Below are 64,202 nucleotides of genomic sequence, written 5' to 3'. Positions count from 1 at the left end.
GAGCTCCCTCTGGTGTTATGATCATGGTATTCCTTGACCTTTGGGAAGAGTTTTGACATGTACATGGGTACCGTACCATAGAGGTGTAGTGGATCTTGTAGACCAGGCCCATTGCAAGTAGCTGTACTCTGTCGTCTACTCTAAGCCATCCTAGGTTGTCAAAGTGGGCAGAGGTGAGGTGGGTTCTAGATGAAAGGTCAAGCAGTAGTCTGACCAGTTTATTTTGCGATGTTTGAAGTTTTATTTTTAGCGCCTTGAATGTGCTATGGTACCATGACGTGCAAGCATAGTCATAGTACCCTTGAATGAGTGCTCCTGCCAGAGTTTTCAGGGTGTTTTTGTTTACCAGAGAGGAGATCCGGTATAGGAATCTAGTTCTTTGATTGACTTTTTTTATTACATTGGATGCCATTTTATCACAGGAGAGGTTTCCCTCAAGAATAGATCCTAGGTATGTAATTTCCTTCTTACTTGTGACAATAACAACCTGATCTCACCAGAATGTGTGACTCCACCACGACTCCTTAACACCACATTGCGTGGTGGAGTCACGCATTCTGTTACATTTACGTGTCGGCACCACGCAAAAAAAAACAATGTAAATTGAATGAGGCTCTTTTGTCGTGGTGCACACACGCATTTCTACAACGTCCCGCAGTGAGCTTTTATTCTATAAAACGTTTTTAAAATCTACTATATAGCTTGTAGTAACTCACGGGAGGCTTCTTTTATTTTATTTGTATTCATAATAATTTTTATTTTTCGTCAGAATGTAAAAATTACATTAGTTACGAATTTTTGTTCTCAAAAAACAGTGCCCATCGACGGCACACTATTCAAAACAGGAATCGAACGTGTCCTATCCCCCCCCCCCCTTAGGTCGCAGGCTCCTCCAACAGTGCAACACAACAAAACAGATACACAGAAAAAATAGTGAAATAGTGCAATAAGAGTCTATACAGTATACAAGAGATTGGAATCTTTTTTATTTTTTATTTAACCTTTATTTAACCAGATAAAAGCATTGAGATACAATCTCATTTTCAATGCTGACCTGGCCAAGAAGGCAGCAACATTACACATAACACATAACACACACATATAAAAGAGAACATAACTAAGAAAACAAAAGACAAAAAAGCAGTCACTACATTGTGAATATGATATATTAGATAAATAATTTCTAAGTAGCAGCCAGATGAATGTTATGGATGTTGTTTCTAAGTTCAGGTGTTTAATAGTCTTCTGGCCTGTGGGATGAAGCTGTCCCTGAGTCTGGTGGTTTTAGTCCGGATGCTGCAGTACCGCCTGCCAGACGGCAGCAGACAGAACAGTTTGTGGCTGGGGTGATGGGGGTCTTTTATAATGCTGAGGGCTTTCTTTAAGGTTAACGTGGTGTTTTTACTCCACTACATTTATATTATTTATTGTTACTTTACAGATTTGGATTAATGATGTGAAATATAAACAACCCTTAAATCAGAATTTAGTTACACCTGAGTAAAATTCAGTGAAGGTGATTGTCAAGTGCCAACAATCAGGAGAGATATTTGATAGTTGGTGCTCGAGAAGACTAAACATTTATCTGCAGATCCGTATAAAGCATATTCATTACTCGTTATTCTCTAATCGTTCATTAAAGACTGTATATAATTGATATTTTGCACATCCCTTTCAAGATTTTCAAAGGTTTATTGACATATCATATACACAACTACGGTGTAGTTATGCAATGAATGCAAAACTTGGGTCACAGGTTCCTCAACAGTGCATTACAAGACATCTATCAATATGTGTATACCTCCACCATTAAACTGTCATATTCTGCACATTTATTATTCTATCTAACATCTTATAAGAGTATAATAAATATGTATAATATCGGTTAAAATAAGTGCTTCAACATAGTTAACATTGCTGGAGGTATGCACAAATATTGATAGATGTCTTGTAATGCACTATTGAGGAACCTGCGACCCAAGTTTTTCATTCAATGCATAACTACACCATAGTTGTGTAGGCCTACATTGCAGGAAAGTTGATTGTCAAGTTCCAAAACAAACCATGCAATATATTAGACGTTAAGTACTTTGTCAGGCTTAATAAGTATCTGTAGATAGATACCCCCAAAGCTTTTTTCTTATTTAAAAGAAGACCTTAGCCTAAAGTATTCTTTAATGTTTAAATAAAGCCTTATTAGTTTGTTTGTTTTGCACATCCTCCTATCAGGCACTAAACTGTTTTTATTGTAGATATTATTTAAAGTATCTTCTTGATATTTTCTATTCTATATTTATATCATTGACCTTCTACTTTCCCACTATTTTGTATGTACTCTTAATATTTAAATGTTTTCATCAAATATAACACATTCAAAAGTGCTTAACAAAAATGAAAGACATTAAGAAAAAGGCATTTTAAACAGTCATTAAAAAGCAACATAATCTACCTGCATTGCAATTACTCCAAACGTGTAATAACGTGCTTTAACCAGTAGGAGGTGCGGGTTAAAAAACTGTCAAGTTTAAAGTGTTAACAAAATAAAATATACTGCTGTTTCTGGTTTAGTTTACGACGGATATATTTTGTTATTGTTTTGATATTTGTAACACAAAAGCGATGGAAAAACCCCACAGCAACACAGAAAATATGGTCTTAACATGACCCAGCGGTCTAGTAGTTAATAAAAAACAATAATATCAAAACAGATTATTACTACTAACTTTATTGTGAAATTAAAACAGAACTTGGTGTTTTTGAGTCGATGAGTAGTGCAGATATCACTGTAAAATCACTCGACAGTAAGGAGAATACTTACTTCCGGGTGTAAAATTCTCCATTATCCAATGGGAATGGACGCTCGTAATACAATAAAGGGGACATGATCATTATCTTTTAAATAACGTTAACTAAAGGGAACAATCTATTTGACACAGCTGAAGCTCTGGCCTTCCTTAAAAACTAACTAATTTAATAAAAATCACAGTTGTATTACACACAATGCACTGTTTTTTTAGAACAACAATTCGTAACTAATGTAGCCTAATTTTTACATTCTGACGAAAAATAAAAATTATTATGAATACAAATAAAATAAAAGAAGCCTCCTGTGAGTTACTACAAGATATAAAGTAGATTTTAAAAACGTTTTATAGAATAAAAGCTCACTGCGGGACGTTGTAGAAATGCGTGTGTGCAGGGCCGCCCCTCCCTACAGGCCAATCACGCAGGCTGCATGGGGCCCCGCCTTGCGCAGGGGGCCCCGCCCAGAGGGCCTCAGCTGCTGTGCGCAGTTCTCCGCTCAGTTCTCCGCTCAGTTCTCCGCGCACCCCCGCGAGAGTGAGAGGTGACAAGGGGAGCACGTGTGTAACCCGACACCGTTGCAATGAATCGACATCTGACCAATCACGGCTTTGATACGGCCACTAGTGCAGGTGAAGAGATGTCGGTGAAAAGACAGTTTCAGTCCGGCGCAAGCAAAAGGGGAAACAAAACATGAAGAAACTAGAGCATCACTCGAAGGTGGGTTATTGTATGAGTCAAATGTACAACTTGTGAATGTTGTATAAGTCAAATTGCCAATTGCCATATTAAAACATCAGCTGCAATTCAGGACATGAAGAAGGCAGTCTCTGCATAGCATACAGGCTAATGGAGATGCAGTTATTTCCAGCATTCTTTATTTACCATTCATTCAAGTATGTGATGCCTTTTATCTGCTGATGTACAGGAGGAAGAGTGATACACTGTCTGTCTAGTTGGCTTACATAACAGTTCAAGTTTACAGCCTAAAAAACATGGAGCATTTTTTCCCCTTTTATTCATTTTTATGTCAATTTGCACATTTCATGGTGACGCTCAGCCTCTCCCCTTAAGGCAAGGCAAGTTTATTTATATAGCACCTTTCAACACAAGGCAATTCAAGGTGCTTTACAAAAATGAAAGACATTCAGACAAAGGCATTTAAAAACAGTAAAAGATAATAAAAGAAACATTAAAAGAAAAAATATATGAATAAAAAGTAAACTTTTAACAGTCATCATCATGTCAACCACAACACAGAGAAATACTGATAGAACTGTGTGTGTAGTTGTTGATACATTGCTGACAGAGGGAACTACATTTTAATACAGATTTAAGAAATATCAGTTTTTGAGCATGTCATAAGCATGTTTTGTCTTGACTATATTACAACAATATTATAATAAAATAATATATTTATATTATTGAATTGATTATTATTATTATTATTAGTAGTAGTAGAAGTAGTTTATTTGCATTAATTATATTTTAATCTTTTTGAGGCTAGTATTTGGCAGGAAATGCAGACGTATTCACCTGTAAACGCATACTGAACGACATACATGCACATTTACCATTTACCTCACTGTATAAAAAAGTAACTGTGTTGATAATAATAATAAACAGGAATTATATTTGCAAAGTAGCCTACTTTGTTTCCAAAAAACAACTGTCGGTTGGGGGGGGGGGGGCCTCATCTCACAATGTCGCGTGGGGCCCCAAGTTGGCCAGGGGCGGCCCTGCGTGTGTGCACCACGACAAAAGAGCCTCATTCACTTTACATTGGGGTTTTTTGCGTGGTGCCGACACGTAAATGTAGCAGAATGCGTGACTCCACCACGCAATGCGGTGTTAAGGAGTCGTGGTGGAGTCACGCATTCTGGTGAGATCAGGTTGGACAATAATGTCACCCACTGCAACTGAGAAGTCGTCGGATTTGCTGAGATTATGTTTCGAACCGAAGAGAATGGACTCTGTTTTACCCAGGTGTAATGATAATTTATTATCGGCGAGCCAGGTGCAGATTCTGCCGAGCTCGGAGCTGAGGGTTTTTTTCAACCTGCAATCTGTTCCTGCTATCGATATTATTTCTGTTATGTTGTGTAACTGTTTAATGGTGTTATCTTTATTGCTACCCCCTTCCCCGTCAATGTATAGTGTTGGTCCACAGCGCAAACGTATTAGTTTAACAAAATCCGCATCTAAAGATACGTTATTTTCCCCTGTGCAATTCCAGTCTCACATCTCACAGCACATCGTCATTAACAAATACCGGAAACAGATCGAAAACTTTTTTTTTTTTTAAATAATAATTTATTCCGAGTGTGCTTGCTTTTCTCTTTGAAAGTCATCACATAACGGCATTGTAATACACGGTTCGGCTGCATTAAATATTACATAGGCCTATCTGCCGTAGTTCTGTATTTATAGAGCCCTGATGAGAAGACTTCTAGACAAACATGAGGAACTGAAAACGTGACGTGGATCATAAATATATCAGCCATTAAACAACATCTTACATTTATTTTCACAAAATACGTCTCCTTGCAGTATCAACACTAATTCGGCTGACTTTTATATTTGATCCAATTGGTAGTGTTGCAGCCAATTTGATGTATTTGAATATTTGTATATGAAGGTGCTACTACTGAATTGACCTGGGCATAGGCGGGGACTCAGCCAATGTCAGGGTACAGCCTACTATTTGGGGAGGACACAGGTGCACAGCATTAGGGATTGGGAATCACCAGAGGGAAGCCACACAGTTTTTCAACCGTGCGTGTTTTCGCTTATTTTCTGTTTGTTTTGATTTAATTGCGGTTTATTTCTTTATCACAGTTAGTTTAGTTAGCAGTTAAACACCCGGCTCTCGTTTTGCTGTCATCATCCTGCAATCCAAATAAACATCTTAAATGCACTCAAAGAGAAGACCTGATTTGCTGTCAACACCACGCGTCTGGAAAAGCTTCACACCACATCCCTCACTGGCAAATATTTGTTGTTCGGTTGCCTTTACATTTGTTGAAAAACTTGCTTCCAAAGACGGATGGACAAAGGAGGACATGCAGCGCTGTATTCATTGACTTTTCCCGACTTAAATCCACGTTCCGCACCCGCAAGAGGAACGGGGACAGACCAAACGTCAAAATCAAGGAGTATTTATGAATCAATAAAAGGTTGCGGAGGAGAGTGGCCTTCACGCAACGGGATACAGGCAAATCCCATAAAGTAATTTTAAACAAAGCCTCAGTGGATTGCTAAATAATGGCCATGAGTAACGAGGAAAATCAGGAAATGAACGCAGAAATGAACGCTGCTGTCAATCAAACTGAAAAGGAGGATGTGCTTGGTAAAAGGACAGCTAAACTCACACATAAAGCAGCGGAAGCAAATATATTATCTATGCAAAAGGACAGGAATTCTGGGATAAAGCAATTGTGTAAAATGGCAAAGGAATTGGAACAAATGATGATTTCAGATGGAAATGTTTCTGACATGCAAATCAAACATGAAATGTTGTGGAAACTGTCTGGGGAAACTACAAGGTTGCATGAGTCATTAAAACCTTTGTTGCCTGAGGATGAAATGTTTAAACAAACGGAATGGTTTCAAAATCAAATGCACAATGTTAAAGGAGTAATACACAAAATGGAAAAATGGGTCCATGCAAACAGGGAGAAATGCATACAGGTTGTGGATGATGAAATCGATGATGTGTTACATGCAAATGAGGAGCTGGATAATATTGGGCCAAATGACAGTATTTCTAACATTGGTGACAAAACAAATGTGTCAGGTGGAAGCTCTGGCCATTCAAGGTCCTCAAGGTCAACAACGTGCTCTGCACGTATCAAGGCAGAGGCTGAAAGGGCTGCACTCTTGGCTTTGGAGGCTGCTCTCAAGGAAAAGCATGAGCTGGAAGCTCAAGAGTATCAAATTAGGAAGAAAAGGGAATTGCTTGAAGTGCAAAGTCAGATTGCGGCGCCGACAGCAAAAGTCACAGTACTCAGAAACAGAGGGTCTGACATAGGAGTCACAAATGGAACAAATACAAATTCATATGTGTCAAAACACAAGTCTGCTCTCAAACCCTCTGCTGTGCCATTTGTACCACAAACTTCAAGTTGTACCGTCAATCATCCACCAACAGGAGGCAGTAAAACTACAAAACCCACTCAATCACATACAAATCCATACAACCAGTACAATCCACCAACAGGAGCTGCTAAAGCTGCAATGCCATTACAGTCTCAGCAGCTACAGGATCCATACAACCAGTTCAATACTGCAGCTACAATGCCAAGTGGAACAGGGGCACGGCGCAAAGAAACCATTTCACAAGGAACCAGATCAAAAACGTATGCTTCAAATCACATCCCAAGCATGCCTCAAAGGTCTTTGCAGTCATATCCCAGTGCATATACACAACAGCAATGTATCCAAGTCGACGAGGACCAAGGCAGAATGCCTCAAAGATCTCGTCAGTCATATCCAACTGCACAGCCATCACAGCAATCAAACCAAAACAGTGAGGAACTGGACCAAGGCAATATTTTCACCATCATGCAAAAGCAAAACGACATCACAGCATTACTAGTGCAACAGCAGTCTTCATTATCATTACCCCCAAGGGACATACCAGTGTTTGATGGAAACCCTCTTGAGTACAACTTATTTGTCAGAGCTTTTGAAAATGGAGTGGAAGGAAAAGCTGCTAGCAGTGTAGACTGCTTATACTACCTGGAGCAGTACACTCGAGGGCAACCTAGAGAGCTGGTCAAGAGCTGTCAACACATGCCATCTGACAGGGGGTATCAAAGAGCAAGAATGCTTTTAGAAGAATGCTTTGGAAATGAGCAAAAAATAGCCATTGCATATATGGAAAAAGCACTTGGATGGGCAACACTGAAGTCAGAGGACATCAAAGCCTTACAAGCATTTTCACTATTCCTACGCGTCTGCTGTAACGCTATGGAGGACATAAGCTACATGTCAGAAATGAATATGCCATCAAACATACGTGCTATAATCATGAAGTTACCATACAAACTGAGGGAAAAATGGAGAAACATTGCTTTTGAACATCAGGAGAGACACCATCGTCAAGCAGGTTTCAGTGACTTGGTCAATTTTATTGAGAGGCAAGTGTCTATTGCATCTGACCCACTGTATGGAGACATTCAAGACACAGTTGTCTCATTCTCAAAATAAAGGAGAAAGGAAGCAGTTTCGCTACATCTGTGGCAGCTGTTAACTCTGAAACTCAAAAGGAGAAATACTTACCTGATACGTTAACAAAGGGACCTTGTCTGCTGTGTGAAGAGGGCCACAGATTGGAAGTGTGCCCCAAGATGGAAAAGAAGCAGCTTCGGGATAAAATTGATTTCCTAAAAAAGAAAGGTGCTTGTTTTGTCTTGTCTATCAGTTGGACACATGAGTAAAGATTGTCACAGTCGGCTGTCTTGTAAGTTGTGTAACCTGAAACATCCTAGCATTATCCATATCCATGCAAAGGAATGGAAAGAAATCAAATCAAAGGACACACAGCAAGAAACAACATGGATGAGTCAAGCCACTACTCCCAAGACATGTGGCCATATAGGAGCCGGAGCACAGGATTGCGTCTTGTCAATTGTGCCTGTAAAGATCAAGGCAAAGAAAGGCAGCACAATTCTAAAGACCTATGCATTTCTAGATCCCGGCAGCTCATCTACTTTCTGCTCTGAGCAACTGATGAGGAAGCTAAAGGTGAGAGGAAGGAACACTAAATTCCTGATGAAAACAATGAATAAAGAAAGCTTTGTCAACAGTCACGTCATCTCAGGACTAGAGGTAGCTGCACTCAATGGTAACATCTATATTGAGTTGCCTGATGTGTACACCCAACGCAAGATGCCTGTGACTCGTAATAACATTCCACAACAGGAAGACTTGTATGCTTGGCCATACTTGGACTCTGTGGAAATTCCTGCTATCGATGCTGATGTGGAGCTGTTAATTTGAACTAACTCTCCAGAAGTAATGGAGCCATGGGAAGTGATAAACAGCACGGGTAAAGGACCTTACGCTGTTAGAACCCTATTGGGATGGGTTGTCAACGGACCATTGAGAGGAGGCAATGAGAGTGGGAGTAGCTGCCCCACAGTCACAGCCAACCGCATATCCATTGCTCACATAGAGGAACTGCTGGTGAAGCAGTACAACCATGACTTCAATGAGAAATCAGCAGAAGACAAGCAAGAAATATCCATAGAAGATCTTAAGTTCATGCAAATTGCCAACACTTCAGCTGAACTCACCAATGGACATTACGGCTTGAAGTTGCCTTTTAGAGAAGAGGACAATGTTGTCATGCCCAACAACCGCCATCTTGCTGAGCAAAGGGTCCTCTGCCTAAAAAGGAAATTGGAGAGAAATCCAACATTCAAAGAGGAATACACCAACTTTATTGGTGATGTCATAAACAACGGCTATGCAGAGAGTGTGCCAGAGCATCAGGTGAAAGGAAAAGAAGGAAAGGTATGGTACATCCCGCATCATGGGGTGTACCATCCTAAAAAGAAAACCCTGAGAGTGGTATTTGACTGTGCGGCAAGCTACAAAGGTGTGTCACTCAACACTAAACTACTCCAGGGACCTGACTTGACAAATTCCTTGCTCGGAGTTCTCACAAGGTTTCGCCTAAACTCTATAGCAGTTATGGCTGACATAAAAGCTATGTATCATCAAGTCCAAGTGGCAAAACAGGATGTAGACTTTCTTCGCTTCCTATGGTAGCCAAGAGGTGATCTGACACAGCCGAGTATAGAATGACTGTTCATCTGTTTGGTGCAATATCATCGCCCAGCTGTGCCAGTTTTGCCCTTAGAAAAACGTCTGAAGACCACAAAGCAGACTTCCCAATTCATGTAACAGACACCATCAAGCAGAACTTTTATGTGAACGATTGCTTGAAATCCTTGTATTCAGAGGCAGAAGCCATGTCTTTGGTTACAGACCTTACCGCTCTATGCCAGTTGGGAGGATTCCAACTTCTGAAATGGATCAGCAACAGCAGGTCAGTGTTGGAAGCCATTGATGTGGAGAAAAGAACCAAGGAAGTGAAAGAACTGGATTTCGACAGAGACAGCCTTCCTGTCGAAAGAACCCTGGGACTGCAGTGGTGCGCAGAAACTGACACCTTTAGGTTCAAGATGGCAGTGCAAGAAAGAACATTCACAAGAAGAGGTATCCTGTCGGTGGTGAGCTCGGTCTACGACCCCATTGGATTTTTAGCACCCTTCACCTTACCTGTCAAGATAATGCTGCAAAACCTCTGTAAGATGAGCTACAGTTGGGATGAGCACATTCCTCAAAACTACCAGTTGCAGTGGGTGGAGTGGCTAGAAGATCTAAGAAGACTCAGCACTTTCAGTGTGCCGCGATGTTTTAAACCCAAAGGATTTGGACAGCTCACAAGTGCCCAACTACATAATTTCTCTGACGCCAGCGAGAACGGCTATGGCACAGTTTCATACTTGAGGCTGCAGAGTGATGATGAGAAGATCCATGTAACTTTCGTTCTAGGAAAGGCACGAGTTGCTCCTCTAAAGAATGTGACAATCCCAAGGATGGAACTAACAGCTGCTGTGCTGGCAGCGAGAGTTGACAGACTCCTGAAAGCAGAGTTGCAATTAGAGCTGGAAAATTCAATCTTCTGGACAGACAGCACAACAGTGTTAAAGTACATCAGGAACGAAACAAAGCGCTTTCACACCTTTGTTGCCAATAGGGTCTCTGCTATAAGAGAAGCCACAGACATCTCACAATGGAGGTACGTTGACACAAAACGGAACCCAGCTGATGAGGCCTCTCGTGGGGTGAAAGTTGAACACCTTCTCACTTGCAGCAGATGGATCCATGGCCCAGAGTTTATTTCCAAGAGTGAAGAGGAATGGTCTCTTAACATCTTGGATTCAACTTCCATCAGCAGTGATGACCCAGAGGTTAGAGGAGAAGTTTCAGTTAATACTGTCATCATTAATGATGCACCAAATGCAACAAATAACATCTCTGATGAAGACCCACAGAATGCAGTAAATCAACTGATAACCCACTTCTCCTCGTGGAAAAGGCTTAAGATCTCAGTTGCGTGGTTTCTCCAGCTGAGAAAGACGTTGCAGTTGTTGAGTCAAAAGAACAAAGAGGAAGAGGACATGAAAAGATTCAGAGCCACAATGGGTGGTCACGTCTTATTTCCTGAAGATATTGACGCGGCAGAAAGTGTCATCATTCAGTACTGCCAAATGGACAAGTATAGTGATGAAATCACTGCTTTGAAAAAGGGAACATCTGCAGTGAAGAAAAGCAGTCACATTTATAAACTTGATCCGGTGCTGAAACAAGGAATCTTGAGAGTGGGAGGTAGGCTTAGCAAAGGAGCAATGCCTGAAGACACAAAACATCCAGTCATTCTTGCTAAGGACCAACACATCGCCACTCTAATCTTACGCCACATTCATGAACAGTTAGGACACTGTGGAAGAAATCACCTACTTTCCAGACTTCGTCGACAATACTGGATCACCAGAGTAAATGCTGCTGCTAGAAAGATCCTCTCTTCCTGTGTTGTCTGCAGACGATATAGGGGAAAGCTGGGTGAACAAAAGATGGCAGATTTGCCAAAAGAAAGACTGCAATCTGATCTTCCACCATTCACAAATGTGGGCATTGACTATTTTGGGCCGTTTGAAGTGAAGAGAGGCCGCAGCCTCATCAAACGCTATGGAGTTATCTTCACCTGCATGGCTAGTCGGGCAGTCCATCTGGAAATGGCCTATTCATTGGACACCAGTTCTTGCATAAATGCAATACGCAGATTCATTTCCAGGCGAGGCCAAGTATCACACATCAAATCAGACAACGGAACCAACTTTGTTGGAGCAGAACGTGAGCTGAGAGAAGCTCTATCTCATTTGAACCATCAGAAAATTCAAAACTCACTGCTTCATTCTGGAGTGAAATGGAGTTTCAACACTCCAGCCGCATCCCATCATGGAGGAGTATGGGAAAGAGTCATTTGCATGGTCAGGAAAGTGCTGAACTCTATTCTTCATCAGCAACATTTGGATGATGGACTACAAACACTCCTGTGCGAAGTGGAAGCCATATTGAATGACCGTCCCATTACAAAAACCTCAGAGGATCCAAATGTGTATGTGGATAATTATGTAAATGATGCTGTATGATGTCCTTTTGTTGTTCTATTTATGTTTCATGTGGAACTACTTGAGCAGGTCTCCCTTGAAAAAGAGATCAATGATCTCAATGGGATTTATCTGTATAAATAAAGGTTTGAAATTAAATGAAAATGATCTCGAACCCCTGTCTCCAAATCACATTCTCTTGTTAAAAGGCAAACCTTCTCTACCACCCGGGCTTTTTGACAAAAATGACTCCTACTCCAAACGACGATGGAGGCAAGTTCAATTCCTTGCCAATCTCTTTTGGCACAGATGGATTCAGGAGTATGTACCACTGTTGCAAGAGAGACAACGGTGGCCAAAAGACGAGAGGAACTTTGTCACAGGAGACATTGTCATCGTAGTGGACTCTAATGCCCCTCGCGGATCCTGGCTGTTGGGCAAGGTACTGCAGACCTTTCCCGACAGACAAGGACTTGTGCGGTCGGTTAAAGTCTGGACGAAGTACAACATCCTGGAGCGACCAATCACGAAGATCTGTCTTCTATTGGAAGCTGAATAAAGACTGAAACCCAACTTCTATTATTGGGGTTACCAACCCTATTGGATTATCTATGAACAATGAACATTATGGATTGAGAATACTGATATGGACTATTCTATTTGGCTGCAATGTTTTGTATTTTGTTGAATTGTTATGTTATTATACAGTAACAATTAGGAGCCGGTGTGTTGCAGCCAATTTGATGTATTTTAATATTTGTATATGAAGGTGCTGTGATACTACTGAATTGACCTGGGCATAGGCGGGGACTCAGCCAATTTCAGGGTACAGCCTACTATTTGGGGAGGACACAGGTGCACAGCATTAGGGATTGGGAATCACCAGAGGGAAGCCACACAGTTTTTCAACCGTGCGTGTTTTCGCTTATTTTCTGTTTGTTTTGAGTTAATTTCGGTTTATTTCTTTATCACAGTTAGTTGTTTAGTTATCAGTTAAACACCCGGCTCTCGTTTTGCTGTCATCATCCTGCAATCCAAATAAACATCTTAAATGCACTCAAAGAGAAGACCTGATTTGCTGTCAACACCACGCGTCTGGAAAAGCTTCACACCACATCCCTCACTGGCAAATATTTGTTGTTCGGTTGCCTTTACAGGTAGATAGGCTGTATTTACACCATAAAGGTGCACAGCTGATATAAAGGGACACCTAGTGGTTAAAGCATGTTATTGAATTTCATTATTTGTATTATTAGATATTAATAGGATCCCTATAAAGTATATTCATTACTCGTTATTCTCTACTAATAGTTCATTAAAGACTGTATATAATGACTATTTTGCACATCCCTTTCAAGATTTCAAGATTTTCTAAGGTTTATTGACATATCATATAGGCCTACACAACTATGGTGTAGTTATGCATTGAATGAAAAACTTGGGTCGCAGGTTCCTCAATAGTGCATTACAAGACATCTATCAATATTTGTGCATACCTCCAGCAATGTTAACTATGTTGAAGCACTTATTTTAACTGATATTATACATAATGTATTATACTCTTATAAGATGTATGTAGATATTTAATCTCCGGCCTTGTCAGGTATTGAACAATCAATAAATAAAGAACACAGAATTGTTAAATATAAAACACAGAATTTGTGTGATTATACTAAATGATTTACAAATAAACACCACTGCATATTTACAACTGTTACACATGCTGATGTAACGCAAATGTTCCAACTTGGGATCAATAAAGTATATCTTATCTTAAGCTGATCGATGGCTACTGCCATATTTGCAAAATTTGCCTCTGAACCTTGCAAGTGCATGTTTCAGGCTTATCAATTAATGTAATGTAATGTAATGTTATCAATTAACAACAGGGGTCACAAACATAAGACCAGCTGTTAAATAAAGCTCTTCTGACCTTAGCTGGCATGTGTGTATATATTAATACTGCCCATTATAGGCACAAGCAATTTTCACCCATTTTTAATTATATGTTTTAAATTTGAGTGTTTCCTATCCCCTAAACCTCCAGGGATGTACACAGTTTAATACTGGCAACTTCTTATGGGAAATACGAAAACGTCTTTTAAAACTACAACTCCCAGTAGAGACGTGCCATAGATAGAGAACATGTTGCGAAACACAATAGCCAGCATGTGTAGTTCTGTGGACGGGGTGGGGGAGGGGGGGACGCGGTGGACCCGTTCAAATCCAGTTTTGGAAAGTCTGCCGTGGTTCCATCCCATTTCAAGTGCTGTTCGAGGCTCGGCGTAACCCTCGGAGCACACTCTCCAATCACAGAGATTGAGGACTATCACGGGGTTTGTCAAACAGAGCACATGGTGTAGTCCAAACGATAGCTGGGGATTCTGGGTGTAGTGTCTTCTGCCATCCTTTACTCCGAAAAATATTTGTTTCTCCGAATCGAAGGGGAAAAATACAAAAGCATTGCACACAATTTAAACCAATCAATGTTGTGTAATTAACAAGGATAATCTGGTGTTTTTTAGTCGATGAGTAGTGCAGATATCACTGTAAAATCAATCGACAGTAAGGGAAATACTTACTTCCGGGTGTACAATTCTCCGTTATCCAATGAGAATGGACGCTTACATTGCCTTTTAAGGTCAGCCAACACAAACGAATGCCGTGCTTCCATGAGCGTCAAATCCCGCCGCAGATGGGAATACATTGCAATCAGTTGAAAGCTATTTGCGTCCCTTTATGAAGCTGAAGGAGCCTAGCGTCACAACTGCACGCCACGGACACTGACCAAACGTCGCTCCTGGACGATTATGGAGTGAGAGTGTGTTGGATAAACACCTCTACAAGTTACTGTACATGTTATATCTATTTAGAAAAACTGGAGTGTAAATACAGGATTATGTAGTTTATCAATGTGTCCAGTCTTAATGGTACTGCTGTGTTGGCATTAGAATATGACTTCAACCAGTTTTTAACAAATACTATAAACAAAATACAGTGCCCACAAGTTCTCGACAAAAGGTACAATATTAAAGAATCTAGTAATGAATGTACATGTGTCTGAGCCACTTTCAAATGTTGTTTTTATTGGCATTTTCATGTAAAGTACCACTTATAAAGGTCATGAACTACACGGAAATCCCGGTCTCTTGACATGTGGTCGCAGGCGAGGCAGATGGGCTGAAGGAACTCGTTGTATACGGACAGGAGATGAGGGGTGGCCATGAAAAACTTCCTCCACTCAAAGTAACGCATGTACGCCTCGTCCTTCATGCCCAGCAGAAACTGTGCCAGTGACTTTGCATCAGGGAAATCGTTGATGTGAATGAAGGCGTCGGAGGGAAGGAACTGCTCGTAGTTTTCTCTTGGCGGTCCCAATACTACAGGGACCGCCCCGGCCACGAGGGGCCCGTTAACCTTCTCTGTGATGTAGTCTCTGTGGACTGAGTTCTCAAACGACAGGTAAAACTTACAGCTGGCTATGGTGGAGTAGTAGTCCTCGTAGCTCAAACGCTTCCCTCCAAAGGCTGCACCGAAGACGTGGATTTCGACGTGTTTGGACAGTTCATGATAATATTTCTCTCTCACAGCTGTTCCAGTGTGATGGTCAGTGTTACTGACTATCCAGCACACCAGTTTGTCTTTTTTTGGCAAAACAAAGTCCTCTGTCATTTCTGTCTTCCTGATAGTGAGATAATTCCTCACCGTGACGTCAGCGTCTCTCCTGTAGCTCAGTGTTAAGTTGAACAGGTTGTCCAGACCAGGGATCTTTGCTGTGTTTGACGGGGATTCTACGTGGAACCAAATCCACTTCTGAAAAGTCGGACGTGGATCCTTCGGCATGTTTTGTAACCCATGGGAGATATCTTTATGGTAGAAAATGACTCCCTTGGCCTTGCTGTAGAGGGATCTGTCATCTGTCAGAACACAGCTATCAATGTTGAAGTGGGTCAAGCAACCTTTGAGATCAAACTTGACACCGATGGGCCAGAACCACAGCAGGACTATGGGCTTTGTCGGAGTAGGTGTAGGAGTAGGAGTAGGAGCCCATGGGCTCCCAGGAGATCGAACGTTGTAATACAGAGTGATTGTAAGAGCAGAGCAAATAAGGCAGATGAGAGCTGCTAACCACCATTTCTTCTTATAGTCTGGTCCCAACATCTGTGGAAGAAGAAGAGTTTGATGATTACAAAAAAAGTAAGAGTTAAATGTATAAATCTCAAAATATTAACAACTGAGATTAGCGAATATATGTGTCTTGATTAAAAGTTGAAGAAGGTACAAGCTTCTGTACATAACAACTTCTGGGGAAGAGTCAATTACAGCTCCCAAGGTGCATTTCTACTGCGTAAATCACTTTGTTAATGTAACACGTTGTAACACTTCTTATCTTGGGCTATGCTATCTGACTCGAAAGATTCTGAGTTCTACTAGAGTGGATAGACAGGTAAGTAATTAGACCAGAGACCAGGTGGTTTGAATAGAACAGCCGGCAATTTACTGGCGAAATAGACAAATAGACAAAACATTAAACAGACAATGAATATTTTCTGCAGTATGATCAGAGGTAAGTATTTCACCTTTCCCTTGTTTTCTGATTTCTGTGACTTAGTAAATCGTATGGATAAAATAAAATAGCCTATATTAGTTTAGACCAGTGGTTCTCAAATGGGGGTACGTGGACCCCTAGGGGTACGTTGGAGTACTGCAGGGGGTACGTGAGATTTTATTTTATAAGTAATGCATTTAAACAAACTACTAATAGTAGATCAACTACTTTATTCAAAGGTTTACAGTAATTCTGGATAATAAAATGGGAAAAATAAACGGGGTGCTCTCTTTTCCTCTCCCTCTCCTGACAGCCTGTCAGTCTCGTGGAGCTCGCTGAACCTGTAATAAGTTACCCGACAGTAAAGAATACATATATTTATAACTAGTTTATCTAGTTCCAGAGTAGATGAACTAGCTAAGTCTGTTAGGTCTAACTCTTAGTGTATTTTGCTCCACTCAACGGTCCGTCACAGCGGGGAGCTGTGATCCGGTAGAGCTGCGTGTTCTCCGTCAGCAGCAGCTGATCTGATCTCTGATCTCTCTCTCGCGTCCGGTTAGACTTCACTCGCGTTTATGTCCGAATCTATCAGATCTAGCTAGTTCTAGCTAATGATATGACTGCCTGCTTATCAAAGGACACCTAAACAATACGCGTTGCTTGGCAACGGCGCGTGGCCGCAAAGTATAGCGCAGCATTATGCATATGTTTATATGAGGGGTCAAAATCCCATGCTCATAAAATGCTCATATATTTTTTTCTCTTCATTCCCCATGCCCCTAAATATATAAATATTCAAATTTTCGGAAAAGTAACGAAGTTTGAGCAGTGTGGGTTTTATATGAACAGAGTTACACATATTTCAAAACACGAAGTGTAATAACTGCAGTTTGCCTCCCTGTCAGAATGACAAAGATCCTCAGTGAAGCACAAGCCCATGTTTCTCAATACATTGTACAACTTATTAAAAAGATCAGTTCAATGCAACTAATGTCGTCTCAGTGTTATTGCATGATGTTAAAATTGGTTTGCATGTATTTAGTGATGAATTGTAAACATTTGAAATGCAGCATTTAAGTGATTCTCAGTTAGGCTTACAAGGTTGTTGTTTTAATAAATCAGACACCGATGGTGCAGCACTGTACTGTACCTCTTTATATAGGCCTTTTTTCCTTAACAAAATGTTTTTGTGCTGATCAGGGTACTTGGCTGAATATTTTTTTCAAAGGGGGTACATTATTGAAAAAAGTTTGAGAACCACTGGTTTAGACCAGTGTTTCCGTCAGACCAGGGCTGAGAGGGCGTCCGCCCCGAGAGCGGGGTGAATTTTGACTTGAACCGTCCCTTAAAGATACTGTCTTTTTACGTTAGTGAGCCGGATCATTTGGCTCTTTCGGCTCCCAAACGGCTCTTCATGTTACCAGAGTTTACCACGGAGCCTCAATTTCGCCGCTGCGAGGCTCTGGTGCTCGCAGCTCACGTGCCTGCTCCACTAGCACCGCTCATCCCGTCCAAATCGTGCAGGTTCCGTGTAGTCCTGTAGCAGGCACCGCCGATGTCGGGGAAACGATCTTCAATACTCCGAAAATATTCCCACCAGACTCCTTTGCCCCTCCAACAGAGGGATTGTCCTTTTCGTCATTTCAAACGATAAAAACTCTCGATCTTCTCTCGAATTATTAATATTTTTGGACGCCCTCGGCTCGAGTTCAGGGCGTCCCGAGCTGAATAAGAGCGTCAAATGACGGCAAGACGACCCCCTGGCTGAAACGCTGGTTTAGACCGGTCTACTAAGTATTATTTATAGGTTGTTCCTATTTTAATCTCTTTAATATCCTGAGTTAACTCTTTTTCTTTTCCCTTTTCACAGGTAAAACATATCTAAATCAATGAAAAAAACACAATTGTACCATCAATGAAAACATATGACAAATTAAAACCTAGAATACAATATATAGTGTCTCTTTCAATCCAGGTACAACTTAAATCCAGTTCCAATTTATAATTTCTTCAGTTCTGATCAAATAAAATAAACTCCAATACTCCTACCACTGGCAGCAAGTTCACCTATTGTCTCTTGAGAAACACTGGCGCGAAGATCAAAGCAGTCTGTGGGTCTGGCTCGCCATCTTGTATCAGAGCGCGTGTGTGTTGTCCTCTCACTCGCGCAACACAACTCGATCGATCAACTTTCTTATCCAGTCCAAAAAACCTGACCAAAACACCGTTGGTTATACCGTCTACTGGGTTTCCCGACCGTGTGGGTCAGGGATGGGCAAATGGCGGCCCGGGGGCCGCATGCCCCACCTCCTCTTTTTGCGGCCCTCAGCTACATTTATAAACAACGTAATTAATTTTTTTTAAAAAGAAAAAAATATATATATTAATGTTTTCTACTTGTAGTACTGATACCGTCCACTAGACTCCTAGTTACGTCGTGAGCTGCGTACCTGATTTCAAATACCATGAAATAATCTATGACGCGTTTGTGTGTATTGTGTTTGTTTCCCGGGAAACACTCACAAGAAACACCGGCTGTTGTTATGCCTGCTGTGACGTTAAGTTGCCGCTTGTAATTATGCCTTTACAAGCTTAAAAGTTGTATTTATCATCTGAATAAGGCGAAACAAGTTTAATATTCTAAAAACCAAGACTTTGTTTATTTTAAATCAGATGAAAGCAAACTGTCACGGAACCTGCCGTGTAATCTATGATTACTATACGCTTTTCATTAATAATTTCAGCGGGAGGGAGGGGGAGCACCGCTGAGGAACAGCAGAGTGCGGGTTGACAGGTCTGTGTTGTGGAATAAGGGGAATGCAGAGACAGGCTACAAGTGTCTTAGGTTCAAGTTAGACAACTAATGTCTGGGTTAGTGTTCATGACTTCATGTTTATGTCATCTTAATGGTTAATCTCAATGCAAACACATTTTCCGTGCTTTCCAACAGTTTAAAATAGTTTTATTCCACTGTTAAATAACCTGTTCAATACAAACATGCCACTTGAAGAAAATTGAAGTAACGTGATACAGCAAAAAGTTGAATACAGCGTATTTTTGGTATATTCATTTTAATGTCACCTGATATATAAGAAGTGTGTTGCATTATGTTATCACTATTATATGTGTGGTTTTATATATTCCTGTGTGTTAAATTTGAAGGGACAAAGTAGGCCTTGAGAATTGAGTCACACAGTTAAGGTCTGAATTATCAATAAATGTATTCAGTCCAGTAAAGCGGACTTCGAGGTGAAAGGAAGTTCACAGAAGCCCTTAAGCTCCAAGAACAATTAACTTATGTTAATGATAAAGATGTGTGTGTGCGTTAAAGATGTCTGGGGAAAAAGTGTGTCTATTGCAGCATAGATGGGATTACTGCTCAAACTATATCTGTGTTTGTGTTCTATTGATTTCTCTGTTTTATTCTTTCATAATGTGAGGACTGAATTGCTACAAACATTGTGGAGAAGTTGGCTTAAACATGTTTTATTACTCTGTATGAAGAAGGAGCAGTTGTGCAGGACAGGAGACTAGGTGGGGGAGGAGACATTCTTCTTAAGATCTCCAGCCTGTCAAGTATCAGGGAAGTCTACATATCTTGAATAATATATGTGTGTGTTTAATTACTTTGTATTAATGATAGCAGTCTGTGTAACCAGAAGCTGGAAAGATGAGAAATGAAACCTTTGTATTTGGATGTATTCATAATCTTTGTGAGCGAGGGAATATTCTTTGGACACAGCTCGGGTCTCTGGAATGCTGCATGATGGGTGTGTGTGAAAGTCTATGCAAGAATATGTGACAACGGACACCAGATGTGTTTGTTTTGCTACAACCTAAGAGACTCTTGTTTCCGGATCATTTGGCTGGCTCGCGCTGATTCGCTACGACACGCCATCGTTTTGTATCTCCCAATGAGATGACCTGAAAGGAGGAGCATCTGACACAGCTCCTCCTGTTTTGTTCTTGTATGTAAGCCTGTTCTGTCTTTGGTTCGTTCTCTCTTCCTCCTGCTCCCAAGATGGTAAATCCTTCCAGCTGGAGGAACCAGAGCCGGAGTAATCCGGATTACTTCGTGATTGTGTTGTATTTTACCATTAAAGCAGATTATTGTTTAACCCTTATCCTGGTTGCTTTGAGTTTTCCTTCTTTTAAAACAAACTCATATAGGAACGGCGCGGAGCAGAGGTTCTGCCCCAACAGAACTGATATTTGTTTAGTGAGCTTATTAGAGGATGTTCCCTGAAAGATAGTAAAATGTCAATGAAGATGTCAGACTTAGTATATTTGTTAATAATTACATACAACACATGGCATTTGTGTGTGTGTGTGTGTTCCAAGTGAATCTGCAGCCCCCTGGTGGCCATTACATCAATTATGTGGCCCCCACCAGTACCCATCACTGGTGTGGATGGTATTTTTTATCTTTTTTAAATAAACTTTGAATCACTCCGCTGGTCTCATCTGCTTCTCGCTCCGTTTCCTCTCTTTTCTCCTGCTACGCTGCGCTGCGCGTCCTATGGATCTAATTTCCTGCCATAACTCCACAAACAAACTAAACAGGTTTTACAAATGCCTCATGATTCACTAACAAACACATGCAAATACAAAACACCATCTAAAAACTAATGCATTTAGTTTTGCAAAGAAAAAACGTATCTATCAAACAAACACATACATTTTTTCTAATAAATCATGTTTCAGAGACAAATTCAGCATTGGTTTTACAAGTACACAACTTTTTCTTCTCACGGCAGAATATTACTGTCAAAAGTCACGTGACTCGCTCACGTGACTTTTGGCAGTAACCGCCATGGCTGGCTCATACCAAGCCCCCAGGAAGTGCGCCGGACTCTGATGAGAATATTCGTTGTGGCCAAACGGCGATACTACACTTCCGTTAGGTTGCTGGGCCCGGAAAGACTTTTTCCCATTGACTTACATTGGGAAAGAGTGGTCTGTAAATCGGTGGATAATTTTTTGTTAAACTAAATAAACTACCGAGTATGAACGTTTGTATAGCCCTTATTAAAAACATTTGGTCCTCAAGTTGTAAAATGTGCTAATAACGTTATTCTGAGAGTTATTTTCCTCGGCATTCTGAACGCGCATCCAACCCACGGGACCGCGCTGCCCGGCACGTTCATGTTACGTGTTCTGACTGTAACAGTTTGGAGGATTTAGCAGCCTGGTATATTACAGAGTTTTAGCGGCATATATATATATATATATAAATATTAGGGCAAAAAAAAATGAACGCCACTAATTATTTTAACGCGATTAACGCATGTGTATTTTTTGTCCTCGGCCGCCCCGTAGTTTCAGAGCGCATCGAGTTTAAAATACCATCTACAAGCTGATGCTGACCATTTTAGACACAGGCTTATTATATTTACAGCCCTTAATAACATCCATTTTCTGGGCTCAATGTGTGTCTTGGCCGTTTTCGTTGTGATCGCTAAATTCCCCTAGTTTCCCCTTGTTTAAAATATCACCGTTCTAATCAAACGAGTGTTTTTTGTTTTGAAATCACTTCCGCGAGTTTCGCGACCGCCCCCCCCCTCCCTCCACTGACCATTAGACCATTTAGTAAGGTAAAAAGCAAAAGGGCAAAAAGGCCTCTCAGACGCTCTTCCGTTTACTTTTTTAATAAAGAAAAACAAATTCATTCACAAAGATTCATCTCCCTCCATCATGTTGATTTGAAGCAGAAGTTCTAAACATGAGCCCGCCCCGCTCGACCTTCTGAGCCAATCACAGCGCGATAATGACCTGCCTTCTGTTTCAACCACTCCTTCCGTTTCCACTATACTTTCTCTCACACATACATGCATTCTTCTCTTGCATACATACATTAGGCTTGTTTGAGACGAATTGCGGCTCGCCTCGAAAGTAGACGAGAATAGCCGATCGCAGCCGGGGGAGGTCTCAAAAAGTTCGCCTGAAGTCGGACAGCTCGGAGTCCATGCTCGGAGTCGGCTTCGTCTTCTTCTTCTTCTCTCGGTTTTTTGGCGGATTGCAAACAACTTTAAGGTGCATACCGCCAACTCCGGAGTCGGCTTGACTCGGTTTGCATTTATAAAGAATGCACACGTGTTTATTCGTTAATGTCAGATATGTACTAAGTAAATACATTTGTTCCTGCTCAAGATTAGATTCAATTGTATTGTTATTGCACATATTACAGGTACTGAGACAACGAAATGCACTTTAGCTTCTAACCAGGAGTGCGACAAGCAGTAAAGTGAAAAGTAATGTACACAATCTACAGAATAAAATATAGAATGAATTGAATGATGAATAAACAGGGTATGAATACACTAGATATACACAGCAGCCTGTGAGTATGAACAGTGTGTATGAATATGCTATATAAAGTATGAAAACGGTAAGCAGTGCAAGTATAGTATAAAATATATAGATATTAATTTCATGATGATAAACATTGTGGAACGATGATGAAAAATGTGAACGGAAGGGGCGACGTAAAACTGACACAAAACAACAACAAACTTTTGCCGAGCCAATTGGAGAGTTTCATCAGCAGCACGTGGTAAAAACCACCAATGAGCGCTCAGCTCGAGATACCAGCGAGTCGTTTCCCATCAAGCATTTCGCTTCCGCAGCCCGTGGAGAGGAACTGCGCCGACTCGCCGCGCCTCGCTCTTATACGGTACGTCCACACTGCAGCTTTAAACACACTAGGCTTGTTTGAGACAAGCAAGACCTGCGCAGACCTGCGCAGTTGCGATCAACGTCTTGCTAGTGCGTTGCATGATGGTGAGTCATTTTGTCCGACTTGCTCTGGAGGCCCGCCCACATGAGACTTTGAAATTTCGCGGGACAAAGACGCCCGCAGCCTTGAGAGCGAGGCGAGGCGAGTTGGCGCAGTTGCTCTCCACGGGCTGCGGAAGCGAAATGCTTGATGGGAAACGGCTCGCTGGTATCTCGAGCTGAGCGCTCATTGGTGGTTTTTACCACGTGCTGGTGATGAAACTCTCCAATTGGCTGGCAAAAGTTTGTTGTTGTTTTGTGTCAGTTTTACGTCGCCACATCCATTCCCATTTGTCATCATTGTTCCACAATGTTTATCATCATGAAATTAATATCTATATATTTTATACTATAGCCTACTGCTTACCGTTTTCATACTTTATATATCTTAGCATATTCATACACACTGTTCATACTGCTCACAGGCTGATATCTAGTGTATTCATACCCCACTGTTTATTCATCATTCAATTCATTATATATGTTATTCTGTAGATTGTGTACATTACTTTCCACTTCACTGCTTATTGCACCTGGTTAGAAGCTAAACTGCATTTAGTTGTCTCAGTACCTGTAATATGTGCAATAACAATAAAGTTTCTCTTTAAAGATCAAATGCAAAGCTTCCAAATATGCTACATTTTTATAGAAATGTTGTTTTTAAGACTGCCTGTATTTTTTATTTTATTTAAATCGAGATAATACACCCAAAAAAAAGCTTTTTATTGATCCAAAACTCGACCCAAAGCCGTCTGAATTTCTGACATGTAATTCCCAGCAGCCTCCGCGCGCGTGACGTAATAGTGGCCAAACAGTCTCTGGACCAAATATCCCGACTCGGCAGTCTCTGTCACATGTTTTTCGAAAAGAAAACTGAATTAACATGGGTTATTGTTGAGCTTTTTGTTGTACGAACGGTGCGGGATCTGGGAGAGTTTTACATGCATTTCCCAAAGACCAAATAATCCGCAAAAAATTGATTTTTTTTTGTGAATCGTGTTGGATGGTGTTACAGCCGCTGCTACCTTGGTGTATGTAAATGAGCTGTGCAGTTCCTCTGCTGTCATTGGCCGTCCGGACCGCTCAACATCCGCGGGGATTGGACAGACGTCGCCCAACCCCTGCTCGCTTCTGTCACGTCATCCGGGGGAGGAGTATAAAGGCTGAGCACGGACAACAGTCGAGAGGCTCTGTATTTTGTGTCAGATGCCTCAACCCTATCCTTGTGATAAGCCTTCCTTCTGTGAATTCTGAGAATTCTGAGAGTATTTAGCCGTGTGTCTTTTGTAGTAGCTCCACTGATTAGCAGTGTCTGTAGTAGGGTTCTAGGCGAGCACACTGAGTAGCAGTGTGTCGTCGGGTTCTGTGTTAGCGTAGGGATTTTGTGTGTGTGTATACTGCTTAGATCCAGGTTGGTTATCACCTGTCGACCAGCATTCCTGTGTGTTTATACTGCTTAGATCCAGGTTGATTAGCACCTGTAGACCAGCGTTCCTGTGAGTGGATATTGCGTAGAGCCAGGTGATTAGCACCTGTAGACCCGCACCAGCTGTGTGTTTCCACAGTCCCGTTTTGTTTATTGTTTGTTTCCACTTTAGTAGTGAGATTTGTTTTTCTTTGTGTAGCGGGGCAACTCTCTTTTGGAGACCCTTTGTGTTGTGTTATAGTGACAGATTGACCCGTGTTGTGGGGCCAATCTGTGTGACCATCATTTTTACTTAGTTTCAGTAACAATAAAACCACCGGTAACGAATATACCAAATCCAATCTGGTCGTGTCGTTTCCCGTTTGTACCCTAGCCAAGTGGGAACGTAACACGTGGGGACTCGTCCGGGATCAATTTAAAGCAATTCCTGGGGTTATAGGTGGGTTTATTGTGGCAGTAAACGTGTTGGCGGTACACCCAGGTATGGCGTCGTTTGACATAGAGGCGTTCTTAGTCTGGCCGTGTTACGAGCAGCTGGACCGATGTAAAAAAGATGAGTTAATAGAGATAGCGCGGCACTTCAGTCTGGTGGTGAATCGGCAAATGGTAAAGAAAGAGTTGAGGGCATTGGTAGTGGATGAGATGGTGAGAAAGGGCTTATTAGTACTGGCTGTATCTGCTGAGCTCCCAGTGTCCAAAGGTCTAGTTGAAGACCCGTTAAGTCAGGGGCAGGCGGCGGAGTTTATCGCTACGGAAGAAAAGAGTGGTGACAGCGAGGGGGGCGAGTCGTGTGAGGTACCGCTCACGCCGCCTCGCAGAGGTCCACCCTCTTCTGTGGGCAGCACAGATTCCCGGGTAGGGAATAAACTGAAAATCCGTCTCGCCCGGCTTCAGCTAGAGGCTAAGGACAGGGAGCAAGACAGGCAGTTTCAGTTGGAAATAAGGAAAATCGAGGCAGATAAAGAAGTCCGGATCCGGATACGGCAGATGGAGCTAGACTCCGAACTGCGCGCATCCGGTGTTGTTGGCAATCTTCGAGAAAGCTTTTCACTTCCTTCTCATCCACCTGCCTTCAATGTAGGGAAAAATGTTGCGTTGGTGCCGGTTTTCCGTGAGGCTGAAGTGGATGCGTATTTTGGTGCGTTTGAACGCATGGCCGCGGCATTACAGTGGCCGGCTGACGCCTGGGCTCTGTTAGTGCAGTGTAAACTTCACGGGAGAGCTCAGGAGGCGGTTGCTGCTCTTTCACTGGAGGACAGCCTAAGTTACGACCTGGTAAAGCGTGCCATACTTAGGGTGTACGAGTTAGTTCCCGAGGCTTATCGGCAGAAGTTCAGGAATCACAGAAAGGGGGCTAATCAAACACATGTCGAATATGCCAGGGAGAAGGGGATGTTGCTCCATAAATGGATTGATTCATGTGACGCTGCAGAGTATTCTGCCTTTAAAGAATTAATCCTGATGGAGGAATTTAAGAGGGGATTACCTGACCGTATTGTGGGGCATATAAATGATCAGAAAGTGCAATCTCTCTCCGCAGCTGCTGTACTGGCAGACGAATATGTGCTGATGCATAAAACGGTGTTTTCTCCGGCTATTGCTGAGAACTCTCGCCGCATGCCGGGTGCACCTGTTGGTCAGCCAGCGAGAGTGTTTACGAGGAACAAAGAGGAGAGAGAATGTCACTATTGTCATCAGCCTGGGCATCTCATTAATAATTGCCTAATTTTTGAAGCGGAAGGAGCAGCCACCAAACGTGACCAGGCCGAAAGGCATCGGCTTAATTAACACTAACTCACTCAGTATTTCCACACCTGACAATGAGGAGGAAATAGATCCCTGTTTTAAGCCTTTTGTGTTCGAGGGATTGATTTCACTAACAGGTGAGTCAGACGATCAGAGACCTGTCCGCATACTACGAGACATGGGAGGCTCACAGTCAGTGATTGTTGCCTCGGCTCTACCATTTTCCGAACAATCAGCGTGTGGGTATGGATCGACTTTATGTGGCATTGAAATGGGTTATGTGCCCCGGCCCGTACATAATGTACATGTACAATGTAAATTAATTACTGGATTTTTCCCTGTTGCTGTGTGCCCAGCATTACCCATAAGGGGTATAGTTTTCCTAATGGGAAATGATATCGCAGGGGGTAAGGTAACCCCTGCATTAGAAATATTGGATTCTCCTCAGCTTGTAGTGCCTGAAGTAAACCAGGCCCACATTTTCCCTATTTGTGCTGTCACTCGCGCGCAAGCGCGTAAGAGTAACTCGGAAGTGTCGCTAGATGATACTATGTTTGGGAAAATATTCACAGAGGACAAAATACCGGAGGAAAAGCCAGCAGTGGAGGTTGCTGCATCCTCCGCGTTCCCGGCTGGAACCGCTGCGCCAGCGCAACCTGCCAGCCCAGCTGTTGACTGTTCCACACTCCCGGTAACCCGAGAGCGTTTACTCGCCGCGCAGAGGGCGTATCCGACGCTTGTGAAGTGTTTCGAGCAGGTGGTGAGTAATGACAAAGCAAGGGGTGAGAAGGTGGCTTATGTGTTGGATAAGGAGATATTAGTGCGCCAATGGTCCCTCACTGCTACTGCTGAAGCTGACTGGAGTGTAGTGCATCAAGTAGTCGTGCCGGTGCCATACCGTCAACATGTGTTATCTGTCGCGCATGAAAGTCAATGGTCGGGACACTTGGGCGTGACTAAAACGTATCAAATAATTCTGAAGCATTTCTTTTGGCCAGGTTTAAAGAAAGATGTTTCTAGCTTCTGCCGCTGCTGTCATGTGTGCCAGGTTGTCGGTAAGCCTAATCAAAAAATTCCGCAGGCTCCGTTACATCCTATACCGGCTATAGGTGAGCCCTTTGACCGGGTGTTGATAGACTGTGTTGGTCCTTTACCACGTACGAAAACAGGTCAACAGTATTTACTCACGATAATGTGTACGGCGACTCGTTTTCCGGAAGCGATTCCGCTGCGTAGCATTACTTCAACATCTGTAGTTAAGGCCTTGACGAAGTTATTTTCTACATTTGGAATTCCGCGAGTAATCCAAAGTGACCAAGGGACACATTTTACATCTAAATTGTTCAAACAGGTCCTACAAACACTGCAGGTTAAACATGTGATATCCAGTGCGTATCATCCAGAGTCGCAGGGGGCATTAGAACGGTGGCATCAGACTTTAAAAAGCATGCTGCGAAAATACTGTATGGAGACAAAAAAAAATTGGGATGAGGGAATTCCTTTCGTTTTGTTCGCAGCCCGTGAAGCTGTTCAGGAGTCATTAGGATTCAGTCCCGCGGAGCTCGTTTTCGGCCATACGCCCCGCGGACCACTTAAAATCCTACACGATGAGTTTCTTTCGGCTGATAGTCCTCCTGAGAAAAACGTACTAGATTACGTTAGTCAGTTCCGTGAGCGTTTGCACCGAGCAAATTCACTCGCTAGATAGTCGCTCTCCGCTTCACAAGCGGTTATGAAGCGTAACTATGACCGTGCCGCTGTCCCTAGGCACTTTGAAATAGGTGACAAGGTCCTTGCACTATTACCTATCCCCGGCTCTGCGCTCTCAGCCAAATTCCTCGGGCCGTATGAAATCCTTGATTGTCTCAGTTACACCGATTACGTGATTGGTACTCCCGAGAGACGACGAGAAACGCGTGTCTGCCATATAAACATGTTGAAGCGATATCATGCACGCACCGTCACTGATAGTACGCCAGGCGGCTCATGTAATCAAAAAATAGCTGCTTCGGCGTTAATAGTGGTAAATAGTTCCGGCCCCTCTGACGACGGGTTGGTGATGCGCTCACATCACCAGCCGGGTGCTCGGTTATGCAACTCGGAGATGGTAGAGAAACTGCCGACCACGTTAGGTCATCTGCAGGAGAGCCAGCAGAATGACGTAACCCAGTTGGTGGATGATTTCCCGTGCCTTTTCCATGATGTGCCCACACAAACTAATGTGATAAAACATGACATTGATGTAAAAGGTGCGAGGCCAATCAAACAACATCCGTACCGCGCCAATCCCACCAAACGCGCACTTATGAAACAGGAGGCTGACTATCTTGTAGCAAATGGCCTGGCGACACAGAGCTCTAGCCCATGGTGTTCGCCGTGTCTTGTAGAGGCGAAATCTGATGGTTCTCCGTGCTTTATCACGGACTACCGTAAGGTGAACGCTGTTACGGTAACAGATTGCTACCCATTGCCGAGAATGGAGGATTGCATTGACAATTTAGGTTCCGCTAAATTTGTCAGTAAATTGGACCTACTTAAAGGTTACTGGCAGGTACCTTTAACGGACCGTGCCTCAAAAATCTCCGCTTTCGCTACGCCTGACTGTTTCCTGCAATATACAGTCATGGCGTTTGGTATGTGTAACGCTCCCGCTACATTTCAAAGATTGGTGAATACTGTCCTCTCCGGAATAAGCAATTGTAACGCGTATTTGGATGACCTCATTGTGTACACGCCCACATGGGAGATGCACATGAAGATTCTGGGGCAGGTATTCACCCGGCTCGCACAGGCGTCTCTTACTTTGAATCTGGCCAAATGTGAGTTTGGTAAAGCTACGGTCACCTATTTAGGAAAGCAGGTTGGGCAAGGCCAAGTTAGACCAGTGGAGGCTAAGGTTACTGCGGTGGCTGAATGTGCGGTGCCCGGCACCAGGAGTGATCTCCGCCGTTTCCTCGGTATGGCAGGCTACTACCGCAGTTTCTGCCGCAACTTCTCCACTGTAGCCCAACCCCTAACTAGGTTGATAAGTCCCAAGGTGGATTATGTTTGGACCCCTGAGTGCCAGCATGCATTTGAGTGTGTAAAGACACTTTTAAGTCACGCTCCTGTGCTCGCTGCTCCCGATCTTGCGAAGCCCTTTAAACTCGAGGTGGATGCTAGTGCAGTGGGATACGGTGCTGTTTTACTGCAGGAAGATGCGGCGGGAGTTGATCATCCTGTCTGCTATTTCTTCCGTAAGTTCAACAAACACCAGGTACGCTACTCTACCATTGAAAAGGAGACCCTTGCTTTGTTGTTAGCTCTCCAGCACTTTGAGGTTTATGTCGGGTCTAGTTCTTTGCCGGTTGCAGTGTTTACCGATCATAACCCCATTGTCTTTTTGTCCCGCATGTACAACCACAATCAGCGTCTCATGCGGTGGGCTCTGATCGTTCAGGACTACAACCTGCAAATCCGACACAAGAAAGGCTCAGAGAACGTGTTCGCAGATGCTCTGTCCAGACTGGAGTGATGTGTTCTGTGGTCATGGTGTGTGATGTGTTATGGTTCACAAAAACCCTGTGGGGTTTGTGTTTTAAGGGGGGGGGGGGGTGTTACAGCCGCTGCTACCTTGTGAGCTTAAGTCTGTTGGTGTATGTAAATGAGCTGTGCAGTTCCTCTGCTGTCATTGGCCGTCCGGACCGCTCAACATCCGCGGGGATTGGACAGACGTCGCCCAACCCCTGCTCGCTGCTGTCACGTCATCCGGGGGAGGAGTATAAAGGCTGAGCACGGACAACAGTCGAGAGGCTCTGTATTTTGTGTCAGATGCCTCAACCCTATCCTTGTGATAAGCCTTCCTTCTGTGAATTCTGAGAGTATTTAGCCGTGTGTCTTTTGTATTAGCTCCACTGATTAGCAGTGTCTGTAGTAGGGTTCTAGGCGAGCACACTGAGTAGCAGTGTGTCGTCGGGTTCTGTGTTAGCGTAGGGATTTTGTGTGTGTGTATACTGCTTAGATCCAGGTTGGTTAGCACCTGTCGACCAGCATTCCTGTGTGTTTATACTGCTTAGATCCAGGTTGATTAGCACCTGTAGACCAGCGTTCCTGTGAGTGGATATTGCGTAGAGCCAGGTGATTAGCACCTGTAGACCCGCACCAGCTGTGTGTTTCCACAGTCCCGTTTTGTTTATTGTTTGTTTCCACTTTAGTAGTGAGATTTGTTTTTCTTTGTGTAGCGGGGCAACTCTCTTTTGGAGACCCTTTGTGTTGTGTTATAGTGACAGATTGACCCGTGTTGTGGGGCCAATCTGTGTGACCATCATTTTTACTTAGTTTCAGTAACAATAAAACCACCGGTAACGAATATACCAAATCCAATCTGGTCGTGTCGTTTCCCGTTTGTACCCTAGCCAAGTGGGAACGTAACAGATGGCAACCGACAAAATGGAGCAAGTTGTGTTCTGACCACTTCGCGTGTGATGCATACGACGTTGATCCTGCTATCATGAAGTCTGTTGGTGGAGAAGCATTAATAGCACGTCGGAGGCTGAAACCCGGAGCCGTCCCCTCCACATTTCAGCACAAGAAACCACTGAAAGAACGAAAGAGCCGGGCGATGCAGAAACGCCAAAGAATTGAGGTAAACAACTTTTCATTAGATTTCAAAGCGCACGGAGCACAGCAGATAACGCAGATAACGGAATTGCAGTTGTATTGCTTATAGAGGTGGGCACCGTTAGATTCTGTGTCTTTACGATCATAAACAATGTGTTGGATGTGGAGCTAGGATAAGTAATAAGGGCGCTAGGAGTGATAGGTTAGCATTTTTCGCTCGGGGCTAATTCACTACACGCATTGTAGTTTATCTGCAGCTCATTCATCGCTCCTCCACTCATAACGGAAAATGTCGAACGTCCTACAGTCGGTGATGCGGACTTCTTCTCCCATCTCTTCCTTCACTTTCCCATAGTTGTGGCAGCACTTGTTTTCTCGGCTTGTAGGCATGGTCTGGCAGTTTCCACATCTACACCAATTCTCAGCACCCTCGGCCTCTTCCTCAGATGTCGAACTTGAATCATCGCCATCAGCACTTTCATCTGTGATATCAGGTGACGTTTCCTTGTATTTCCTCTTCGACATCAGAAGCTCGTATATATATGGTTGGATGTCGACAACATACTCCAGATATTGGGTGGCCTCCGACTCAGAATCAGACATGATAGACGAAACTAAGTTGTACTATTGGCGGAAGCCGCTGTGAGCCGCTGCGAGCATTTTTCGCTCGGGGCTAATTCAGAGGCTCACTCAGAGCGCCTGGACTTTATTTTTCTAAACCTCTCTAAAAAGGTCAAATTTCACTTGTTTTGCATCAATCTTGATACAGGGTACTTATTATATGTTATAGTTTGGATTCCTAAAGCTTTTAGTCTATAGTCTACTCAGAATCAGACATGATAGACGAAACTAGTTGTACTATCGGCGGAAGCCGCTGTGATTGATAAGCCAGGTGGAAATATGTTTGGCACATCTGACGTCACGCGCCGCCATCTTGCGGAGGAGCGGCGGAGAAAATAAATCGTCGGACTTGGTGTTGGGGGTTGAACAAAATTAATATTGCGCATTGCCAGACTCATATTATCTCCGATTTTAATACTGCAATATCTTAGATAGTGTTGTAGCTATATGATTTCGATTTTACTGGCAATTATACAAAAAGCTTTGCATTTGATCTTTAAGTTAAACCAAATCATTAAAATAAAATCTAATGTAATGATTTGGTTTAACCTTATTTATTGAATACATCATTTAAAATGGCAAGATTAAATCAAATTACATCCATGTTGTACACATCATAAAGCTTAAAGTGGCAGCTAAAGAATTAACACAGCAGCAGGTCTGTTCAATTCATGCTCATTAAGCTTCATGTGTGCGGATCTGAAGGGACTGATCATTTGTAGCCTGTCCACCTATCAGTTTTGCAAACATTAAGAGGGAGGAGCATTTCTAATTATGGAACCCAGTCACTGGTGTGGTTCATCATCATGACTGAATTAACAAACCTATATAAAGCAATGGAGATCACCTTTGTCTACAGTGGGTAAAATGGAATTTGTGGTGCTTACACTGTGTGACGAACAGGGAGACATCACTGCAAGAGTCTCACAAGACATTTCCCAAAGACTACAAAATGGTGAGTAAACAACTAAATTGCATTCCAACAATCTGGATATGATTTTAAATGATGTAAATTATTTTTCAGATAACAGTTTAGCAGCTGCACTTATGCAGCAAGCAAGGGCTGCAACAAATGCACAAGGTAATCTATCATTTAAATCAAAAATGGTATTGTCTTTTAATGCAAATCAAACAAATGACATATTCATGTTTATTGTAAACAAATATTAATTTTCTCTCAATCACAGTCCCTTTAGATCTGTCTTCAGATGCTAGGCCTGCTCCTGAAAGGCCTGCTCCTGATGAAAGACCTGCTCCTGACAAAAAGGCCTGCTCCTGATGAAAGGCCTGCTCCTGTAAGGCCTGCTCCTGTAAGGCCTGCTAGATCCCAAGCTGGCACTCCTCACCTGGCATCCCCCTCCAGCCGGTCAGAACACCTTGAGGCCACACAAGGTACAGTAACTAAAATGAGGATCTAAACAGCAAATGCTATTTGTTTGAGTTACTAACACTTGTGTCTTAACAGATTTCACACACAACACCATACTGCTGCTTTTGGACCTGACAAAAACACACCAACAGGTGTACTATCACTCCAAACCCGGTTTTTACAAAATTCTACAACGGCAGTTCAGCAAGGAGGGATACAGTTTCTCCTCAGACAAAATCCGGAAAAAACTCAACAACCTTTTGACCACCTACAAAAGGGCCAAGGACCGTTGTACCTCAACAGGAGAGGGGAACATAACGTGGGAATATTATGGGGTAAGAAGTTTGTTCTTGCACATCTAGTTGGTAAAAGCAACATTTCCATTTTAACAATTCTGCAATTCCACAGATAATGGACAACCTGTTTGGGAGGTGCGGTGTTGGGAGCGCACCTCCAGGCACTCTTGTTTCCACCCCTCTATTACCCACTGCCTCACAACCATCCACCACACTGCCGTGTGCCTCTGAGGCCCAGCCTGGTCCCTCCATGACCCTGCCCACCACACTGCCGTGTGCCTCTGAGGCCCAGCCTGGTCCCTCCATGACCCTGCCCACCACACTGCCGTGTGCCTCTGAGGGCCAGCCTGGTCCCTCCATGACCCTGCCCACCACTCAGCCGAGATCAATCCGGTCTCGAGTCTCCCATCCCTCCTTCTACGACCTGTATGAGGCCCACTCGGAGAGGAGGACCAGTGCACTGGAGACACTGGTGCGGCCAGAACAGGAGCGCCGGAGAAGGCTGAAGGAGAGAAATAGGAGGAGGTTTGAAGCTAAAATGTTGACTGCGATGGGAGAAGTTGTTTCCCAGTTAAAGTCCATTGGGAGCCAACAAGAGCGCATCATTGAGCTTTTGCAGGACAAGCCCAATATTCCATAATTTCCCCCACACTGGGTATTCCCTGAATTAATTTGTTTATAAAGAACACCACCTCAGTTTGTTTATGGAAGTAATATTGTTTAGATTAGTTATTTATTTTCCTCGTTATGCAGTTGAGTTATTATTTCATCCCTGGCAATTGCCTTGTAATATTTGTATTTGTATACACTAAGTGTTCACAATGTTTATATGCAATTATTATTTATTTGCCAAGTACATGTGTACATATGTATATATAGTTATTTCATTTTCAAAGAAGAAATCTGAGCTCATTTCCTCATATTCCAAAAGAGAAATTACGGTAGCAAATCACCCGGTTCTTTACGACCAGAACTATTAACGGGATACAAACCGGAGGAACCAGGCATGGAGGGAGGTGGTAGAGACAGTGGGTGAAACTGGTAGGTTTTCGCCTGTGTGGGGAGTTTATATATATATATATATATATATATATATATATATATATATATATATATATATATATATATATATATATATATATATTGCTCGCATAAAATCCCCGGGGTTTTTTGCTTTGTATCTCGGGGGCGGGAGATTCATGTGATTGGTTGTTGGTCTCGTTGCTCGCAAAAAATCCCCAAGCTTTCAGACCCGCCCAGCTCCAAGATTTTCAAGATTTTTGAAAAGCTGCAGTGTGGACGTACCGTTAAGGCTGCGGGCGTCTTTGTCCCGCGAGATTTCAACGTCTCATGTAGGCGAGCCTCCAGAGCAAGTCGGACAAAATGACTAACCATCATGCAACGCACTAGCAAGACGTTGATCGCAATTGCGCAGGTCTCGCTTGTCTCAAACAAGCCTACTGTCTTCATACATACAGTACATGCAATATTGTCTTCATACATACACTGAACAAAAATATAAATGCAACACTTTTGTTTTTGCTCCCATTTTTCATGAGATGAACTCAAAGATCTAAAACATGTTCTATATACACAAAATAACCATTTATCTCAAATATTGTTCACAAATCTGAAAAAATCTGTGATAGTGAGCACTTCTCCTTTGCCGAGATAATCCATCCCACCTCACAGGTGTGGCATATCAAGATGCTGATTAGACAGCATGATCATTGCACAGGTGTGCCTTAGGCTGGCCACAATAAAAGGCCAAACACAATTGGACGGTAGATGCACGGATTATCTACAAACTAATGCATTTAGTTTTGCAAAGAAAAAAGGCATCTATCAAACAAACACAATCCGTGTATAGTAGTTATACACATACCACTTCAATCTCATTAGTATGCATAGAAAGTGACAGGTGGTGTGACAGGTCACACCTCTCCCTACTTATTAAGCCCCGCCCCTTCCGAATATGCCCCGCCCCCTCCGGCGGAAGTCCCGCGCCATAAGCCCCGCCCCTTCCGGTGGATGTCCCGCCCCCACATCCGGTTTTCAAAATAAAATATAAAAATTATTTAAAAATGAGAAAAATAAAAATGCTGCCCCTACCGGTCGCCCCCACTACCGGTTTTCAAAATAAAATATTAAAATAATTTTAAAATGAGAAAATAAAATGCTGCCCCCTACCGGTTTTACAAAATAATAATTTTAAAATGAATCACATAGTATGCATAGGATTAATGTCCCGCCACCTAACCACTTCCTGCCCCCCTAATCCTGTATACAGTATTGACTGTAACTTTACAAATACTTGCAAATAACATGAAATATAGCAACCATATATTTAAAAAAGTAATGTCAATCTCTCTAACCCTCTCTCTGCTCTAAAGAGCAATGTCCCGCCACCTAACCACTTCCTGTGCCCCTAATCCTGTATACAGTATTGACTGTAACTTACAAATACTTGCAAATAACATGAAATATAGCAACCATATATTTAAAAAAGTAATGTCAATCTCACTAACCCTCTCTCTCTCTCTCTGCTCTAAAGAGTGCCGTGAAAAGTTTTGTGAACAGTCTGAAGACAAGCCAGGACACGTGTGAGAGAAATCATAAAACCCCCGACATCCTCTACAGGCAAATGGCGGGCGATGGGGAGGGGGAACACACACACACACACACACACACACACACACACACACACACACACACATCCCCCGCCCCTCACCCCCTCTTCCGTTATGGGGGTTGGATAAATAAGAGCCAGTCGTCTTTGTCACTCTTCAATATTTTTTCAAGTCGAGAGAAATGACAAAGAGACGTCTTGATATGGGTGTAATCTGCGAGACACCGCTAGATTTGATTCAGGGTTTGTTTTAAATGGTTTGTGCTGGCTAAGGATGTTTCTTTTCAAGTTTTTGTGAAACTGTTAAGAAGTATCTGTTTTGCAAAGAGGTTATTTTCAAAAGATCTTATTTAGGTTTTAATAGTGATACCTAAGGATATTCTCTTTTAGTTGTATGGATTTGTGAACTAATGTGTAATTACTTTTATTAACTATAATTGCACAGGATCATTCTAAGAAGAGTGAGAGGGCTAATGAGCCAGCACCATACCTCCTCTATGCATTTTCTTGACCTGTATCTGATCTTGAAAAACTTGACTCTTTTAAAAAAAGTTATTTTTTCATCTATCATTTTCAACCATGCAGCAAGAGATCAAATTTAAGAATAAGTAATAGTTTGTCACGATTTTACGGGAAATAGTCAGTGCGCGATGTCACATCTTAAAGACAGCTTGAACTGGATAAATGGTTAGTCTTTTTTCAAACATACCGTACGTTCTGCATGTTAGTATATCTGGTCAATCGATTTAGACCCTACTGCCCTAGACGTATGTCTCAATAGGGAAGTCACGCTTTGGGAAGAGGTGTTTCATTTCACAGATCCACCTTGATTGCTGTGTGAGGGGTGAAGGAAGAGGGACGGGGGAGGAAAATTTAGAGGATGAAGAAGCAGAAAACATAACTTGTTTTGTAAAACGGACAGCACGTCAGTTTCAAGAAAGACGTTTGCATACATAAAAAAGTGTATCTTACAGTTCCTTTTGTGAGAGAATTACACACAAATCTGCAGAGTGTCACTAAAAAGTTGTACACAGGGACTGACATTCTGTATGGGGGTTTCACACGGACACAAAGTCTACTTCATTATCTACTTTTTCAGCTTTTATACACAAAAGTGTATCCTTCAGTAACTTTCTCCGAGAATTTAAGCACGTCAGTTTCAAGAAAGACGACAATAATTAGTAGTTAGACATTTTGGATATCGTTAGTTCTGGCAGTACTATTCCGGGTCATTGGGAAACTTTTTGGGACCCATTTAAAACCATTTAAAAGAGAAATGTTCTCTGTCGTTCTTAATGCAAAAACAAATCATCTCTACTCCCTTTGGGTGAAGTCCAGGAATGTTCTCGGGGGGAGTGAACACTTGCTGTTACATGGCATAAAGCTTCTGCAGTGTGCCAATAAATGTATAGTTTCCCTAAAGCTCCATACATTTACACATATTGACTAATGACTCAGCACATGAGGGGTAAATACAAAACAAATCTAAATATCACCAATTATTCCAGAATGTGACTAGAATAGAGTCTAGAGAATGGACCCAGGCTTTGTCTTCAGCCACCAACTAAATAGGGGCGTGCTTTATTGAATCACCAGTATGTTACTCACCATTTAAGACAGTGTTGAGGGGGGCAAGCAAAGTGTACTCAGCGGCAGATTGCATGGAAGCAGAAAGGCCTAGCTCAGACACCATGTCTCCAAAGGTTGACTGGGAACTTCCAACCAGTTCCATCACCTGTTTAGCTTGAGGCACAAAGGGAATTTAAACACCATTAAAAATATGGATTACAGAAAAACAATATATGTATTAATGTAGTAAATCGGGTAATCATTAATAAGGGGGAAATGTGCAAGTCTAACCTGAGTCTGGCATGAGCACTTGATCAATAAGGTGGATGACAATGTCCTTCTTGAGCACCATCTTGATGCCATTGACTGTTAAACTCTCGCCATCACAGCCTTGAAATCAAAGTAACGCTTCTAAAAAACATATATTTTAGAAAAGTAATGTTAGTCATGTCAAGTTATCAAGACTGCTGTGTTTCATCGAAACAGTGTTAAGAGTCACAGTCTTAAAGAAAATCTGGTCAGAAAAAGTACTTAACTTTCTACCAGTTGTAAGTTGTCATACATATAAAAAAAGGTAAGAGACTTACTGTTTCCTTTGTGAGAGAATTACACATAAATCTGCAGAGTGTCTGTAAAAAGTCTAAAAATCTCCATTGAAATAGCGTTAAAATCAAAAAGTGCCTCTAAAGAAAATGTATTCAGATAAAAGTATTTTATTTTCAGAAATGTTTAAGGTTTTGCATACATAAAAAGTGTATCTTACAGTTCCTTTTGTGAGAGAATTACACACAAATCTGCAGAGTGTCACTAAAAAGTTTTACACAGGGACTGACATTCTGTATGGGGGTTTCACACCTGAGCTGCTGCGGGGGGAGGGCGTTGAAAAGGGGGTGAGTATGTTTGGCTCTCGGGGGGATGGTGTGTTAAGAGTCACAGTGTTAAAGAAAAATCTGGTCAGAAAAAGTACTTAACTTTCTACCAGTTGTAAAGTTGTCATACATATAAAAAAAGTAAGAGACTTACTGTTTCCTTTGTGAGAGAATTACACATGAATCTGCAGAGTGTCTGTAAAAAGTCTCAAAATCACAAACTGCCATTAAGAGTCAGATTCTTAACAAAATCTACTAATACAAAGTACTTAATTATCTACTTTTTAGCTTTTATACACAAAAGTGTATCCTTCAGTAACTTTCTCAGAGAATTTAAGCATAAATCTGCCAAATGTTTCAAAAAACAGCCTTGTTTCACTGAAATAGCCTCAGAATCACAAACTGCCATTAAGAGTCAGATGCTTTACGGAATCTAATAAAACAGAGTACTTTCATGGTAGTGGTCAGCTTTTAAACATAAAAGTGTATCTTTCAGTATATTTTTGAGAGAATTAAGCGTAAATCTGTCAAATGTTCAAAACTGCCTTGTTTCACTGAAATAGCCTCAAAATCACAAACTGCCATTAAGAGTCGGATGCTTTTACGGAATCTAATAAAACAGAGTATTTTCTACAGATGACTCCTCCCACTCAACACAATAAGTCCCACCCCACTCAGCAAATCATATAAAACTAAGGACCCCCACTAAGACGACCGTTGAAAAGTAGCCATGAATCTGAGAAAAACCAAGTCTGATGTAGCCTCCCCTTATTATCACCAGGATAACGGATATGGGCTTAATGACTGGATGTTACAAAGTAGGGGAGAGGATGTTCCCGAAGAAGAGCCCTCCTCTATATCATATCCATGTAAGGTCTTTAGGACAAAAGAGGACCACGATAACATGACATATGAAGAATATATTTTCTTTAAAAGATGGTATTATAGATAACCTTTATAGAAACAGTATATCTCATACCACTAGCCAAGATCGCAAACGACAATTAGAAGAAAGAAAAGAAAAGTAAGAAAAAGTACTTAACTTTCTACCAGTTGTAAAGTTGTCATACATATAAAAAAAGTAAGAGACTTACTGTTCCTTTGTGAGAGAATTACACATAAATCTGCAGTGTCTGTAAAAAGTCTCAAAATCACAAACTGCCATTAAGAGTCAGATTCTTAACCAAATCTACTAATACAAAGTACTTAATTATCTACTTTTCAGCTTTTATACACAAAAGTGTATCCTTCAGTAACTTTCTCAGAGAATTTAAGCATAAATCTGTCAAAGATTCTTAACGAAATCTACGGACACAAAGTACTTCATTATCTACTTTTCAGCTTTTATACACAAAAGTGTATCCTTCAGTAACTTTCTCAGAAATGAAACAAACATCAAAAGTGTATCATGTGCTCTCAGTGTATTCTCTGTGTAGAAAGCAGCATACACATGAATATTCTGACTGAAGTGAAAAAACTCCATCACGATATCTCCAGTAATATGGGGAATTCTAAGCTGGAGACGGTCCTGCGGATGTTGCAATCAGTATAACTATTTGATTTTTGTGTGTGAAAAAATTAAAAAGTGTTTTTTTACATTTAAAAACTGTTGTCTTCATTATAGCAAGGGGGAGCGTGTCTGATACATGTGTATTACAGTCCTTCTTTTTTTGTGTTTTTCCGTGTTTTTCTGTGTGTCTGTACACACAAAACACAAATCATTTAAAACAAACCCTGAATCAAATTTAGAGAGAATCTTAACCAAATCTACTAATACAAAGTACTTCATTATCTACTTTTCAGCTTTTATACACAAAAGTGTATCTTTCAGTAACTTTCTCAGAGAATTTAAGCATAAATCTGTCAAATGTTCAAAACAGCCTTGCTTCACTGAAATAGCCTCAAAATCACAAATGCCATTAAGAGTCAAATTCTTGACGAAATCTAATAAAACAGAGTACTTTCATGGTAGGGGTCAGCTCTTTAAAACGAAAAGTGTATCTTTCGGTACCCTTTTTGAGAGAATTAAGCCTAAATCTGTCAAATGTTCAAAACAGCCTTGTTTCACTGAAATAGCCTCAAAATCACAAAATGCCTGCACACTGGAATGTGCTATAGCAGATATGGCCCTCTTGAGCACTATGGAACAAGGTAGCGCTCCATGGAACGAGCAAACCCCCCATCCCTCTTGGATTTAAAACAGAGGGAGGGCACTGTAAAGACAAAGGATCAAACGTGGCGGGCAAAGAAAATCTAAAAATCGACTTAGTATCAAAGAAATCATGTTTGAGTGCAAAACGTTTCATATTTTTCCTGCTAACCTTGAATTATCCTGTCCTGTCGTTTCGCTCACAGCTGTTTCTTACACATGACATGCATTGTTTTACAATTTATTACATAAGGTGAACATGTTTATGTGTTGCACAGGATATAATGGAGCCAAGTACGTATTAATAAAAACAAATGCTAGCTAACTGACTTGCATGAATCAAAATATATGTAAACCTCTATTATCAGTCCATCCTTTATGTTCTGTTTTTTATTCCGTTAAAACCATCTTCTGTGTTTTTCTACCCTATTGAGCAAAATAACTCTTAACACTGGAAATGTTATAACATATTAAAAGGGCTTCTTGTGCTATATACACAATTGTCCTTCATTCAATTTGTCACTTAGGTTGCAAATAACCAACATACCCACTGACAATGGGGCATAAAATCAGGTTTTTCCCCTCTTTTGGTGTAAACTGAGCTTGTGTCTAATCCGTTCGAGCCAAAGCAAACACGAGTAAAAGGAGAACAAGACTTGTTCACAGGCTGTGGAGAATGCTGCTGAATAAGTCAAACAGACCAACACAGAGCAGAAAGGGGAACATTTGTCGCCACATTAACATACCGACTCCTCTATCAGTTTTTGATTTATAAAGAACCTCTCCAAAACTTTACAGGCCAAATTATTCAAATTTAGACTGATGTTTTCTCAATTTGTGACCAAAAAGCGTAATTTCACACAAAAGTCCCAGTCAAATAAAACACATTTTCATAAAACACATTACAAAAATGAAAATGTGTTTTATTTTTTGCTTTCACCCCAAACAAAAGTGCAAAGAATTGAATTATTCACAGGGTAATGAATAAAGGATTCATTTGCATTGATTTTGCTCCACCACAAATGGAGTCATTTTCTTGACCATAAGGACTTGAGAGCAAACCAACAAATTGAACAAAAAGATCAATGGTATCTTTTAATATGGCTATCAAGAAAGAAATCTCCAAATTGACGCTTTGTGTTTAAATAGTTTGAGAGATTTTCCACTTGGTCTGTTGGAATAGACTGACTGGGAATTTTGTGTGAAATTACGCTTTTTGGTCACAAATTGAGAAAACATCAGTCTAAATTTGAATAATTTGGCCTGTAAAGTTTTGGAGAGGTTCTTTATAAATCAAAAACTGATAGAGGAGTCGGTATGTTAATGTGGCGACAAATGTTCCCCTTTCTGCTCTGTGTTGGTCTGTTTGACTTATTCAGCAGCATTCTCCACAGCCTGTGAACAAGTCTTGTTCTCCTTTTACTCGTGTTTGCTTTGGCTCGAACGGATTAGACACAAGCTCAGTTTACACCAAAAGAGGGGAAAAACCTGATTTTATGCCCCATTGTCAGTGGGTATGTTGGTTATTTGCAACCTAAGTGACAAATTGAATGAAGGACAATTGTGTATATAGCACAAGAAGCCCTTTTAATATGTTATAACATTTCCAGTGTTAAGAGTTATTTTGCTCAATAGGGTAGAAAAACACAGAAGATGGTTTTAACGGAATAAAAAACAGAACATAAAGGATGGACTGATAATAGAGGTTTACATATATTTTGATTCATGCAAGTCAGTTAGCTAGCATTTGTTTTTATTAATACGTACTTGGCTCCATTATATCCTGTGCAACACATAAACATGTTCACCTTATGTAATAAATTGTAAAACAATGCATGTCATGTGTAAGAAACAGCTGTGAGCGAAACGACAGGACAGGATAATTCAAGGTTAGCAGGAAAAATATGAAACGTTTTGCACTCAAACATGATTTCTTTGATACTAAGTCGATTTTTAGATTTTCTTTGCCCGCCACGTTTGATCCTTTGTCTTTACAGTGCCCTCCCTCTGTTTTAAATCCAAGAGGGATGGGGGGTTTGCTCGTTCCATGGAGCGCTACCTTGTTCCATAGTGCTCAAGAGGGCCATATCTGCTATAGCACATTCCAGTGTGCAGGCATTTTGTGATTTTGAGGCTATTTCAGTGAAACAAGGCTGTTTTGAACATTTGACAGATTTAGGCTTAATTCTCTCAAAAAGGGTACCGAAAGATACACTTTTCTTTTTAAAGAGCTGACCCCTACCATGAAAGTACTCTGTTTTATTAGATTTCGTCAAGAATTTGACTCTTAATGGCATTTGTGATTTTGAGGCTATTTCAGTGAAGCAAGGCTGTTTTGAACATTTGACAGATTTATGCTTAAATTCTCTGAGAAAGTTACTGAAAGATACACTTTTGTGTATAAAAGCTGAAAAGTAGATAATGAAGTACTTTGTATTAGTAGATTTGGTTAAGATTCTCTCTAAATTTGATTCAGGGTTTGTTTTAAATGATTTGTGTTTTGTGTGTACAGACACACAGAAAAACACGGAAAAACACAAAAAAAGAAGGACTGTAATACACATGTATCAGACACGCTCCCCCTTGCTATAATGAAGACAACAGTTTTTAAATGTAAAAAAACACTTTTTAATTTTTTCACACACAAAAATCAAATAGTTATACTGATTGCAACATCCGCAGGACCGTCTCCAGCTTAGAATTCCCCATATTACTGGAGATATCGTGATGGAGTTTTTTCACTTCAGTCAGAATATTCATGTGTATGCTGCTTTCTACACAGAGAATACACTGAGAGCACATGATACACTTTTGATGTTTGTTTCATTTCTGAGAAAGTTACTGAAGGATACACTTTTGTGTATAAAAGCTGAAAAGTAGATAATGAAGTACTTTGTGTCCGTAGATTTCGTTAAGAATCTTTGACAGATTTATGCTTAAATTCTCTGAGAAAGTTACTGAAGGATACACTTTTGTGTATAAAAGCTGAAAAGTAGATAATTAAGTACTTTGTATTAGTAGATTTGGTTAAGAATCTGACTCTTAATGGCAGTTTGTGATTTTGAGACTTTTTACAGACACTGCAGATTTATGTGTAATTCTCTCACAAAGGAACAGTAAGTCTCTTACTTTTTTTATATGTATGACAACTTTACAACTGGTAGAAAGTTAAGTACTTTTTCTTTACTTTTTCTTTTCTTTTCTTCTAATTGTCGTTTGCGATCTTGGCTAGTGGTATGAGATATACTGTTTCTATAAAGGTTATCTATAATACCATCTTTTAAAGAAAAGATATTCTTCATATGTCATGTTATCGTGGTCCTCTTTTGTCCTAAAGACCTTACATGGATATGATATAGAGGAGGGCTCTTCTTCGGGAACATCCTCTCCCCTACTTTGTAACATCCAGTCATTAAGCCCATATCCGTTATCCTGGTGATAATAAGGGGAGGCTACATCAGACTTGGTTTTTCTCAGATTCATGGCTACTTTTCAACGGTCGTCTTAGTGGGGGTCCTTAGTTTTATATGATTTGCTGAGTGGGGTGGGACTTATTGTGTTGAGTGGGAGGAGTCATCTGTAGAAAATACTCTGTTTTATTAGATTCCGTAAAAGCATCCGACTCTTAATGGCAGTTTGTGATTTTGAGGCTATTTCAGTGAAACAAGGCAGTTTTGAACATTTGACAGATTTACGCTTAATTCTCTCAAAAATATACTGAAAGATACACTTTTATGTTTAAAAGCTGACCACTACCATGAAAGTACTCTGTTTTATTAGATTCCGTAAAGCATCTGACTCTTAATGGCAGTTTGTGATTCTGAGGCTATTTCAGTGAAACAAGGCTGTTTTTTGAAACATTTGGCAGATTTATGCTTAAATTCTCTGAGAAAGTTACTGAAGGATACACTTTTGTGTATAAAAGCTGAAAAGTAGATAATTAAGTACTTTGTATTAGTAGATTTTGTTAAGAATCTGACTCTTAATGGCAGTTTGTGATTTTGAGACTTTTTACAGACACTCTGCAGATTCATGTGTAATTCTCTCACAAAGGAAACAGTAAGTCTCTTACTTTTTTTATATGTATGACAACTTTACAACTGGTAGAAAGTTAAGTACTTTTTCTGACCAGATTTTTCTTTAAGACTGTGACTCTTAACACACCATCCCCCCGAGAGCCAAACATACTCACCCCCTTTTCAACGCCCTCCCCCCGCAGCAGCTCAGGTGTGAAACCCCCATACAGAATGTCAGTCCCTGTGTAAAACTTTTTAGTGACACTCTGCAGATTTGTGTGTAATTCTCTCACAAAAGGAACTGTAAGATACACTTTTTATGTATGCAAAACCTTAAACATTTCTGAAAATAAAATACTTTTATCTGAATACATTTTCTTTAGAGGCACTTTTTGATTTTAACGCTATTTCAATGGAGATTTTTAGACTTTTTACAGACACTCTGCAGATTTATGTGTAATTCTCTCACAAAGGAAACAGTAAGTCTCTTACCTTTTTTTATATGTATGACAACTTACAACTGGTAGAAAGTTAAGTACTTTTTCTGACCAGATTTTCTTTAAGACTGTGACTCTTAACACTGTTTCGATGAAACACAGCAGTCTTGATAACTTGACATGACTAACATTACTTTTCTAAAATATATGTTTTTTAGAAGCGTTACTTTGATTTCAAGGCTGTGATGGCGAGAGTTTAACAGTCAATGGCATCAAGATGGTGCTCAAGAAGGACATTGTCATCCACCTTATTGATCAAGTGCTCATGCCAGACTCAGGTTAGACTTGCACATTTTCCCCTTATTAATGATTACCCGATTTACTACATTAATACATATATTGTTTTTCTGTAATCCATATTTTTAATGGTGTTTAAATTCCCTTTGTGCCTCAAGCTAAACAGGTGATGGAACTGGTTGGAAGTTCCCAGTCAACCTTTGGAGACATGGTGTCTGAGCTAGGCCTTTCTGCTTCCATGCAATCTGCCGCTGAGTACACTTTGCTTGCCCCCCTCAACACTGTCTTAAATGGTGAGTAACATACTGGTGATTCAATAAAGCACGCCCCTATTTAGTTGGTGGCTGAAGACAAAGCCTGGGTCCATTCTCTAGACTCTATTCTAGTCACATTCTGGAATAATTGGTGACATTTAGATTTGTTTTGTATTTACCCCTCATGTGCTGAGTCATTAGTCAATATGTGTAAATGTATGGAGCTTTAGGGAAACTATACATTTATTGGCACACTGCAGAAGCTTTATGCCATGTAACAGCAAGTGTCCACTCCCCCCGAGAACATTCCTGGACTTCACCCAAAGGGAGTAGAGATGATTTGTTTTTGCATTAAGAACGACAGAGAAAATTTCTCTTTTAAATGGTTTTAAATGGGTCCCAAAAAGTTTCCCAATGACCCGGAATAGTACTGCCAGAACTAACGATATCCAAAATGTCTAACTACTAATTATTGTCGTCTTTCTTGAAACTGACGTGCTTAAATTCTCTGAGAAAGTTACTGAAGGATACACTTTTGTGTATAAAGCTGAAAAGTAGATAATGAAGTACTTTGTGTCCGTAGATTTCGTTAAGAATCTTTGACAGATTTATGCTTAAATTCTCTGAGAAAGTTACTGAAAGATACACTTTTGTGTATAAAAGCTGAAAAAGTAGATAATGAAGTAGACTTTGTGTCCGTGTGAAACCCCCATACAGAATGTCAGTCCCTGTGTACAACTTTTTAGTGACACTCTGCAGATTTGTGTGTAATTCTCTCACAAAAGGAACTGTAAGATACACTTTTTTATGTATGCAAACGTCTTTCTTGAAACTGACGTGCTGTCCGTTTTACAAAACAAGTTATGTTTTCTGCTTCTTCATCCTCTGAATTTTCCTCCCCCGTCCCTCTTCCTTCACCCCTCACACAGCAATCAAGGTGGATCTGTGAAATGAAACACCTCTTCCCAAAGCGTGACTTCCCTATTGAGACATACGTCTAGGGCAGTAGGGTCTAAATCGATTGACCAGATATACTAACATGCAGAACGTACGGTATGTTTGAAAAAAGACTAACCATTTATCCAGTTCAAGCTGTCTTTAAGATGTGACATCGCGCACTGACTATTTCCCGTAAAATCGTGACAAACTATTACTTATTCTTAAATTTGATCTCTTGCTGCATGGTTGAAAATGATAGATGAAAAAATAACTTTTTTTAAAAGAGTCAAGTTTTTCAAGATCAGATACAGGTCAAGAAAATGCATAGAGGAGGTATGGTGCTGGCTCATTAGCCCTCTCACTCTTCTTAGAATGATCCTGTGCAATTATAGTTAATAAAAGTAATTACACATTAGTTCACAAATCCATACAACTAAAAGAGAATATCCTTAGGTATCACTATTAAAACCTAAATAAGATCTTTTGAAAATAACCTCTTTGCAAAACAGATACTTCTTAACAGTTTCACAAAAACTTGAAAAGAAACATCCTTAGCCAGCACAAACCATTTAAAACAAACCCTGAATCAAATCTAGCGGTGTCTCGCAGATTACACCCATATCAAGACGTCTCTTTGTCATTTCTCTCGACTTGAAAAAATATTGAAGAGTGACAAAGACGACTGGCTCTTATTTATCCAACCCCCATAATGGAAGAGGGGGTGAGGGGCGGGGGATGTGTGTGTGTGTGTGTGTGTGTGTGTGTGTGTGTGTGTGTGTGTGTGTGTGTGTGTGTGTGTGTGTGTGTGTGTGTGTGTGTGTGTGTGTGTGTGTTCCCCCTCCCCATCGCCCGCCATTTGCCTGTAGAGGATGTCGGGGGTTTTATGATTTCTCTCACACGTGTCCTGGCTTGTCTTCAGACTGTTCACAAAACTTTTCACGGCACTCTTTAGAGCAGAGAGAGAGAGAGAGGGTTAGTGAGATTGACATTACTTTTTTAAATATATGGTTGCTATATTTCATGTTATTTGCAAGTATTTGTAAGTTACAGTCAATACTGTATACAGGATTAGGGGCACAGGAAGTGGTTAGGTGGCGGGACATTGCTCTTTAGAGCAGAGAGAGGGTTAGAGAGATTGACATTACTTTTTTAAATATATGGTTGCTATATTTCATGTTATTTGCAAGAATTTGTAAAGTTACAGTCAATACTGTATACAGGATTAGGGGGGCAGGAAGTGGTTAGGTGGCGGGACATTGATCCTATGCATACTATGTGATTCATTTTAAAATTATTATTTTTGTAAAACCGGTAGGGGGCAGCATTTTATTTTCTCATTTTTAAATTATTTTAATATTTTATTTTGAAAACCGGTAGTGGGGGCGACCGGTAGGGGCAGCATTTTTATTTTTCTCATTTTAAAATAATTTTTATATTTTATTTTTGAAAACCGGATGTGGGGGCGGGACATCCGCCGGAAGGGGCGGGGCTTATGGCGTGGGACTTCCGCCGGGGGGCGGGGCGTAGTCGGAAGGGGCGGGGCTTAATAACTAGGGAGAGGTGTGACCTGTCACACCACCTGTCACTTTCTATGCATACTAATGAGATTGAAGTGGTATGTGTATAACTACTGTGTATAATCCGTGTATCTACCGTCCAATTGTTTTTCTTTATTAAACACGTAAACGGAAGAGCGTCTGAGAGGTGTTTTTGCTTTTTACTTTTTACCTTACAAACTGGTCAAATGGTCCTTGAAGTGAGGGGCGGGGCGAAACTCACGGAAGTGATTTCAAAACAAAAGCACTCGTTTGCTAAAATCACACTTTGAATCACTACAGTATCCTGTTGAAGGACCGGTGATTATTATAAACAAGGGGAATTTAACGATCACAACGAAAACGGCCAAGACACATATTGAGCCCAGAAAATGAATGTTATTAAGGGCTGTAAATATAATAAGCCTATATCTAAAATGGACAACATTGTTAGGAGATTTAAACTGCGGTTCTGTACTGCGGTCACTCAGCCGCCTCTCGCGTTTGTTTTTTCAAATCAGCTGCTCTTCATTTTTCCTGCTATATTTGACGAGTGATACAAATATTTGTTACCACAAGTTCTTAAGGAAACTGACACTGTTGGACTCGGTTCTAGTTTGACTTCTACCAGAAATAAAATGAAGTACTTTTACTGTGTACTTTGTGAGTAATCCTCTGTCAAAGTCCCCTCCATAGTACATAATGCATGTTTTTCTGCTATCTTTGATGAATGATAAACATATCATTTTACCATTAGTTCTTAATGAAATTGATACTGTTTGACTTTGTATTAGTTAGCCTAATACTTACAATACATTGAAGTACTTTTGCTGTGTATTATTTGAGAAATACTCTGTCAAAGTCCCCTGCTGAGAACAAAATCAAGCCACTTCTGCTAAGTTTGATGTGGGAATTCTTTTTTGTTTCCAGTAGTTCTTCGTGAGATTGATCCTGTTGGACTCAGTACTAGTGAAACTACCCCCACAAGTACTATGAAGTACTTACTGTGTACTTTTTTGTCCCATCTGCCAAATATTGAAAAATAACCTAATGACCTACATAGATTTATTGTTTTATTCCGGGATGGTGAAACTTTAGAAGCTCCAATACTGGACGAATACGTAGATTATATTTCCCACTCATGGACTTAGGCATCCATAGCCGTGGGAACATGTTTCAAATGGGGGGTACTGTGGGGATGACACCAGGGCTGGTTCTGACCAACTTGCTGCCCCATAGGCAATATTTTAGCTGGCAATGAAAAACCTCTACAAAAGACCAATACACTACAAAAAGAGAAACGTATTGACATGGTGGAGTGTCCAATACTGTCAGTCTCAGGAAGAAAGGCTTTTTAATGCTTAAAAAAAACATTGAAAAACATGCATTATTGTACTCAGGAGGGGACATTGACAGAGGATTACTGGAAAAGTACATAGTAAAAGTACTTCATAGTACTTGTGGGAGTAGTTTCACTAGTACTGAGTCCAACAGTGTCAAACTCACAAAGAACTAATGGCAAAAATCCTTTTTTCCCTCATCAAACTTAACAGAAGTGGCTTGATTTTGTTCTCAGGAGGGGACATTGACAGAGGATTTTTTTTAAACAACACACTAGAAGTACTTCATTGTATTGTGGTAGTAGGTGTAAGACTACTGAGTCAAGCAGTATCAATATCATTAAGAACTAATGGTAAAATTGTCATTTTATCATTCATCAAAGATAGCAGAAAACATGCATTATGTAGGCTACTATGGAGGGGACTCTGGCAGAGGATTATTCTAAGTAGCTACACCGTAAAAGTACTTCATTTTATTTCTGGTAGCAGTCAAACTAGTACCAACAGTGTCAGTTTTATTAAGAACTTATGATAACAAATATTTGTATCGATATCAATCATCAAATATAGCAGGACAAAAAATGAAGAGCATCTGAATTGAAAAAACAAACTCGAGAGACGGCTGAGGTGACCGCAGTGCAGAATCGCTGTAGTTTAAATCTCCTAACAATGTTGTCCATTTTAGACATAGGCCTATTATATTTACAGCCCTTAATATCATTCATTTTCTGGGCTCAATATGTGTCGTGGCCGTTTTCGTTGTGATCGCTAAATTCACCTTGTTTATAATATTATCACCGTTCCAAGCACACGAGTGCTTTTGTTTTGAAATCACTTCCGTGAGTTAAAAGTCACGTGACTCACTCACGTCACTTTTGGCAGTAATATTCCGCGGTGGCTGGCTCATACCATAGACTGTATATATAAATGCTCATACACAAGCAGTGTTGGGACTAACGCGTTACAAGTAACGCATTACTATAACGCCGTTACTTTTAACAGTAACTAGTACGCTAACGCATTATTTCTTAAATTCAGTAACGCAGTTACCGTTACTACATGGTGCGTTACTCCGTTAGTTTTTTTATATAGTCAACAGCCAGGCGAACAGAGATGAGAACTGTACTTAAGTACAGTACTTGAGTAAATGTACTTAGATACTTCCTGTGTCACATGCGGAGACGGGCTGTGGGCGTGTTTGTGTTGTTTACTAACAAGACTATCATGGCGGCGGCGGAGCTCAAGTCTAGTTTCTCCACCTGGAGATATTCTCACTATTTCACTTTTGTCGAGCACAAAGAAAAGAACGTTTTAGTTAAATGTAAGTTGTGTCTTGGCGGGTCAAAGATCCTATCTACTGCCCAAACCAGTCATTCAAATCTCTCAAAACATCTGCAAAAACAACATGCTGGGACGAAGCTAGTAGCTAAGACCACAGAGACTCAGCCGACGCCACTCCACCTCCACCTAAGCAACAGCGGCTGGATTTTAACCAAGGGACTGCTGGCCAGGGAAAAGTCGATAAAGCCATTGCACGGTATGTTGTAGAACACATGCAGGCTATTGCTACAGTGGAGTCACCCGCTTTCAGGGAGCTAGTTAGCATGATAGCATGTCCGGGCGGCACACGGCATATGGGACGGAAAACTTTTTCCAACTACCTGGAGAAAGAATATACAAAAATGGAAAGCCAGCTAATATCGATGCAATCCAGATTGCATATAATGCATGTCAAGTTGAGCAACAGATTGTATTATTCTCCAATGCAATAACAGTACTGAAATGAAGGCTATAAGAGCATTAATGGGAGAATTTTTTACAAGTAACGAAAACGTTACTTTTCACAGTAACGCATTACTTTTGGGTGTAAGTAACTAGTAAAGTAACTGAGTTACTTTTGACATGAAGTAACTAGCACAACACTGTACACAAGTGAGGCTTCTCAATACTCAAATGTCCCCTCCTCGACTCCTCGGTCCTCCGGTAGTGACCCGGAAATGAATTTCAGCGCGCCATTTTGAAGGACATCTCATTTCTCTAAATGCACACCGAGGATCGAGCGTCGAGGAGCCTCTCTGGAGGAGCTCTAACCGAGGAGACACTGATGCATCCTCCTCGGCTCCTCCGCGGATGCATTTCCGGGAACGGTGGAGGCGTGACGCACGGCCGGACTTATCTTAGCCAATGACAGCTCTGCATGCATCCCCTGGATATTATTTTAGAAACTGCTTTCATCGCGTAAAATATATATCACTCAGTATAACAGGCCTACTCTCTTTATTTGCAAACAAAGAGTCGATATTTTTCTAAGACCATTTAGTGCTTCACATAATAAAATACACAACGGCTGTAGCCTGATTATGCTTTAGGAGCTGTAGGTGTGTGCAGTAGCGTGGCGTGGGGGAAAATGTAGGGGAAGCCCATTTTTTGGGCGAGGGGGGGGGGGGTGGTCAATAACGTAACCAGATGAGTGATTACAGCGCCCGGTATCATTTTACACACATTTGTATCACACAGATGCAGGACTTGCACACGCCTGTTATCTAACCGAAAGGTCCGCACGCACTCTCCAGCTGAAACTCTCTCCTTATTAATTTAAGCATTTTACTTATTAATGTATGCAGACAATCACACAATCTATGTGATTTTTGGATTTACCGTGCCTCTCAATTGCCCGTGACAGGTTGGCAAGGTCGATGAATCCTGAAGTTGCCCAAGGATTGTTCAGGGAGCACGAATCCTTGTCAAAAAGAAGACATGGCCAGCAAAATAGACGCTGAAGTTTAGCGCTTCCAGTTAGCCACTCCGTGCGGACATAATTGTCCTCATTGAACATCCGATTCTCTCCCTTTTTCCTCTGTGTACACACAGCTCGAGTGCGGGCATTGGCCTGTCATCTGATTTAATTTTTAGTTGCTGCTGTAGCGGAAGTTTAGTAAAGTTATGTTTGATTAAGTACGCCAAATCTCCACCCTCCATAATGCTTCATTTGCTTGATAATTTCTAACGGCGGTGATGACAGTTACAAGAGATTCTCAATACTCAAATTTCCCCTCCTCGACTCCTCGGTCCTCGGTCCTCCGGTAGTGACCCGGAAATGAATTTCAGCGCGCCATTTTGAAGGACGTCTCATTTCTCTAAATGCACACCGAGCATCGAGCGTCGAGCATCGAGGAGGCTCTCTGGAGGAGCTATAACCGAGGATACACTGATGGTTCCTCCACGGCTCCTCCACGGATGCATTTCCGGGAACGGTGGAGGCGTGACGCACGGCCGGACTTATCTCAGCCAATGACAGCTATGCATGCATCCCCTGGATATTATTTTAGAAACTGCTCTCATCGCATCGCGATGTTTCCAGAGAGAACAGCTGTAAGGTCCGCGCAGAAAGCAGAGCAGTGTGTATAATATATATCACTCAGTATAACAGGCCTACTCTCTTTATTTGCTTTAGTTTAGTAGATATCTACAAACAAAGAGTCGATATTTTTCTAAGACCATTGCTTCACATAATAAAATACACAACGGCTTATGCTTTTGGAGCTGTAGGTGTGTGTGGTAGTGTGTAGGTGTGTGTTGTACAGTGCGTAAATGCGGCGGACAGACGGGTCTCAGTTGGTTTGGTGTCCTCTGCTTACTTTTAATAGGCCTACTTGTAAATACAACTTTTGGCCCGTAATTTCAATTCCCCATTTCAGCGACCAGAGAGAGGGGGGGATATATCCAGTCTCTGATTGTGTTTCGTTATTATGAGAGTGCTCTCATACTTTAAATTGTATATATTTATATAAATATACAGTATTTGTGTGTGTGTGTCCGCATCTGTAGCCTGTTATTGTCTCATTATACCACACTCTCAATGAATTCAAAGTAAATATGTGGGGGAACAATGTTCAGCTGATCTAACAGAGATTATAAAATACAGCGCTATGACAAAACACTCGACAGCTGATGCAGCTGTTGCCACGTAATAATGAACGGACGTCGCTTTAATATGACCGCTCAGGGCAGAGGAGTTCTCATTTCTTTAAACTTCTGCTGCTTCCCCTCCTCTCTCCTCGATTCCCCTCTTCAGTCCTCCGCTCGCATCTCCTGTGGGCGGGACTAAGTTTCGAGGAGGGGAGTCGAGGAGGGGAAATTTAAGAATTGAGAAGCCTCTACTCACACATGCTCACTCACACATGCTCCACGGCAGCTCTACTGAGTCCATTGGGAAGGCGGAAGGTTGAGCAGAGCATGGAACAGCCCTTGCCAGTCTGATGACGGTGTTTCTAGCGGTCCAGCGATCTGGGTCAGTGTTATAGTGATAATATTATAAACAAGGTGAATTTAGCGATCACAACAAAAACAGCCAAGACACATATTGAGCCCAGAAAATGAATGTTATTAGGGCTGTAAATATAATAAGCCTTTGTCTAAAATGGACAACATTGTAACTAAGGAGATTTAAACTATACAGCGATTCTGCACTCGGTCAATCAGCTGCTCTTCATTTTCTTTCCTGCTATATTCAATGAGTGATACAAATATTCTTTACCACAAGTTCTTAATACAACTGACACTGTTGACTTGTTGACTGCTACCAGAAATAAAATGAAGTACTTTACTGTGTACTTTGTGAGTAATCCTCTGTCAGAGTCCCCTCCACACATTACTAACAGTGGCGACTGGTCATTAGGCGCACAGCCCCACCTAGTGTCAGCAGAAAGTATTACAAATAATGATTACAACAAAATGCAAAAAAAAAAAATATATATATTTTCATTTCATTTAATTTCAAACCTTTATTTAACCAGATTGGTCCCATTGAGATCATAGATCTCTTTTTCAAGGGAGACCTGCAGCATATAGGTTCCACATGAAACAATAAAGGACATTATACATTATATTTACAGGATACATTTACATAGTTATAGACATTTACAAGTGGCCATAGTATCAACGAGCATTTCATTTAGCCTAGCTTTAAAAACATGCAGAGGAATGAGATTGCTCAGTTTCAATTATTGCTGAAGACTGTTCCAAGCAAATGGAGCTGCGCACATAAAAGCTGTCTTACCTAAGACAGTCCTTGCTCTTGGCACATCTAACAATACTACATCATGCGATCTCAGACAATAGCTGCTTGCAACTCTCTTTGTTATCAGAGAGCAGATATAATATGGGAGTTTACCCAACAAAGCTTTATAAATAAACGTGTACCAATGACTGAGCCTCTTTACAGTAAGTGATGGCAGACCTGCCTTGGCATACAGGGTACAGTGATGAGTAAGTGCTTTACAATTTGTGACAAATCTCAGTGCGCTGTGATAGGCGGCATCTAACTTGTTCAGGCAATAGGCAGGTGCATTCATATACAACAAATCACCATAGTCCAGCACAGGTAAAAAGGTCACAGTGACTAGCCTTTTCCTGGCTTCAAAAGAGAAACAGGACTTGTTTCTGAAAAAGAAACCTAGTCTAACCCTCAGCTTTTTAAGCAGGTTATTGACATGAAGTTTAAAAGTAAGACAATCATCAAGCCAGATACCTAGGTATTTATAACTGGTAACCACTTCAAGTACTTGTCCTTGCATAGTAACAATATCCAAAACAGGCTCTGGTGTCTTTTTAGCTTTTGAAAATAGCATTACCTTGGTTTTATCAACATTTAAAATAAGCTTAAGTTCAGCAAGCTGAGTCTGAATAATGTTAAAAACAGCCTGTAATTTAACACCAGCCTCCTTAATGGAGGGACCTGCACAATACATCACGGTATCATCAGCATACAAATGTAAAGTAGCTTCATCCACATTTTCACCTAAACTGTTGATATATATGGAGAATAAAAGTGGACCTAAAACAGAACCTTGAGGAACACCATTAGCAATGTTTAACCACTCAGAAGACAGCCCATCAAAGTGAACACATTGGGACCTTTCAGAGAGGTAGTTCACAAACCAACCCACTGCATGGCTGGATATGCCGATACTGAGTAGCCTCTGCTTTAAGATGCGATGATCGACGGTATCAAACGCTTTGGAAAGGTCAATAAATAGAGCTGCACAACTCTGCTTATTGTCTAAAATACTCGTAATGTCATTCACCACTTTCATTGTGGCAGTGATGGTGCTATGTTGTTTTCTGAAGCCTGACTGATGTTTAGACAGGATATCATTTTTACATAAAAACTCCTTTACCTGTTCACTCACTAGGCGTTCGAGCACCTTCGCCAGAACTGACAATTTAGAGATTGGCCTATAGTTATTTAAAATAGTTGCCTCCCCTCCTTTTAGTAAAGGCAAGACATAAGCTGACTTCCATACTTTTGGAATTGCATTTGTGCTGAGGGAGAGGTTAAAAAGAGTAGTAAGAGGAAGAGCAATAAAATCTGCAGCTATCTTTAAAAAGAAAGGTTCTACGTTGTCCGGGCCAGCCGGTTTCTTAGGATCTAGCTTAGATAAGGCTTCATGAACAACATTGACAGTAAAAGGAGTAAAACTGAAAGGGTTTTCCAGACCACATTGTTCAGAGTCACGGATTGGGGTGTTCACAGAAGCAGAGTTAGTCACAGAATCAAACATAGAACCGCAGGACACAAAATGCTCATTAAAGCAATTTAACATAGTGGCCCTGTCCGATATAGTGCCAGATGCTGTGGTAAGGCACGGAGGTAGCTCATTACGGATCTCACCGGTGGATATCGATTTTATTGCTTTCCAAAATTTCCTAGGATTATTTAGGTTTTCTGTGGTAACTGACAAATAGTACTTCGACTTTGCACTTTTGACATTTGAAGTGAAGCTATTCCTTAGCTGCCTAAAACGCAGCCACTCTACCTCTGAGCCTGATTGCCTAGCCTTTGCCCAGGCCTTGTTTCTCTCATGAAGGAGACTAGACAGCTCAGCAGAAAACCAAGGATTGTCTCGTCCCTTTACTCTAAATGTACGCAGGGGTGCATATCTATCAATGATCTCCATAAAGTCAAGATAAAAATAAGACCATGCGGTTTCCACATCAGCACACAGATCGATTTTACCCCAATCAAAATCAAACAGATCATGCACAAAACCCTGCTCCATAAAATGTTTTTTGTCTCTCTTAATGATAATGCGAGGTTTAACCTTTTGGACCTTAGTGTCCCTAATTGTGGCTACAACACAGTGATCGCTCAGATCATTTGCAAATACTCCCACAGATGAATATTTATGGGGAACATTAGTTAAAATGAGATCAATTAGGGAGGATTTATTAGGGGACTTAATATTTGGGCGAGTAGGACTGTCAACAATCTGAGTAACATTCAAAGAGATACAAAGGTTTTTAAAATCCTCTGACACTGCAGTTAACCAGTCCCAGTTAAAATCTCCAAGTAGCACTATTTCCTTGTAGTCTAGTTGTGATAAAAGATTTGCTAGTGAAGACAAGGAGTCTTTGACAGCTGAGGGGGGTCTGTAACAACTCACTACCATGACCTGTTGACCCTTTGCCACTTCTATATTTATGGCTAAAAATTCAAATTGCTTACTGATCGATTTGGAAAATAATGTGGTTACACTGAACTTATTCTTAACATAAATGGCAACGCCATCCCCTTTATTAGGCCGGTCGGTACGATACACATTAAAACCATTTAAGGCAATGTCAGAGGCCAAAATAGATTTGTTTAGCCATGTTTCTGATAAGACAATGACGTCAGCGTCAGTCGATTTTGCCCAGATACGGACAAAATCTAGTTTACCTAACAGACTGCGCACATTCAAGTGGATGAAACCCAACCCAGACCTAGCTTTAAAATCAGCAGGAGTAGCGATCTGACTACTACTACTGGGCGGACCAGGGTTAGGTTGTAAATTTCCTGACAGTAATAACAACAACAAAAACAGGCATCTTTTCCTCTTAAACGACACAAATATATTGTCATCTAATTTAGAAACACCGGAAAAGTCTGCGAGAGTGTGATTAGAGCTTAAGAAGCAGTCCTGAAGAACCATCATCGCAGGAAAATAAAAAAGACAAACATATTTTGTCGAGCAGATTGTCTGTGACAAGGCAACCGGTAATTGTTTGAGCAACACATCCGAACCTTTGCAGGGGATGCCCACTGCGAGTGGCAGAACAGACCTGAATCCAGTAGTCTTCTCAGAATGACTAGAGATCTTCTCATAGTCCAAAACAGTTAACAGGCACAGCAGAATCCCGATATGGGCCATTTTCCCAGACCAGCACACAGTATCCGCGATGTTCCTGGAGCAAAATCAGCACAGCAGCAAAGGACAGGCGAAAACAGCAGCGTGGAAGCGCTCCGGTCCCTCCGTGGTATCCCCAGGGTGAAAGCAGGCCTCTGCAACAGCAGAACCAGGCCTGCTCGCGACGAGCAGGCCTCCGTAAATCGCAGATCGCATGCAGCAACAGGTGGAGCCGCTCTGTCTCTTCGCGACGTCTCCGGAGGAAAAACACCTCAGTACAGCCGCACTCGACAGGTGGGAGTAGGCCTCCACAGTTCGCAGACAACTAAAACTACTACTTGTATAAGCAGGGATGGCTAAAAGTTTGTAAGCAGGAGAGCTAGATGCTGCTAGAAGCTAACAGATGCTAACAGATGCCAACAGGTAAGTGCGAGCCTGTAGAAATTGCGACTGCCTCCAATGACAGCGTAGGTGTGAGTATATTTTAAGATCATGTTTAATCATCTGATTCGTCTGTACATTGCTGTTTTAGTCTGTGTTCTTCTAATTAGTGTCTACAGTGTGTGCCTATTGAGCTGTTTAGAGCCATGTGGGACAAAACCCGATCCTGCCCCTCCCTCTCTCTGTCTAAGTGAATGGTGACTGTAAAAACTACACTGCGCATGCTCAGAATATGTTCCTATTTAATGTGTGTGGCAAAAAAATAATGACCATAGGGGCATAGAGCTGCCATCCCCATCATACGTCATCTCACATCATTCAGAACTGATTGGCTGTAATTACGTGTGCCGCGAAAAGTGTGGTGTGTGTGAAGAGGAGACGAGAGAGCTGCAGTGAGGCGTCCTAAAACCCGGAAGTAAGCTGCGCATGGCTTCCCTCGACAAAAAAGCAATGAGATTTCTCCGTAGGATTTTGGAAAATAGCTCCAAATAAGATCTGTGGGAAACGTAGCTGTTAGATAAATGCACGTTTTGTTCAGCCGGATAATATCCACATGTCTACCCTACTTTTATAATTTTCGAATCATAAATCTATTGATAAGATTAGATTTATGATAGACTTTTGAAACTACAAGAACATAAGGATGACTTTTACAAAAAAGTAATAGAGATTTTTGTCCAGAAGGATAGGCAAATGGACTTCATCTTCAAGTCAAGGTAAGACTGCAATTTTATTGAAAATGGGATCTTATACTAAGAGAGAACAATTCAATATTTAAATGATAAAATTACATTTTTTGGGTATCCTTTTGTTGAACTGTCTGTTTAAAATTAATTGAAGCATCAGACAAAAAAAGCTTTTGAAAATAATATTATATTTTGATTTAGGTCAAAATATAATATTTGTAAACCTGAAGAGTCAGTGCCAGTGCCTCACCAGCCATGAACCTCACTGCAGAAGCTATAGACATCTAAGTTTTTTGTGCCCCACCACTTTTGTACATATAGAAACGCCACTGGTTACTATGTTTAGATCAGATATGTGGGCAGGCAGTCAAGCAACGTGTAAACGTGACTGGCAAGGGCTGTTCCATGCTCTGCTCAACCTCCCGCCTTCCCAATGGACTCAGTAGCGCCCCCTGCTGCCGTGGAGCATGTGTGAGTGAGCATGTGTGAGTGTGTATGAGCCAGCCACGGCGGAATATTACTGCCAAAAGTCACGTGAGTGAGTCACGTGACTTTTGGCAGTAATTTTATACTAATAAAGGACTGGCTTACCTAAAGCCAATGGAGTAGCACTTGAAATGTTTGGCTCTATGAAACCTGATGTACTTATATGATTCTGTTTTCTTCAAGGTTGTGTCTTCCTGGTCGAATGTACTTATTGTAAGTCGCTTTGGATAAAAGCGTCAGCTAAATGCAATGTAATGTAATGTAATGTAATATTCTGCCGTGAGAAGAAAAAGTTTTGAACTTGTAAAAAAAAGTTGTGTACTTGTAAAACCAATGCTGAAGTTGTCTCTGAAACATGATTTATTAGAAAAATGTTATGTGTTTGTTTGATAGATACGTTGTTTCTTTGCAAAACTAAATGCATCAGTTTGTAGATGGTGTTTTGTATTTGCAAACCACATTGTGTTTGTTAGTGAATCATGAGGCATTTGTAAAACCTGTTTAGTTTGTTTGTGGAGTTATGGCAGGAAATTATATCCACAGTTTTCAGTCTGCTGATAGAAGACATGTGGGCATACAAATATTCAAACCGGAACTATGTACACACCCTGTTCGCACATACGGTTTCTTTGTGGAGTTATGGCAGGACCTTTGCTGCATAGGGGTGCCCAGTGAGCAGAAATCCTTAAAGGAACAGTAACTTGTAATTTGTCATACTACTTTTATTTATTATATTTTTAAAGGATATCATTGACCAATTTTAAACTTGTATCTTTTAATGAAATAACTTTTTAATGACGTTATGCTTACTATGTTTTAATGTGGGTTACATTAATATTGCAGGTATTATAGCAACTATAACACTGCGTTTGCTTACAAATTCAACATCAAAGAGTGAAATCACTACCACTCTGTTTCACGCCTTTGAATGTCATCTTCAACATTGTAACAGTGGTCAAGCCTTATTGGTATTGGCTTTTAGGCCTATCGGCCTAGACAAAATGATGGATTTAAGATGATAACATAAGTACTGTTGTCCATAATATAGTGCTACAGGGCTGTTACATTACCAGTGCAAGTACAAATGTTTTCTACCTGAAGTAATATCAAGGATATCATTTGACAAAACATTTGAAATGTGAATAAAGAATGGGGGAACCGGCAGTCCCTCCCACAAATGTGCTTTACAAGCCACCTTCATCTATACTAAAATCAGTTTGGGACAATTGTCAATTCAATAAGAACAATTAAGGGTTGTTAGTTGTGTCCCTATCAGTAATAACTAAGGGACACAACTCCATTGTATAAAACACATACCAGACTAGTAACTCTAAATCCAGTTTTAACTGAGTGGGGCAGGGCTTATCAAAACAATCAATTATGAGTTTGTTGTCTAAATAAATGTGACTAAAATAATCTATATGCAGAACACCATCTATTTAAATGCAATTCAACACAGATTTACAAGAAAAATAAGTGCTTTGTAATGCGTAGGGTTTTGAAATTCAACCTAAAATTGACATTTTAATTAAATTAAGATCATAGCTGCTGAATAAAACATTACCTTCTCACCTTTCCACAGCGAGTCGGGGCTGGATGTCTCTTCCTGGATGTCAGCAGAGCAACTGTGGCTGGCATTTGAGGCTACAACTCATATTTGAATGCTGTCACATAGAAAACCCTCCAAGCCAAATGATATAAACCAGTGTAAGCTCTGAAGCACTTTTATACTAATAAAGGACTGGCTTATCTAAAGCCAGTGGAGTAGCACTTGAAATGTTTGGCTCTATGAAACCTGATGTACTTATATGATTCTGTTTTCTTCAAGGTTGTGTCTTCCTGGTCGAATGTACTTATTGTAAGTCGCTTTGGACAAAAGCGTCAGCTAAATGCAATGTAATGTAAAAAGTGCAGACACCCTATTGGCCACCCCAAACACCCTCACCATGGGGGCCCAAACTATTTTAGAACATTAGAAAAAAATGTTTAAGAAACCTTTCATCAATCATCAAGAATTAACATTAATAGAATATTATATTGATAATGTACTCACTAAACTTTCTTTTCATTTAACTTATTTTCTTCCAAAAGTTAATTATCCAAAGCCTCTGTGCACCCCCTTCTATTTACATGTAATGGTTTGGTCCCGCCTCCGCCTCCAAACAGCACTTTCTAACAGAGAGTGACAACGGATGCTACTAGTACTTACGTGTGTTGTGTACCATGTCTCAACGACTAACAAAGTCAGGCTTTCAAAAAGAAAAGAAAGGAGAGAAAGAAAAGAGAGAGGGATTAAAGGGCGACAGTATGTCACCCAGTCTTTCAAGAGAAAATGTGGGTGTGGTCCATGAGTGGTGGAAATTAGTCTGTCAGCTCAGTGTTTTTCAAACACCGGGGGGCCGCCAGGGGGGTCTCGCAAAAATTGAGGGAAAGGGGAATTATAATTTTTTAGATGTTATTAATAACTGCATATCTAGCAATCTATGTGTCCTTTGATGCCAATCTATTAATATTTATTTATTAAAAAACATTTTTAATTTTTTTTTTAAATCACACGACCGCCCTTCAAGCCAATCAGAATCAAGCTGCTGCTACTGAGAGTGAAACTGAGTATCTGCTCAGCTTTTGGAGCAAGTGAGAGCTAGTGAATATTTCGCTCTGCAGCTGGATGAAAGCACGGATGTAGCAAATATTGTTGTTTATATATATGAATATAAATATGTTTATTGTTAATATTACTGTTGAATATTATATATAATATTATTAAGGCATAAGTAGCTTTCAAAAATGCTAAAAATATATGTTAATTGTTCATATTACTGTTCAAAATTATATAATATTATAAAGACAGAAATCACTTTTAAAATGCTTTAAAAATATGTTTACTGTAGATATTACTGTTTAACATTGTGTTAAGAATGTTTATAACAGAAGACACAATGAATGTAATGAATGACAAACAAAAGCTAAAAAAAAAATGTTTAGAAGAATAACTGATTATTAATTATTAATACAAATATATATTAAGAAAATGTATTGAGCTGTATGATTAATTTGTCATATTTTCCATCATAATGTACTCATCATTTAAAAAAAAAATTGCAACAGGGGGGTCCACGCCAGAGGATAATGCTATATGGGGGTCCTTGGCATGGCAAAGTTTGGGAACCCCTGTGTTAGCTAACCATAGTCCATTGTAAATAATAATTTGTATGTTGTTTTTTTTACTAAGCTGACATTTAGTACTGTTAATAATAATAATAATAATAAAGAAAATGCAGAGGTTTTTAATTTCACTGCTCTTTTAACTGACATTTAATAAATGCAGGTGCGTTTTTAGCAGCTATTCATACTAAATCAGTTGTCCCTCCCCCTGGTGCCAAGACCAACAGATCCAGTGTTTCCCCTACCATTGTCTTGGAGGGGCGCTGCGCCCCGCCAACGGAGCCCCACGCCCCCCCTGAAATTCAAGGTGTTTAAAAAATATATATATATAGCACCAAATTGCCTATTGTCTACTGTCACTTTTTGCTAACTTGTGCTCTCTTATTAAATAAACTAAACGCTTTCATTTTAAGTTGTGAGTTTAGTGTTTTTCACCCTAAGAAACACTGATGCACTAATCAATAACAATAATCCATAGCTCCTCTCTGCTCTAGCGGAGCTCAGGAAGCACCCCCAGATCACACAGCTCACTGAGATCCATCTTTAGGCTCAACAGCCCTGTCCCCCCATAATGCTGAACCTGAACCAGCTTTTTTCCCAACTGAAGGAGGTGAGCAGCATTGTGTTGAATGACATGCCACTTAACATATCTGAAAGGAGACTGGAATACAACATATATATATATATCAAAACGAAAAAGCTAACATATCATTTCAATTATACATTTCAAACAAAGTATTTTTCCACATATTTAAGTTATCTTTATTTGGCTTTATGCATTCATGTTGAGAATGTTCCATTCAAAAATGTTATTATTAAAAAGGCATTTACACCATAAAAGATGACTATTGAGATCTATTGTCAGGAATGTTAGTATTATATCAAATAGTGAATTATACTGCAGCAGTATGTTGCACGTCTGCACAGTGTTATATTTTCACAGCTCAGTGTCAGTAAATTGAGTATTTGAATACAAGATAGATACAAGCCTGTAAAGGTAGAGTTATTTAAAGCATAAATGAGTCGGTTGGGTTCTGGGGGTGTGGTTACAGCAATTGTGCTTGGTTGGCGTGGCCTGGGCCTGGTGGTGGGGCCCAATGTGATATATTTTCATGGGGCCCAAAATCCCTGGCGGCGCCCCTGGTTGTGTGAGTGTATGGCCAGAGGGCAGGACCTTTAAACACATGTCCTACCCAATAGCATTGTGAGGAACTTTTGACTATGTAAATGACAAGACTGAACTGCTTTTCCTTCCAGGAAAAGATTGTCCCACTCTTGACCTGACTATCAACATCGGCACCTCTGTTGTTTCCCCGACTCAGACTGCAAGGAATCTGGGTGTGATCCTAGATAACAACCTGTCCTTCACTGCAAACATTGCTGCTACAACCCTCTGCTGCAGATACACACTTTACAACATCAGGAGGATACATCCCCAGCTGACCCAGAAAGCCACGCAGGTTCTGGTCCAGGCTCTCGTCACCTCACGCCTAGACTACTGCAATTCCCTCCTGGCTGGTCTACCTGCATGTGCCATCCGACCTCTGCAGCTCATCCAGAATGCAGCGGCTCGTCTGGTCTTCAACCTTCCTACATTTTCCCACACCACTCCGCTCCTCAGCTCACTTCACTGGCTTCCGGTAACTGCTAGAATCCACTTCAAGACACTGGTACTTGCGTACCATGCTGCGAATGGATCTGGCCCTTCCTACATCCAGGACATGGTTAAACTGTACACCCCAGCGCGTGCACTACGCTCTGCATCAGCCAAACGACTCGCTGCACCCTCGCTGCGAGGGGGATCCAAGTTCCCATCAGCAAAAACACGTGGGTTTGCTGTCCTGGCTCCAAAATG

General features: G+C 40.9%; 3 protein-coding genes across 7 annotated transcripts; 2 read left to right on the top strand and 1 right to left on the bottom strand.

The window, feature by feature from the left end:
- Positions 1-15,053: 15,053 nt before the first annotated feature.
- On the bottom strand, positions 15,054-61,023 carry LOC117563028 (4-galactosyl-N-acetylglucosaminide 3-alpha-L-fucosyltransferase 9-like). 3 transcript variants are annotated; one of them, XM_034241157.1, is made up of 2 exons: positions 60,747-61,023; positions 15,054-16,148 (listed from the first exon to the last, which is right to left on the bottom strand). In XM_034241157.1, the coding sequence occupies exon 2, from the start codon at positions 16,146-16,148 to the stop codon at positions 15,084-15,086; it is 1,065 nt and encodes a 354-aa protein (XP_034097048.1). In that variant the 5' UTR covers positions 60,747-61,023; the 3' UTR covers positions 15,054-15,083. The 3 variants fall into 3 exon arrangements, with proteins under 3 accessions (XP_034097048.1, XP_034097046.1, XP_034097047.1); XM_034241155.1 differs by having other exon boundaries at positions 60,755-61,023; XM_034241156.1 differs by lacking the exon at positions 60,747-61,023 and adding an exon at positions 22,390-22,502.
- LOC117563027 lies at positions 24,638-30,061 on the top strand. The gene is made up of 2 exons (XM_034241154.1): positions 24,638-27,173; positions 29,892-30,061. Exon 1 carries the CDS (start codon positions 25,220-25,222, stop codon positions 26,522-26,524), a length of 1,305 nt encoding a protein of 434 aa, XP_034097045.1. The 5' UTR covers positions 24,638-25,219; the 3' UTR covers positions 26,525-27,173; positions 29,892-30,061.
- LOC117563030 lies at positions 31,518-34,312 on the top strand. Of its 3 annotated transcripts, none has more exons than XM_034241159.1 (5): positions 31,518-31,575; positions 32,562-32,783; positions 32,890-33,094; positions 33,168-33,406; positions 33,480-34,312. In XM_034241159.1, the coding sequence occupies exons 3-5, from the start codon at positions 32,911-32,913 to the stop codon at positions 34,005-34,007; spliced, it is 951 nt and encodes a 316-aa protein (XP_034097050.1). In that variant the 5' UTR covers positions 31,518-31,575; positions 32,562-32,783; positions 32,890-32,910; the 3' UTR covers positions 34,008-34,312. The 3 variants fall into 3 exon arrangements, with proteins under 3 accessions (XP_034097050.1, XP_034097051.1, XP_034097049.1); XM_034241160.1 differs by lacking the exon at positions 31,518-31,575 and having other exon boundaries at positions 32,164-32,657; positions 32,727-32,783; XM_034241158.1 differs by lacking the exon at positions 31,518-31,575 and having other exon boundaries at positions 32,164-32,783.
- Positions 61,024-64,202: the final 3,179 nt, after the last annotated feature.

This window comes from Gymnodraco acuticeps, unplaced genomic scaffold (genome assembly GCF_902827175.1).
Source record: "Gymnodraco acuticeps unplaced genomic scaffold, fGymAcu1.1, whole genome shotgun sequence".
Lineage (NCBI taxonomy): Eukaryota > Metazoa > Chordata > Actinopteri > Perciformes > Bathydraconidae > Gymnodraco > Gymnodraco acuticeps.
This window is presented reverse-complemented; position numbering and strand designations above follow the sequence as displayed.

What these genes read in the sequence shown, in the direction of transcription:
- LOC117563027 (XM_034241154.1), top strand. Translation starts at nt 25,220, where the DNA reads ATGGCGTCGTTTGACATAGAGGCGTTCTTAGTCTGGCCGTGTTACGAG.
- LOC117563030 (XM_034241159.1), top strand. Translation starts at nt 32,911, where the DNA reads ATGCTAGGCCTGCTCCTGAAAGGCCTGCTCCTGATGAAAGACCTGCTC. An exon ending in ACACCTTGAGGCCACACAAG is followed by an intron (nt 33,095 to 33,167) that starts GTACAGTAACTA and finishes GTGTCTTAACAG; the next exon opens with ATTTCACACACAACACCATA. An exon ending in TAACGTGGGAATATTATGGG is followed by an intron (nt 33,407 to 33,479) that starts GTAAGAAGTTTG and finishes GCAATTCCACAG; the next exon opens with ATAATGGACAACCTGTTTGG.
- LOC117563028 (XM_034241155.1), bottom strand. Translation starts at nt 60,820, where the DNA reads ATGCCAGCCACAGTTGCTCTGCTGACATCCAGGAAGAGACATCCAGCC. An exon ending in CCCCGACTCGCTGTGGAAAG is followed by an intron (nt 16,149 to 60,754) that starts GTGAGAAGGTAA and finishes CTTCTTCCACAG; the next exon opens with ATGTTGGGACCAGACTATAA.